We start from the raw sequence: 72,089 nt of genomic DNA, 5'->3' as shown, positions 1-72,089 counted from the left end.
CTTCCCCCTCATCTCTCTCCCTGTCAGGCCAAATTGCAGGACAGGAAATTCCTGGAAGATGCCAGTCTGCATTTAAACATCACATGGATGATACTTCTAGGCATGCATCAGTGCTTCGTCTGCATTTTGTGTATGTTTGTGCACGAGGGTGTTTGTGTGTGTGTCTATGTGTGTGTGTGTGTGTGTGTGTGTGTGTGTGTTTTATCCATTATATATAGAGTGTGCAGGCATGCCTGTTTGATCCATATTAACAATAGGATGTAGATGTCCCTAATAGAACAGAAACGATGACAGGGTGATTATTCACTATATGGTGCTCATTAGGAAATCAATGAATCGCCATATGTTAGTGTGTGCATGTTTGTCTAAGCTAATGTACTGTATGAATCGGCCATATATCTATATGTGCATGATTGGCAGCAGTGCGCGTAGTTGCCCAATACTTTTCCCTCTGGAAAGGGATAGGGGCTGTACTCTCTCCTTTTCTTGTGTGGCCCAGGGTGAGAAGTGCTGGGCAAGTTTGAGTATGGTATGGCTGAGCACAGAGCAAGAGTTGCGTCTTTGTGCCTATGTATTGAATCAGCACTTTTAAGTATGCTGCCCCTTTGGAGTCTCTGGAGTTCCAAAGAGGGTGCCTCTCTGCCAGAGGACTCTATCGCTTATGTGGAAATAGTGACACCTGAAAGGGATGATTACCAAGGCAGGGCCTACTTGATCTGAACCCAGGTGATTTTTTTGTTATTGGATTTCTGTGTTAGAATAAGGTAGTTCACAAGTTTACCTGGTCGGCAGGGGACATTGTTGGGCAGTGGTGATTTATTTTTTTCCAATAAAAGGGGACTAGAGGGTGTGTTCCTCTTTATTTGGAGATAACACACTGCTTAGTCTCCTTGGGATAGCTAATACCTGGGTGCTGAGAAGGAGACTTGACCAAACCTTTGAGTCAGGAGGAGCACTGCACATTCCATGTTAGTTTTAAAACAGTGGACCATGTCGTTTTTCTTGCAGGAACATCAGAGTATGCTTGTGCCATGTAAAGACCGAGATCACTGATACAAGGGGTTGAAATTAGTTCCCCCTTCCCAGGGTGAGAAACTTGGACATCTTAAGGAGCTTGGAGTAGAACTGCTGCTCCACTGGATTCAAAGGAATCTGAGCTGAGGCGGTTCAGGCATCTGCTTCCTGGATTGGTCCCTGTGGAGGTAGTCCATCCAACTGAGAGCAAGCCCTGGGGGCAGACCCACAACATGCTGGAGGGATTATTTATCTCACCTGGCCAGGGAATGCCTCAGGAACTTCTGGAGCCCTGGAGGAAGTGTCTGGGGAGGGCATCTTGGCTTACCCTGTTGCCACCCATACCCAGAAAAACAATTGAAAAAAGATAGATGGAATGTAAAGTTTTTGTGAATGGCATATATATATGAACACATTTCTGTCCAGACTCTTTAATGTATTCAAAACACATTTCTAAACATATCTCAAAATATACATGTAGTTTTGTGTAGTATGTTTGTGTCTTTGTCTTGTGTGTATTCCTCCTATGGGAGTGACTCAGCTGTGTGCTTGGGTGAGTCACTGGGACCAGGGGGGAGTGGACAGCCAGTGGAGGAGATATCTAAGGCACGCAACCATGGGCCTTCAGCCCTGTGGGGAGAGAGAGATCCAGTTTTCTCGACTAGACAGGTCTGACGCTGGAGCGACATTGCCTCAGGGAGCCCGGGCAGGGGCGGTCACATAGAGAGAGGTAGTGTCAAGGGCAGTGTGGTTGAGAAGTGTGCTCCACCAGCCGTCTAAAGCCTGCACATACATTAAGGAGTATGACGTGGAAGTGCATACACACCAACACCACTCAGGTAGAAATATGCACATACACACACTGCACATTGATAAAAATAATTGATCTCACAACATGGTTAGCTTGCTTTCATAATTTAGATTTTTAGCCACTTGGATGTGTCAGGACATATTCCCGAGTAAGCTTTTTTGACTTGGCTCCCCATGTAGGCAACTGATTTATCTGTCTTAGCCCCTGCTCTATGAGTTTTGAGGCTATGCCTGGTTGTTGCTGTTCAATGAGGTCTAACTGCACTGATTTCCTAGTTGAAAGCAAACTAGCCTATAGCTAAGGCAATGCTCATTGGTTCATATTTTGGGAGGGTAAACAATGTTTCTAAAATAACTTATGCACTGAAACATATTTTTCCCCTCTATTTGACCAATGCATAATGAAGTGAATCTGTAAATGCACCAAAACTTAAAACATCGTGGCAGCGCTTTCTGACAGCCCTTTGTGTGACCATCCCCTGAACCAAGCCAAGTCCTGACAGATCAGCTCATCTTCTCAGATGATAGATTAGAAAAGGCAGCTGCCGAAGGTACTGTAAGACAAGCAGGAGACTGTTTGTGTGTGTCCCGTTGATGTGTATGTGGTGGGGTATAAACATATCCTTCATGCTCCTCCTGTCACAGCATGTTTCATCCTCACAAAATGCCAGTGTTTATATTCACATATGCTCAAAGGCTTATTTTGAATTTGTGCATTTTTGAAGGTCTTCACATGATTTTGTCACTCAATTTGCAGATGGTATGAGTATGTGCAGTATTAATCTGACTCAGCCTACATTAGGGCAATAAAACACTTCATTAAAGGTTGTAGAAAGTGAGCTTTCCATGTCTTTTTTGATTACAAAGCAGGTCTATGTGCTAGATGTCTACGTGAATGCTGTGAAAGTATCAAAACGCTCAGTCCACGGAGAAATGCACACAGCCCGTATTCAGAAACTGTGCCTTTAAACGAGCCGCCAGGACTTCAGTAAGGTTGTGATGTCACAACTATACAGTCACCGCACTCAGCCACGCCCCCAGCAGGTCATCTGCTCCAGACACAGCACACCCACAAAGTACAGGGACGCACTCATCCACCCGCTCAGCCTGTCTAAGTTATTTGACTGCTCTGCTCATGACTACTCTTCAAGTTTTTGGAGGTCGAAAACGGCTTGTATCAGACAGAGGGTGGACTGAGGGGCTGCAGAAAGGGCCAGTATAAGATAAATAAGGACTTTTTTAAACTGTGAAAGATGCAAAGCTACTCTAGTAGAAACCCAGAAAAAAAATATACAGCTGGAATGAGCATAATATGGGACCTTTGAGATCAGGGAACGATAGAGGTAGGCATTGTTGGCATTGGATGCAAATTGTGAGGTATGGAATAATCCAATAAGGATGTAATCTCTAGGAGTAGTGGGCTGAAAAGGAAAGCATGAGTAACATTGGTCAGTCCTATTCCCTGTACAGAACACTTGCATGCTATACAGTGGTTTGCAGTTATCTGTATTTCAATTACATTTGGTGATTTAGATTGTTAAAATGGGTGTAAGTTAAGATTTCGTAACATTAATAGACAAGCCACCAAGCCTCATATTTTCTGTAAACAGGCTGTAAAGCAGCACATCCTCGAGGAAGAAAATGGATAGGGTCACTGCACCATATTCCTAATTGTATCTGTGAACAACACTCTTATCGCCATCCTGCGTGTGTTTTTTATGTGTGTGTGGTAGGTTATATAAAGACCTCTCAAATGTCTCACTGTCACAGTATGTTTTACTCTCTACAACAATTTATATCCTAGTACAAGGTGATGCGTTTCTGTTATGGAGGGGAAATGTGTATAACATTGTGTCACTCCCTTCTGCACGCTCCATCAATCCTGTCAAAGCTCATTGCCACAGTTCATCTCGAAAGCAAACTGTGAAACAGGCCTGGTAATGGTATTGGCTTGACTTATCAGGCTTTGATTATGTCTGATAGTCACTCGCTGCGGAGCAAACAACGATGTGAGGGGCCTGGGTCTCATGTTTCAATCTTATTTCATTACTCATAAATATTAATGAGACATAAACAGTAAGGACACAAAACACGATGCTGCCGCACAGGAAAACAAAATGTGACGATACCTGCAAGACCAGAGCGTCTAGATGAAATGAAACACCAGAACATGTGGCTGCCCCACAGGGACACTGAAAGCGAATGTGTTTGCGCTGCAAGTAAAGTGTAGATAATTTGAAATCACAAGGAAAACTCTTAAATCTTTTATCATAGCTTTAAAATACACTTTTTTTTATAGGGAATGCAAAGTAGTTTCTAAATAAGGAACGTCTCTAAACTTTTCCAGGCTGTTTTAATCAACACCAGCCAGATTGTCCTCTTATCTGCAGAGTAACCCACAGCAACAGAGTGTTCTAATTTCACAGATTTAGTCACAGTGAAGAAGTCAGTCACTGAGAGAGATTAGAGATTTAAACATCTCTACACCTGCAGCTTTCTCTCCCTGCAGGGCCAGCAGAGTACAGAATACTGTAAATACACAGGGTCCATGAGGCTGTGAGAGGTAGAAGGAAAGTGGGATTATTCACTACAAAATAATAATAATTACTTTCAGTTTCCCAGTATATGGCCACTAATCTTTTGAATGTGACGGCAGAGTAAAGGACTTCTGACAGGACTGTTGTAGGTCATAATGCCACTTAATAACGTGCCTTTTCTAGTGACTCTTGCCTCTCAACATTGCCACTTGTTCTGATTAGTTCTGATGTGCATGTTTTTACTAAAAGCTTGATTTTATTCTTTTTATGAAATACAGGTCATGTTGCTGATATCTCTATTATTTTTACATTAATGACGCACATCAGTACAGAACCCTCACATGCCAAATGAAATGCTAGCTCATGTGCTATCTAATAATGACTTAACTAATTTAAAGTGCAATTTTCAAATCACAAGAGCCATAATTTTACTAGGGTCTTAACCAGCTGCAAAATGTGAACGAATATTTAGGCAACTGTCAATTCCGCTGGCTATGCCAGCTGACAAATCTAGTCAGCTGAGGCTAATAAACGTTCCGAGCTACAAAATAAAGCTCTTGCTGGTGTCTTTACTATTTAGACTCTGCCACTCTGTATCATTTTGATTGTGTGAGTGTTGAGTCTAGAATATGATCTAGCTGATCACATCATGTCATTCAGACAGTTAGCTAGCAGCTAGCTGAATGAATGTAACAGTAAAATGACTGACAGCTGGCAGATAATGAATAGAAGTCTGAATCTTTGACTGTTAAACTTTTAAGCATATCATATTGTTTTAAGCCCAACACCTATAGCTGCAATAGCTGCTATCTGTAAACACAACACGACTTCTAAATATCATGATTATATTTGAAAATAATGAAGTCATGTCAGACATTCAATGTAATGTCTAAAAGTGTTGTTTTATCAATAGAAAACAAATCAAGTTTACCATAGTCACTTGACATCAAAATTAAATCTTCCTTCTATTTTGTCATGAGAACACAAATTGTCTGAATGTAAGAAATCTAAGTCAACCTGCACCTGCCACTGAGCTGCTGCCATCACTGTGGTATAAATAAACATGTATGAATACCATGAAATCCCATTTGAAGTTAGTGAAAGGCAGCCAACCATTCATCTATATGTTATAATCTGAACTAAAATGTGCATGTTTCTCTGCCTCCTGCTCCCCAGTGTTTTCCTGTGTTGAGAGCAACACCTGAGGCTTCCTTGACAGAGCTGAGACCTTAAACGACCTTATTTTATACTGTATGTGAAATACTCAGCCCAAGTAACAACTGAACAAATTCACTTCAACCTCATACTTCAGATATGATGAATCTTTAATGATCCCTGAGGGGAAACTAGCTCAACTGCATCAGCAAATAGCAACAGGATACAGCAAAGAAAAGTAAAATACAAAATAGAATGGATAGAGAGATGAGACAAAAAGAGATAAATGGATGCTGTAGGGGAGGCTTTTTGATCTCACTTCCTGAAAAGTTTACATTTTGGTGAACAGCACTAGTACTGTGTATACAAAACTGTGCCATACTGTGTGCTAAAGAAAAGATGTAATGCAAAGTAGTTTCTATAAGGTTGTTTGGGAAGAGGTGTACAGTACCGTCTTATGACTGCTGGCAAAAGTGTGATGCTGAAAGTTGCGCCTTGGAGGGATGAGAAGACTGATGAAGGTGATAACTTTCGAGGGTGTGGGAGTTGGGTAGATTTCTGCTCAGGATGCAGTACAGTCCTTTTTCTCACCTCTGTTGCTGCCTGAAGGATGCCAAGCTCAGCCCCAACAACAGATCCAGAGTTTTCCACTATTTCCAGACTCTCCAACTCCTGTTGGTGGTTGAAGCAGACTTAGTCAAATTGACCCAATCATAATATTAATAACTAAAAAAAAACAGTATGGTTTTAAGAAACAATCTTTTTGTACAGTAGATATGGTACACGCTCTGGTCTTGAAAAATGAGAGTGTGCCACTTACTTGCAGTATAGCAAGATTTTTGCACAATAACTCCCGGTATATTGATGCCGTATGATTGATTTTAACATCATACGCATTTCCTGATTTGTTATGTTTATCCCAGCCTCTTTCAGTGAATCTATTTAAGTTTGAAAATGCTTGCTGTAAGCCGATGTAAATTCTGCTGAGCCTGTAAAATTTGCTAAGAGAGAAGTGATTGCGTATCAGAGATTTATCCTTTTGGCTATAGGTGACCAGCTGTACATGACCTTGTTTTTCAGCTGTTGGGTGTTTTTCACTAGCGCCTAAAGTGTAAATGTTCTGCTTCAAAATTGAACACTTGCTGGTGCCATTTCTGGACCAGAGAGAACATATAACTTGTCTTTCTACAAGTCAACTTTTTTTTATTAAGAACGCTTTTGTAATATTTTAATAGTAGAGGACGCACCAGTAATATTTCATATTCTCACATGAACTATACACCAACAAATTTGATCTATGATTTAATGTCTCATCAGCTGTGGTACACACATTAACACCTGACATTTCACAGTTTATCCCCGGACCTCACAATAGCACTTTATATAGACATATATAGTATTTTCAGTATTATTTTTTTCTTTATCTAAATTAACATACATCTGTAAATCAAACCCAAACTTCATAAAACATTTACAAAGCTTCATAAAGGTCAGATTAAAAGCAAGTAACCTTACTGAAGGACTACGGGTAGCCTAGAGTGTGTAGCTCCAGGCGTCAAGGGTCATTGAACTTAAGTTGCCCATAAAGCCTGTGCTTTATGGTGCTTTCACTTCCTGGTAAATGTACCATGGCTACTAAAATACATTGTACAAGGCAAGTCATACTGCGTTGGATCTTAGCTCTTACATTGAAAAGAAAACGATATAAGACTTTTTATGTCAGTCAGATTTGTGCTCAACAAATGGTGGAAAAGACAGTCAAGTGTCTATAGTAAATGCATGACATTTGTGATGCACTTTTGCCATCAGCCGCTGCACACTTTATAACACTCATGCACTTTGTGATAATTTCAGTGGCATTTTAAAGGCACAAGTGCTTCCAACATGGCTTGTTTTTCTTTACTCAGAGACACTGGGGGCTCAATTAGCAACTAAAAACAAAACCTGAAAACACAACAGGGAACTCTTTGAACACCTAGATGGCATTTAAGACTATATTTTGGGGCATTATTGCTGGACTGACAGCTTTCTCAGCCCATCACAGCCAGCCCTAATAGTTGCACCTTGCTCGAAGCTCCACATAAGCTGCTCCCTCCTCCCACTTCATCAAATTTGGATTCCAGTAGTTCAGTAACTGGTAAGATCACTGTGAGCAATAAACTCAAATCAAAGCTTCAAAATGTCTCCCAGAAACCTTTGGGCTTTTCTGCCATGTTTTCCACAGCTATCATGTAACCCTGTCTCCTATCAATTACTGTCTGCACATATGCAACTATTCTGCATCAGTGATTTATGTTCTGTGCATGTGGTTCAGCAGAAAATGAGGTTGGTTAGAGTGATAGGACAGGACTCTCTTCAGCCCTAAAGAAAAATAGCTTGAAAAAAGCGTAAATGTAGAACAAAGGGAAGTGCAAAATACAAATGACAGTGCATGAATGAAATTGTAGGGTACCAGTAAATCATGATGCATCTTCATTCTTTTTTTAATTTAACTGTAACCTCAGTGTTTCTCTGACCATAACCAAATCGTTTAGTGACTGTCGAAGCTCAAATATGTAATATTTATCAATTAAGTCATGATATGTCTGGTTGGTTAATTACATCTTCACCACATATTACCAGCAATGCAGAGAAATAACAATATTTACACAAGACAATGCTTCGCCATCATTGCTATTGTTTGAATGGGCAGATGGTGGTTCGGGTTATGACATGCCAAAAATACTCTTTCATTAATGCAGAAGGATATAATAAACATAGATATTTTTGGATTTGGATCACTGTGAAAACTCTCAGCTGAATATGTGCTGTTGTGGAGGAGACTGCAGGCAGTTGCAGATGTAAGGAGTAAAGCTGGGTGGGAATTTAAAAAGCATAAATGTCAGAGGTCTCTACAGGCATTAAAGTCTGCTAATTACCAAAGTGAAAAAATCAAATCTCTTCATATTTGTCTTTTACTCATCCTCAGTCTCCCAGTTTGTCCTCTTTGGCCTTTTGAAGTTGGAGATATTAAACACCATTATGAGATGTGGGACAGCGGGACACTCATTTTACAGAGGTTGGTTAAATTCCATTCATTCAGTGAGAATCTTTTACATATGAGACTTCAGAAGTAAACAAATTAAATTAATGTTTTATCTCTTTCATCAGTGTGAGAAATGACAAAAATTGATGGTTTGTGTGTGTGTGTGTGTGTGTGTGTGTGTTTGTGTGTGCAAGTGCATCATCCTGGTACATAAAGCATCCTATTCATCATCTGCCTGTGATAATTGTGGATTGGAGTATCTTGACAGTAAGCCCTGGTAATTAATCCCTGTTTGTACAGAGTGTCTTGGCTAAAGGAAGAAGTTATGCAACCATCCCTCTGTTACTCTACTCACACTGTTACTGAGCCCAAGCAGATTACATTTGAGCTGTTAATGAGGGTTGCAGAAAAACCAGGCGGGAACATGCACGCACAGTTAAATACATGTCACAAACACAGGCGGCAAACATCAGAAAAATTCCACATGCAGCTGGAAGAATACCTGGAATCACATACACGGACGGATATTGGTGGTCACTCCCACCAGCCGCCAGCGCTAACACAGGGGGCATAGTCTAAATTAGTATGAAAGGTCAAATTATTTTATGGCTGACATTTTACAACGTGCATCATTGATTGAACAGTTCAAAAGTCATTAAATGTCATCTTTAATTAAGTCTGTGGTTCATTGATGTAAAAGGGTGATATCTTCAGTATCATGGCTTTTTAAACATTGCTAAAAGAGGTCACTGTCATAGGCATTACAGAAATCAAATTTCTTAGTGGCTGCTGTTTATTTGATGTGTGAAGGAATCACTGGTGGTGACTGATTTGAGAGAGTTCACTTTAAAGTAGGTATATTAAAAGGGCTTTACATTTTTAAATGCAAAGTCGTACAGCTAAACCTGTCATATTAGTTGACAGTTGGTCCACTGAGCTGCATTTGTCCTTTTACTTGAACTTGAATGTTTTGTCATATGACTGAAATGCCTCTATGATCTCCTTACAACTCCACAGCACATCACCCACAAGTCCATGCACTGCTTTCATTGCTGATGTTGCTGACCTACACTCCCTATTGTTTTATTTGTGTTAATCTTAGTTTTAATAAATTCCATTCGTGTGCTAGTGAGGATTTATGGCAGCAGGGCATTATTTGTGTGCGTTTTCTTAGTCAACAGTGGCGATCTATGTCACAGAAGAATAATCTATAAGGTTTGGATACACAGACAATACTTGTTAGAAGGATCATTGTTATATATAACAGAAATATAGCACATTGCCAGACTACAGTAAATTGAATTAATTTTAGATCAAATAACAAGTGAAAAAGTATATATCAGTATATTCATATTCTGGGTATCTCATTCTGGGTATCTCATTCTGCGCAGTGATGACAGCATGAGGGCAAGGTCCTAAAAAGTGAGCCATGTGCAGACTGCATTATTCATGCAGGACTCCCTGCACTCCCAGCTCTGCACTCGCTGAAGAGCTTGTACCTCAGCTGATGAAAGGGCTAGCTATGACGGCACGGTGCTGTGGTACATTGCAGACGGTTGTGTAATAATCAGAGGGATTCACTGGCTGTCCTTTGCAGCTGCCACCCTGCCCAGTAGAGGGAGAGGTGCCAGCACAGGGGTCCATCAGCCAACTGCTGCTCTGTTTCAAGTGCACTTTCCTGGAAGGAAGGGACAAGAGTAGAACAGGCTGTGCTACTCCTATATAAAAACTGGCCTATTAAATGAAAATATGCTTCTGGTGGAGTTATGTCATGCTTAAACCAATGTCCCTAGCTGTTTCCCTAAAGGCAGGTGAGTACTGAAATGATGTTTATTTGTATATCAGATGACACATGGTTTGCAATTATGCTTCAAAAGTTTGCCGAAAAATATGTGAGTGAGTGAGTGAGTCTCAATATTACACTGTAGGTGCAATACACATTTGCATTCCAAAACATAAAAACATCCACCATCTGCTTCTCCAAAACCTCAGCCACCAAAAAGATGCAGATTCAGTTTTGACAGCTCATCAAGATAAGTGACAAGTGCTTAAGTGGAAATTTGGCCGACTGAGAGGAGGGCAGGACTATTAAATACATTTTGCTTCCACAAGGAGGAAATAAGTATGATTTCCATCAATCCTTTTCCGGACAATTTGCAGACGTAGCTATTAAAACGTCTCAACATGTCCGTTGTCTTTTGTAATGTGTAATTAAAGTGACTCCTTGACAGTTAATCAAATGGCCATGAAACTGGATAAATATCGTAGTCTACTTCAATTACAGCTTGTTCAACCACTCTTTGCCTGAGATTAGGGTCAAATATGAAGTGTGTAAGTGGCTGTGTAGTTGGTGTGGGTGTAAACTCTCCATTTTTGTGAATCTTAGTATCCATGCCAGGACTTCTACTTGGGGCATATCTTATGTTTTACCTGACGATATCAAATTAGCTAATTTATACAATGTATCCTGAAGTAGAGGGAAGGTATCATTTACCACTTGACTATTCAAAGCAGAATTAATCCACATAGTGTTTAGTCATAATTAATGTAAATCTGCCTGACATGAATTCATAGTAATGTCAAGTAAAATAGCCTGATTGAAAATGGAAGTCTTTTTTAGTATAACAGCAGCTGTTTGCCTTTAAAGTCTATTAAAAAACATTTATTACGACATTGTGGTGTTTACACAGTGATGTAGCTCTAAAATTACAGCTTCTGTACTCGCAACATTTCTACAAGAGTGACATCTAGCATCAACCTCTCCTCTTCATCATACTCACACACTGCAGTGACAGGTCGATATGATCAACCTCAGTCTATGGTTTGGACTCTGGAATTGCCGGTCACTGTTCTGTTGTATTCATAAAATAATGGAAAACAATTCACAGGTACATGATAGCAAATGGTTAGTTTGTTAATTTAGAGACTGCCTGCCACATTTTCTTCCATTAGCTGAATTAGCTAATTATATAACCAGCAGGTTTTTCCTCATAATCGTTGTCTCTGTGTTTCAAGTGTGCAGGGGATGACTGCTGCTAAGCAATCTGAGCCCTTGACAAGTTGACAGAAAAGTGGTAGAAAGGAACTAAGTACATTTACCCAAGCTCTGTATTTAAATGCAATTTTGAGGCACTTTACTTGTAGTGGTAATACTTTACTTGTAGACAGCTCTAGTTAGTAGTTACTGTACGGATTCAGGTTGTGCATCAATCAAAATACATTGCACTGTTAAAGAATAAACTACTGGTTTCTAGCCTTTTTTGAACAAAGCAGTATCTTGGGGCCTCTTGTCACATTTCATAAGTTGTTGGCAGTTCCACCAAAGAGACATTTCCCCTCCATGGTTTCATTTTCAACTATTTTAGGCCCACGAGGAAAAAATATTCCAATATTTCACACAAAAAAGAAAAAAACCCCAGCAAAACCCCCCATAGACTGGAGAAAATCTATATTTTCCTTCTTTCCTACTCCATTAACCATCTAATGACCCCTCAGTGACCCTTTGGAAGGGGCCCTGCCCACCGGATGGGAGCCACTGGACTAACCTAATGTAAAACAGTTGAAACTACTGTATCTCTACCTTGTCTGTGCATAATGACACATACCTGTAACAATATAGACCTCCACTGAAATATTACTACCACGACTACTAACAATACTACGAATACTAAATAATAAAGATGAATCTAAGCACACTGATAAATGCAACCATTTTATTGTAAAATTCCACAGCTATGTGCAATTCCCTTATGAAAAGGATTTTTTCCAGTACATGTATAGTATGTTATGCAGACCCTAACAGAATTGATCAGCGCCCCTTTTATACAATACTCAAAGATACATAGATGGCAAACAACTAACATACTGTATGTATGAGGATCATATGAAATTTATTTTGTCCTTTGATACCTTTTACTGAGCTCTGTAATTCCAGTGCGTATTATTTTGATTTCTGCAGTTTGACAAAATACATAACAATAGAAAATATCTACATGTGCTGTTCACATATATGTCTCATTTGTGGGTCCCAAAATAAATAAAATCACTTTGTCAAAAATAAGTGCAATGTAATAAAAGTCCATGTCAATGCAGGCAAAAGGACTGAGACCAGATGAAACAATGCTTGAATTAGTCCAAATTCTTCAGAACATCCCTGTTTGACTGAAAACATATTCAACATGCACACTACTGAATATAAACACGCTCCAGTATCTCCAATATACCTTTATATCTCTGCATTTACAGTAGAGTGCACAAAAATATAATAAACAAATAATAAACAAGCTTTTACTATCATGGAAAAAAAGTCTGTTTGTTTTCTGCACCACTGTTCAAACACAAGACATGCTCGGTTATCAGTACGATGGGTTTGTAAATAAAGCCAGATACAGTATGTCTTCAAGTTCACCCCGATACAATAATTTGTTTTTATTGGTCCGGTCTACATTTGAACATTTGTCCACATGCTTTTGGTTCTGTTCCATTAAAAAAAACAAAATAAAACAAACAGAAATAAACAAACAGAAAAAGAACAAACAAACAAAAAAACCCAAACAATAAAAATGTCTGAGGGAACATCGGTGTGGCCAACATTGGTTGTATAGCATTTCCTTCCAAGAAAACACTCACTTTCAGCATATGTTTTGTCTTCCACAAAGCAGTAGTGGATTCACAAATAGTTTGATATTCTCTATTGCATGTGTGTCTGTTTGGCACTTGGAGATGTCATCACTCTTTCACACTTTAAACTACTGAACACTGATGATGACCAGTCTACATTGCTATTGACACACTTAAGTCCCTAAAGATGTGAGCGATTGAGTATGTGCACACTGAAGACGGGTTTGGACTACTAAGTGGCAGCTTCGGAACACAACAGGACCACCATTAAATACAAAAGGGTAAGAACTCCAGGAGATATGAGATAATCTGGTAAATGCATATGTTAGTATCATCACTGATGCTTTATTAATGATGGCAAATATCAAGACCAATGAAAACTTGTGGCGGTGGAAAAAGTGGAAATAATTAATAGTTACTTAGACGAGCAAATGTTCTTCTTCTGGTGGCTTGGGAACCGTTTTTTTTTTTGCGTTTTTTTCCCCCCTGAAAATATTCAAAGGTTTACTACTCAGAAGCTGCACAACAGGTAATGTTGCGACTCACTAATTCAACAGGTATAACAGTTTGACAGGCCTTTGTGAGAGTAGTGTACATCGATCACAACATAGAAAACACAAGATAAATAAGCTTAAGCTCCATTGACACATCAAACAAAAATGTATCTTTGATAGAAATGACAGCATTCTGTGTTTCTTCTTAGGGGCTTTATGAACATAAAATACTTTTTTTTCCTCAATAAAATAAATAAATAAATAAATACCATCAATGAATAAATAAATAAATACCCCATTACCCCCAAGTATTCTACATGGTCAGTCCAGCATAATACAATAAGTCTAATATACTGTATGATGATATACTGTAACAATGCTGAAATTACAAAATATATACCCTTTTACAAAATCCCAAGGGCTTGACAAGTGTTTTCTTCCGTTTATAATTTATGTACATAAACAATGTGATTTACACCTATTCTGTGTGAGTTTACAAATCATACTGAAGCACTGTCTCCGTTTGTTGTATACATGGATGGATATCAAAATTGATCTGTAAGGGGCTGTAATTCATGTGCGTTATATGATATCATACACAACATTTACAATTCAGATGCTTTCGCTGTGGTCTCTGCTCTCTTCACGCAACAGTGCGGCATTCAAAGCAAATTTTAATGAAAAAGAAAAGTGAAAGCAAATAAAAATAATTTAAAATTTTCTGCCCAGCCAGTGACTCAATTTCCTCACTTTGTAATCATTTACATTCTCAATGTGGTTCTTCTCAAAGAGACAGGAAGCGAGATGTTTGATAATAAGGCTTACACATCTCGACACAAGCAGATGCTTTTTTTACTTGAATGAAGCTCTTAAGTTTATTTTTTATTACGAATTCATATTTTGTATGTTTTTTCTTTTTTTTTTGTTTGTTTTGTTGCTCATCTTTGAAGGATGAATGAACCCAGTTCTACTGCAGGGATTTTAAAATGCTCTTCAGCTATCTGTATGGACATTGCAAATTAGTTTGAATTCCTCTATTTGAAGGCAAAACTCAACCTCTGGTTACGCAGTTATCACTCTTCTAATGTAAAGGGCAAAAAAATGATTCGTTTTTATTAGAAAACCTGAATTGTTTTAGCAAAGTTTCCCTTGTAAAAGCTTACATAACCAAAATACAACAGCAATGTGTCATTATGTAAATGCTCGCTTTTAACAGCAAATGGAGGAGAGGATGAGAGGTCAGTGTTGTCTATACTGTAAGTTAATGGCTGCGAGGAAAATGATTAAAATGTTTGTCTGGCCTGAAATTCTGGGCTGATCCTCCCACCTGTATGCAAAGATGATTCCTCAACTTAAAAAGATAAACTGGGCACATTTTTGTCATTTAATTTTCCAATTTTCCTAGAAAAAAAAGTATAATTAAATCCTGAATGATAATCAACAGTGCTCATTTTTTTTTAGTTTCCATAGCCAACAATAGAAGACCATAAAACATGTTGATTTTTGGCCTGAAAGGTGCATGCAATAAATGTAAACCACTATGTAATAGTAAAATATATACAGTGTCTGTACAGTTGAGCATTGTCCACAAACAGCATCATCTCTCTCTGACCACACATGAAAAATACAGTGTCTAATTGTGCCAACACTTAATAAATGAACTGAAAATAAATTAGCATCATCAAAATGAATTTAAATGTCACTGTCTAACACAGCGCTATTAAAGTGCTTCAGATTTTGTGTTTTAGTATGTTAAGTGAAAAAAACAGGTGAAATTAAATAATACATTAGTTAATAGTAACATAGTTAATGCCATTTAGATTTTTTTGATAGGTGTTTGCTATGATCTGAATTGCTTTTCATTTGAAATTGTTTACAATGGAAGGAATATATTTAAAGCTTAAAATAAAGCAAATGGTAAAAGTCCCATTGAGAGGAAATTAAAAAATAAAAAAAAATCCAAAATCAAATCATGAAAACAAAAACTAAACGAAGATTCTTGTTAATTGCTCACACAATCAATGCTTTCACAACACATCTACAAACCTCCTCATACCAGTTAAATGTAATGCTACAACATTTGCAGTGTCTGTCAAAGTTAACAAATGAAACGACTGAGATTCAAACTAAGGAATTAAAGGAAATGCTTTGATTCAAATCGGTGGGTGTTTCAGTGGGTCCCCTCCTTCAAAATGTCCCTTTGCTGGCACAGAGCATATGTAGAATGTAATGAACTGTATGATAAGGCTGGATGCACACCCAGGCCTAGAGATAGAGATAGGAGACCCAGTAGACCAGGTTGAAGAGACCAAATGCAGTGGGGAAGAAGATGCGTGCATATGAGTCTATCTTGGCGATGCGGATGTGCAACCTGCCGTGCCGCCAGGCTCCAGAGCGGCAGTCTTCGAAACAGCAGAAGAAGCTGGTGCAGTCCTTCCCGTCCAGACACTCATAACCGTACTCCTCGTCTCGCTCCTGCATGTGCGTGGCGTTGTTCATCTGAATGGCTGTGGCCGAGCGTGGACGGATGTCTACCGTGGGTGTCTGCTTTTAACAGGACAAAATGACACAGTTAGCCATCAGAGCCTCAGAGCACCCTAATCAAGACCTCACTGACATAACAGGGGATCTCATTTGAGTGGCCATTTTCTGTCTCCCACTTAATTTTCTGTCATTAGTCAGCAGAATGTAATTTGCACCTTCAACTTGCCAATGGACCCTTTTTAATGTGAAGAAAATACATATAGACTCATAACTACCACCTGTGGTTGTAATTAGTGAGGCTCATAGTGACAAAGGGTGAGTCCCTGTGGAGCCCAAGATGCAAATTACGCCTTTGGGCTGGGGTATAGCTGGCGGCAATCATAATATTTTTAGTACAGCAGTCCTTATTGCTATATTTAGAAACTATATTAAGCTAGTGCTGGGCAATACCCTTCCATTTTTCATTCTGATTACGCTACTGCCTCTGCACAACATTTAGAAATGCTGTGAAAAAACACTGAAGCAAACAGATGACTGTGTGTCATTTGTTTTAAGCACAGTTTTGTAAATATTTTTATTGCCCCGTGACTCAACAAATTGTCATAATTTGGACCTGTACGGATGTTGTAAGTAATTTTTCTGAAATACATTTATAAGATATGTTGTAACTGGCTTATGATGCATCATAAAGCTAAGCTTAGGGAGGAGCATGTGTTGGCAGATGTGCAGCACACGGCTGAATATTTGTCCAGCCCACTCTTTCTGTCACTAAATGGGTTAAAATAAAGCTCCTTTTCAAACTGTGCTAACCACTGGAGGGCACATGCCTTTCATTTGTGAAGAATCCTAAAATAGGTCAGTGACATCAGTGAGTCTATGGCCCTGTCATTCTAAAGGCAGACAATTAGTATTCAAACAGACCGTTTTCATCAGCTTTTATCTTGAAATACCATGCCACCTTTACACAAATTGGAATTCTGGCTGTTTGGCAGATTAAATGCCCCCCCTCCCCAACTTTGGCAGAAATGGAAGGTTCCATGACCTTGCTGATAAACTAGGGTGTCAAGCTCATCATTTAAAGAAGACACAGTGAGTTGAGCATACTCCAAAGTTCAACTTCTAAGAATTTCACATCACTGCTTTCCCTCAGAAGTGCCAGTATTTGCTGTCATTTAGGTTGTTCTTGATGTTTTGTCTTTACAACATAGGAACAATAATCTATAAATGACTGCACTAGCACTCCCAATATGTTTTACAGCATGTATTTATGCTCTGTTGTGAGAATATGAGATACTTGTTAATATTAATCAGTTCTCCTTTAATTGCAACAAACATCACATTGTTGCCCCCATTGTTATGTATCTACAATAGGCATGCTTGCTGCAAATAAAGTAACATAGGTCATTGCAGTTTTAGTTTGAACATAACATTATCTGCTGTAAGCATGCATCCTCAAACAAGCTTAAAATTCTTAAACTTGATTGAACTGCTCATTCCCTAGAACTTCTCATCTTGCCCAGCACTAGTGCACAAACCTGCTGTCCCTTTGAAAACGATACATAACCACAAACAAAACAACATACGGGTTAGTTTCAGCATTTTTGTCCTTATTAACGGACTGTATGTTGAGTTAATGAGGGGATTAGCAGAACAGGTTATGACTCAGTTCTCAAAGGGGATTGGTTGCACTGGAGGAAGCGCAGTGAAAGCTCAAGCAGAAGGAGCATTAATAGCATCCTGCTGCATGGCCTGGTCAAGCTGGGCTGTGCTGAGTCGGTGTTAGCAAAAAACAAACAAACAAACAAAAAAACAACAAAGAAACAACACAGTGGCATTGGCAACTTTAACTGGCTGAAAGTAGACAACCTCTCAGAGAAGACAAAAGGCGGAAACATTCGGGATCATTACTGGAGGGTCCCTTGGTTATCTGGCTTAAGTTAAATATTTGATGGTAGTGTTTAAATACTGCAGGTGGACTTTTCAGCAGTGCATTTAAACTTATGTCTAGGCTAAAAATCTAACTGATCCAAACTTAAAAATGTTCCTCCTAGTAAAATATTGATGTGGACCTCTATGTGGAAAAGCAGATTATCTTGTCTTGACTTGTGTGTTGGGTTAAATTTAGATCTTTGCTAGCTTCCACCCACCCTGGATGCTTTTTGGGTGTTTAAGGATTAGCATGTGTTAATCTTCTGAATGGACCTCCAACTCTAATTGGACTTAAACACAGTGAAGGGGTTGTCTGTTTCAGTCTGTTAAGGCTCTGCTGACTCTGTAGGAAGCGTCAGGTTGAGAAGCCCAACAAACACACAGGTATAGATTTACTGGCAGGAGAAGGGAAAGAAGAGGAAGCTATTGCAGCGGCTGCTAGTTCACTGTGGTTACAACAACAACAAAGAGTGAAACAGGACAGAGGGAGCCAGAATGAGTCCACAGTGGGCCTGGACTATTACATTCCTCTGGACACGAGATGTGTGGGATGCCTATTTAAATTTTAAAAACTGCATAAGTACGTCTGGCTGGCTGCCTCCGCACTGTGCACTGCAGAGCGCCCCTTTTAAATGTTATCTCTGATACCTATTTAGTAACTGATGAGGAGCACGGTAAGAATGCAGGTAGATAAAGAGGGGACAGAGAGAGGCGTATCTGCTGTAGAACAGACAGAAAAGCAGTGAGGTGCTGGGGGCTCAAAGAGCCAAAATGCAGCAGACACATGCAGTCAGACACAGGCAATATACCTTTGAGGAAAAGAGCCGGAGGAGCTTTTGTCCAGACAGGAAACAAAGAATATGTGGAATTGAAAGAGAGTAACAAAAAAAAACAAAGAATACATGTAAACAGAGAACAAAAAAACATCAATAAAAAGAAAAAAACAAACAGAAACACAAGATAATGTGTGAAAATCAGAAGCACTCTACTGTCTAAATCAAAATGGAAAGAGAAGAAATATACTGTAGAGAGACATACATGTTACGAATAGACACAGGGGGGAGATGCATGGTGGGATATATGTATCTCACATGCTTCTTACGCCAGCATCACCTTAGGAAAAATGTTACAGGTGCAGAACTAGAGAAATCAAGTAAACACGATCCACAAGTTCAAACACTCCCTGTGAGCGTGACATCATTACGTTTTCACATGAAGTTGGAAGCATTTGTCTTACACAGCACTTCATCAAGCGGAAGTGAAATTTAACAAATGTTGTGGTAAAGTATGTCAGTATTCTAAAATAAACAAAAACTGATCATCGGAAATCCTGTATTTTAAGAAGAAGACTTACATCGCGTGGAATAAAAACAGCTTAAAAGTACTTAAAGAAACTTGTGAAGTTGCTTGTTCGTATTTCCTCGATTTCAAATTATTTCCATATTTTTAACAATTCATGAATGTCAAAAGAATTTCAGTCAAAGACCTCCTTTTTCTTGCATACTTCTTGCTTCCCATATCTTGGCAAATCATGCAGAGAACCTAGAAAAATCCCTCTGAGATGGCAAACTGGCATTACACCTTCCACATCATTAGTCATTCATTCGTCCACGGGACATATTAGACCATGTGCAAAACCTTCGTTACAGAGGCTGAAACTAGAGCGCCCCACTTTCGCCCAAGTTCCAGTTCAATCGTGCTGTTCACCCAAGTGCAGTCTACTTTTTTCTACTAAGATTTAATTTAGTCCAATTCCAAAAGAATGCAATGACTGCAAAGATGGATTTCAGTTACCTAAAACCCTTTTAAAAAGTATCGCAACTTGGCTTATTCATTCTAAAAAACACAGACTTTTTCCACTAAGAAGACTTCAAGTGGTAGATTTGAACATGTTTTTTTCAAAAAATTTAATTTTTAGAACCATAAGCCAACTCTAGCTGATTAGAGAGAAGTGCTAGTCTTGCTGTCGAGGGTAAACGTACTGGGCTACGAGAAATCATGGCCCTTCAACTGGGCTGCCGTGATCTCTTGAGGGATTTAAGGCTCACATGAGGCCAATGCTCCTGTCATGTGACATGGGTCTAAATTACAACTGTAACAGATGTGTGGTCGGATTAGGAAAAGGTTTGAGTTGCATGCCTCGTTTATTGAGTAATTTGACGTTGTGGCCCCTGGGAAGATGCTCCCTTAGGGATACAAAGCAGTGTATAGCTTTTTTCTGAGGCTTATGTACTGTAAAAGAGAGGGGGAAGGACAGAGAGTGCGTAGGAAGTACTTGACCTTTCACCTAAATAAAGGATACTCTAAACACTGTAAATATATTACACAAAGACATAGCACATCGTTAAATTGAGCAACTTCTCTTGGTCAAAAACTGTAATCACAAGGAATATATATAAAAAAAAAAACGTTATCCAACAAAAAAACAAACAAAACAAAACTTTCACTAACTTTCAGTTAGTTTTAGAAAGACGCTCACCGGGTTTTTCTTCTTCTTGTCCTTTTTGGCACTTGGCTTCCTGTTGCTGACAAAGTAATGCAGCGTGCCGTACTCTATAAGCGCCGCAAAGACGAAGATGAAGCAGACAGACACAAACAGGTCCATAGCGGTCACATAGGAAACTTTGGGAAGGGATTTCCTGGCAATAGTACTCAGTGTGGTCATGGTCAGCACAGTGGTGATGCCTGGTGATGAGATCGGAGAGAACAGAGAAAATGAGATCTGCTCTAAATCATGAGTTCGATTATATTGTACTTTTTTGCACTGCTGCATAGATCTCAATGTTGTCATTTCATATTCTGCACTCTTATTTCATCTAAAAAACATCTATAATTTAGTTATTATACATTGTAAAAATGATTTCCCTACATCCAGATATTATGCTGCCTGTCTTATCTGTTAACAGTAGCTTGCCATACTGTCCACTGTATTAACAAAAGGCAACACAATGATGGTTAGAATATTAATACAAGCATCGTGCAGTACTGTTCTTATATCAGTCTTGCAGTTGAACATGGTGCGCATGCTGCTCACAGCTTTATTCAGACATTTATTCAGGTGCTTAAAGAAGAATGAATAAAAACGACTGCATGTGTTACTCAGTGTGGTGATTCAAACTCTGAGTGGACATTTTTAAGAATTTTCAGAGATCGTGCACCAATTTTTCACATTTTTCAACCTAGGAACACGTACATATATGACGGCTGTTTAATTGCAAGCGCTTAACAGTTAGATGGCCCAGAGGGACGAGTGAGCAGCTGTTTTACTGTCCCCTTGATCCACATACTTTACTGGTTTACGGTTTAGCTGCCATTGACCACCACACTGACATACTACATTCCTTTATCCACCATCTGGTAACCCTGTCCCCTTTTACTCACGCTGTCTGTCTCTAATGATGATGTAGATGGAGGCGGGGTGATGGCACATGACGAGAAAATGGGTTTATAAGTACACTGATACAACAGATTACCAGCAACAGCATCACAACTCCAAAACACCAACAAACAAGCAACTAACAAGACCGCCTCCTCCTTTTAAATAGACCATGCATGCATAGAGACTTGCCTTGTATATAGGAGGTGATTTATGTCTAAATTTAACGTGGACTGAAAGATGTCAGTCTGCGTCAAGATTAACATTGCAGTATTGTGAGTGAATTGATATATTTCTGGATGGCATTGAAGGATTAAGAATTATGTCATCTGCATTAATCCGCTTCCTAACCACCTGGCTTCCTGTACCTCCCGCATCATCTTTCAAAGGAAATTAAGACATTTGACTCTTGGAACAATTTTAGCACGGAATTAATAGTGATAATATTTCTACTGCAAATCATGTCCGGAGCTGCAGAAGCAGGAGAAAACAAAAACAACCTATTTTTAGAGAGATTAATGATGGACAAAGTAATGACGATAGTGAGGTAGAATGAGGGTTTCTGCCTGCAGGGACTGTTTTACATTCAGATATGCTCACTAATGATCACATCACATGGACTTGAGGTCAGGATTTAGAGTCTTAAGGGGCCGAAAGGAAAGCTGACTAAGGAATATGTATGTAACTGCATCACATGTGAACTTTTGAGGATGGACGCCAAGGGCAAGTTCAGAAGCTGACAAATTTCCTTGAAATCCTCACTTTTTGCCCTCATTTTTCATTCCGTGTCCCTTTATTGCTTTCAGTGAAGAGGCCACCTGCATTATTATTGTGCTGAGGCTGCATCTCTGCATCTCCCCTGCTGTATTGCATAATTAATGTCTCATTAAGGCATGCATGAAAACATATGTGCCGGGATAGGCTCTTCTAATCAAGATGGACTAGATTCCTAAGCAGCTGCCCTGTCTCAGAGGGGAAAAGAGGCGGAGGAAGTTTGGTGAAGGAGAAGACAAAAGTAAAGGAGAGATCGGCAGGAAAGAGGAAGCTTGAGCAGACTGGTTTTCAGTATGAGGTGGAGTGTGACCACCACAGGGTTCTTGATGTGTTTCATAGCAGGGAATAATTAAAGCCAGGGTGGCTAATGAACCTCACTGGTATAACTGCAGCATGTGTGTGTTTGGGCTGGGTGGACTGGTTGTAAAAATGAACTAATATAAAGGCTGTGTCAAGGCTTGATGAGCAGTTACAGAAGAGAGGGTTATGGAGTTGAAAAGAAAAAAAAAAAAGAAAGTAAAACCAATTTCATACAATCACATAAAAATCAAATTCATTCTGCTAACTGACTTTTTTCATTCGCAACAAACGATCAGAAACTTGAGGCAGAAATGACTTTTCTTTTTCTCGTCACCTAATGATGTCCTGGCAGGTACTGCATCCTTGTTGATCCAGAACGAGACCCAGGAGAGGACAACAATCAGGGTGCATGGGATGTATGTCTGAATGGTGAAGTAGCCCATTCTCCTGCTCAGGTCAAAGAAGACGGTTAGCACCACGTAGTCTCCTGGAGAGAGATAAACAACATGAGGAAGAGTGAGGGCATTGTGGAATGTATGATAAAACACAAGGGGTATAAGTTCATATGTGTGGGATAGAATTTACTTTATAACATGAGTGTAAAACTTGCAAAGTGAATAGTCTTGAGTATCGATGTTCACAGTCAATACTAGAAAACAACAACAAGATAATCTAACATGTAGTGGCACTGAGAAAGTTAAAAGTATACACACTTTATTAAATCATTTCACATGATCTTACTATGATCAACACAGAAACACCAAGCCTTGCTTAAACAAACTGTTAAGTGATGAACTGATCAATATATAATGTTGTGTAACCAGTCTTCAGTGCATATTTGCCCAAGGCAACTGGAGATCTAAAGTGAAACAAAGTGATTCAGAGAGCTGGAGCCGGACTTGCTTGGATACACACACACACACACACACACACACACACACACACACACAAACCCTCATCTCATGCCAGTAGTTAGCTGGAACATGAACACTAGCATCCAGCTGATGATGCTGGCCGTCTGACCCCAGCAGATGTTAGGTGTTAAGAGGTTGAGGTTAGCTGAGCCCAGATCAACCTGACCCCGACAATATGGATCATCTGGCCTGCCTGTTTAAAATGCATGAGAAGGCATGCATGCACACACGGATGCAGAAATGCGCTTCGAACGCCCTTGCGAGGAGGGTGCATTGAACCCGGCCCAAACAGAGAGACAGGCATGTAAAGAACAAACTCATCACACATCATCACACACACACACACACACATTCCAGTGGTATCCCTGCCAGCTTGACAATGCAGCGATGCTTGCCAATAGTTACTGTCCTCCTCAGCTGTCTACCTGTGTACCTGTCTGTCTGTATCTCCGGATGTAATGGCAGCTCACTGCTGGCCTCCAGCTCAGTCAGTTGTCTGCTAATTGATTAACATCAGACTGTTAACAGTGTCGGAAACCTCCCCTGGCCTCTCGCTGTGGCTTGTAACCTGCAGGGCATAAACCTACTCTCTCTCAGCCATGTTATCTACGGCATGTTCATGTGAGTGTGTGTGTGTGTGTGTGTTTAAGCACCCACAACACATGGAATAGTCTCTGCAGCTGGGGAGTGAACAGCTGGCTAATAATTTTCCTCATGAGAAAGGGCGCACAACACATACTGCAGTTTATTGAAAAACAGCCAACATCTGTGTATTTGTGTGTTAATGAGAGACAGAGAGAGAAAGAGATGAGACTGTCAGTGTTTATTATGTCTGCGAACATGTGCGCTCTGTGTGAGCGAGTCCTCGTAGTGTCTGGACAGGGACCAAGTCCTTGTGATTTATCCCAGCATGCACCTCCGTTCACCCAGCCATTGATAGCATCATTAAATAAACCAAGTGCAATAACCCCAGCAGCACAACCATTCATATCACCACGTGTGTTTTCTGCTGATGCAGGCAGGTGCGCGGTATATTACAGCGCGCTGCCCTGGTTTGTACGAGTACAGGAGACACATGAAGGCTGCTCTCGGGGGTCTAGCAGCCCACTATTTTGTTTTTATTAACATTACATTAGCAGGGGCCCAAAGCCGAGACCCCTGACAGCTGAGAAACTGCCGGTTAATACACTTATTCCAGCTTGGTCAGCAGCTCAAAGCCTCCCTCACATTACCTCAGACTCTTAATGATAATGGGATTTCCACCATAGGGGTGAGGTCGGCCGGCGTAAGACCCTCCTGCCATACGCCTCTCTTCGTCTGCTCGCCAGTTTCATTACGGGCCACAGCGCTTGCCAGGAAGACACTTTGAGGAGGTATTATCGACCGATGCCCTCCATTCTGGCAGGCTGATGTATCTGTATCTGCCCGCCTGCTATTATGACTCTGTAGCAATGCATCAGCTTGTTAATGACTTCCTGATTCCACTCAAAACAAAATGGTTTCCAGTTCCCTCACTGGCTTAAGTGTTTGGCCAGGATTTCACAACATTACCGTATGGACAAATAGTTTATTGCTCCAGATAAACAGTCCCAACACAATTAGTGGACTGTGTGAACACTTTACATTACCCAGCTTTGTTTTGCATGTTGTTTATTCATACTTGCTTGCCTGCTGGACTGAATTTTTAAAGTCAAATTGTTTTTGTTTGTAAAAAAAAAAAGAAAAAAAAAAGTATACAATCCTAGTGAAAACTGGTGCAGTCCATAAGTCTAGCGGTGTGTGTTAATGTGCATTGTTACCACTAGGAGTCACCAATGTCAGATGTTTTGGAATCCTACACATATGTAAAAAACAGATCACAACTTTGTCTTCCGTTATTGGCACCAGCGTCTCCCTTCGCCCCACACTACACCTCAGCAAGCTTAAATCCTCCAAACATTTGCTCTTGTCTTGTTATTGTTGTTTGTTTAATTAGAAAACATGTTCATGTGTGTATGCATGCATGCCTATGTATGTGTGTGGGGGATGAAAGGTCCCTGTTTATTTCTCATAAGACTGCAGCTGGGATATCAAACTAACCTCAGCTAGAACTGCACATCTGTCAACGCCAACAGAGGAGGGTGTGTTCACACTCTATCTTCACAGGGTCTATAGAAAGCTCTCTTTTTCAAGGCTGTTATCACTAAAGTCGAATGTACCCTTCTGCGAATCAACAATGCATATATAAAGAAGCTGTGATACATAATGCTATGATCTCACAGCCTTTCTCATGTATCCAACAACAACACCCACATTTCCTGTGATTCGACAGGCAGCTTCACTCCTAACTCCTCCATAATCATCAGTTCAGCGTCATGAGAACACAGGGTTCAGATATCTGTCGAGGCCTCCCAGTCGGCCGGTGCTCTTTTCTTTGCTTCTTTGTTATCAAAATTCCTAAAAGTTCAGATTCCTCCAATCTTATCATCTTATTTCTATAATTACACTGCTATCAATTCAATCCGTTCCTTTCTGTTTAGAATTCATGAATGGAAAATGCTGACGACAGCTGTGTGAAAAATCAACCGCGCAGACAACAGCTTAAAACTATTGTTTGTATTAAGATATGGTTTGAAGTATTTTTATTAGGATCACACATTTCCCTGGCAAAAGCGATTTACTACAGGCTGATGTAATCTACGGAAAGCAATAAAAACTTGGCGGGGATGATCATTCATCAGAAAACAGTGTAGCTTTGTTGTTAAAAGCTGCAGAGACAACACACTCAACAGAATTAGACACACACACACACACACACAGCGGAGAAGGGGGAAGATCACTCTTCCAGTATGAGCCTTCTACCATGGTGGAAATACAAAACAAAGATGGATGTTTTATTATTATTAGAATACAGAAATTGTTATAACATTCTGTATTTGTTGGGAGAGTACTGAACCTGCGAGATGCTGATCCCAATGTGGCTGTACATTATTGCAGAATAGCCACAGGGGGAGTTCATAGGAATGAAACATGGAAATTCAGGATTGCTGACCAGAAAAAAAAACAAAAAAAAAACAAACTGTCACATGAGAATATCGTTCTGCTGGCAGCCAGGCTGTAAATTGGTGTGGATATGGATGGGCAGGAGAGACCTGAGGCACATGCTGGCCATCCAATGAACGGAGACAAGCCAGACACATTGCAGAGCCGCTGACAGGCTGTCGTACTGAGCTCCTCTCCTGTCAAGGGTCATATATATCAGAGCTGACAGCGGATGCTATTGTGCATGTGTGTTTATGAGAAAGACAGGAGCTTTGCTAATGACCAGGGTTATGCCATGGCTGGTTGCCAGGGTCAACAATACTTACAGAGAATGTTAACTCACCACTTTCTGTGGCATGACTAGGGGCTATATGCGAGTGATTAACTAGCTACAATGGCTTATCATTTTGCCTCCACAGGCTACTGCAGCTATTCCTACCCGACAGTGGGTGGCAAGATGATGTCACGGCAGAAAAGGCACAGCATTGTCATGGTGAGTAACTGCGGCAACACAGCAGCATGATTAAACACCAGACAGGAGTCTGCCGAGTTTGATTGCCTTGTTGTTAACATTGTGTTGAATGTGACAGAGACAGATGATTATCCCTTTCTCAGACACACTAATAGCTCTCAAATTATTGAGAGCAAGGCTGTTTATGGGATTTATGACAGGTAGTAAGAGGCTGCCAAAACTGCTTTCCTTACCATTATTAGAAGACTTTAGGAGGAAGTGGAAAAGTTAGAAAAGCAAGTTTAAAAGATTTTTCTCGACAATGATGTCACATGCTATCATCAGGGCAGACACTGAGGGGCCTCTGGACAAACTCAACGACACACACACATACGTTCTCCCAACCCATTTTGTCCAGACTCACAGAAACCAACCTGCATTTCTCCGCTGGAATACTACCCCCCCCCAGGTTTCCTGTGTGTCAGTAGTCAGTGATACATTGATTAAACACAAATTGGTGTATGATTATGCACCAAGTAAGGATAATCAGACGAAATATTAGAGGTATTAAAATTTTGACACAGGGGCCCCCTGTAAGACGAGGCCTCACGTCGGATAAAAATGCAATTACCACACAGACAATGAGACAGTTGCACCCATTGGTCCAGTCTCTGCTGCCTATCTCAACAAACACCACACTTTATGGTATTTTCTATAAAGAATGTTACATCTTATTTCAGGCCACAAACAGACATGTTGTTTACTTCCTGTCCTTCCCTAAATTGTTTTATTTCTCTAAAGAAAACTCCATCAGTGAGTTTATTTCCATCACGTCATATCATTAAAAACAACACATTCACAAGCCACCTCTCTCGCTTCTCTCACAGTCTCTCTTAGTTTTCTCCGCATTCCAGCTCACGTTGTCTAAAAATGGCTTAATTATTTCTTATTCACACACTGAGGAAAGATGCGATTCACACTCATTACATAAGCAGCAAGTTCTTTTTCCCCGTGTTTAATGTGTCACCTCTTTGGTCTTATTTTCTGTTCTAGCTATTTTGGCCAGGTGACAGGACTTAAACAGTCACGGCACTTGATGGCTAGACTTGTTTGTCCCACTTGTGCTTCTTTAAAAAGGACAGATGAGCTGCAATTCAAAATAAATGCAGCTAATCTGGAAAAAGGAGGAAAGGAGAGAATGCGACGCTGTGGTAGGGATGGAAAATTACAGATAAGCACACACGACAAAAAGCTTTTCAGAGGCCTCTTGACAGAGGATGTGTTCAGCTTAGAAAGACAGAATGGACAACCTAAAAACAAAATCAAAAATGACTTAATATTTTAAGACAAGCAGTCAGGAGGCGATAGATGAAGAATATTCGCAATTGTTGTCAGTAAAATCTTGCACAATATAAATATCTTTTTTCAGTGATACAACGCAAGAGTGATTCAACTATAGCCATTTTACGTTTCAGCTTTTACCTTCATTGTTCTGTTCTACACACCTGGTGCAGAATACTGATTGTTGTTTTCCAGAAAAAAAAAATCCCTCAGTAAAGCTTAGCTTCACGAGTAATAACCACTGAGCCTGCAGAGTCGAAAACAGAAAATCAAAGGGCAAGGATGTCACAGCACTGGCCATATTTTTTTTTATAACTGAGAAATGATCTCGTGCAAAAACACCACAGCAGTAACAGATTATCAGCAAAGATGCTTTAAAAAAATCTGCAAGTACCTCCCACATGCCCCCTTTAGGAACCACAACAACACAATACAACACTGTCATTTTCTGATGTGATGTTTCAGTACATTTAAGCTGTTGAACGATATGGTCTCATGCAGCTGTGCAGATTAAAGTCACTCACTTCACGGAGACATTTGATGTTGCTATTTTTGGGTTGATTAAGTTGAGTCAGACAAACACACGTTTGGCACAACATATACCAAGAGGAATCAGTTAACATTTCATATATCTCATCTTCTTATCTTATTGTCTACTTTAATGAATCATAAGTGCTGTCAGAAATCTCACTATTACAGGATATCTTCAGGATGGTTTTCCAGTCATACTGGCACAATGTATTGGTCTTTACAATAGCAACAATGCAATTTAAATCTCAATTCAATGGAAGAGCTCACACAAACGCTGTATAAGCCAAGACAATAAGCCCCCACTTCATTGCCAATGGCTTTGTGCTATTACAGATTAGAGTTTTTGGATCCCTGGGTTTTAAGCTTTGAAATCTAATTAATCATATTCAACGTACTGACTGAATTGCCTAAAACTACAGCACTGGTTTATGCCTGTGCATACTCAGACTAAGTTGCATTTTCTTTTGAGTAACTTAATAATCACAGAGCTTTGCCAAAACAGCACTCCCACAAAAACACAGCATGTACACTTTAAGAAACTGATATTTTCAGTGGAGTACGCCTCATAAGCCAAATGTGTGCGCCTTGTGCTTGAGTTCAAACATGATCCCAGCTGTCCAGCATGAATATTAACAATGCATCCCCTCATATGGATTCACGGACGGTTTCATTGAAGGTAACACGTTCCCAAGACTAAGACTAGATTACTTGAAAATTTATTTCACTGTAGCCTTTGCTAAACTTACTGGTAATAGACCTCCTATACATTATAGTATCTGTGACATGTATTAGCATAATATGCACAGATAAGACATACTGTGCTCTTTTCGAGGCTTGGCATGGTAATACCACATGCCATATATGACATATGAATAATGAATCTGCAGAGTTCTAATACTACAATTTTGGTAATGTGCTGTACAATGTCATTAGGATTCCTTGGAAACTGCTCATTGTTTTCATTTCATTCGAGATTCATCCTCTTATGCCATGTATTAACCAACCAGACACATGATGTTCCACAACTATGCTCTCCTTATTTCTTAAGGCTAATTACTTTGAAACCCTGGGTTGCAGAATATTACGCAAGGCCAATAAGCTGAGTGAGAGGAGTATCTTGGACCCTAGCATGGAACTTTACAGCAGTTTATTGAGCAATGAGGGCTTGGCTTAGGTACAATAGCTCCACAGAGTGGCATCAACTTTGAACTGCTTTTAGCATTTAAACCAGCTCTGTCCGCCTCAACAGGGTTGCAAGAAGACTGTTAAAGCTGTTTGTTTTGTGTGTGCATACAGATTCGAGCATGTACAGTACACATACAAACTCCATTCAGGCTAAAGCCATTGCTGCTACAACGTAAGATTTCTAAAATCCCTCATTCTGCACGTCACATTTGTACTTTCTCAGTGCTACACACTAGCTACTGTATACACTTGCTATTCAGATACTTGTGTAATGCAACTATTTTACAGTTTGAGTAATGCTTCTAGGTTTGTTTCAGAGGTGGAATCTAATCTACATTAAATCAAATAATGTACTTAAGTACAATTTAGAGGAACTTGAACTTTACTTGAAGATTTCTTTTTTATGGTACTCTATATGTAACCTCCACTACATTTCACAAGAAGATACTGTACTTTTTACAATGTACTTATAGACAGCTATAGTTACTTATTACTTTGCAGAGATTTTACATTTAGTAGTAGTGGTAGTAGCAGCAAACAGTAGTAGCAGTAATATTAGCAATAACAGTAGCAGTAAAGTCAGTTGTAATACCAGCAGGAGCAGTAATATTGGTTCAAGCATCCAATAGAACATTTCATCATGAATTACAGTATACGTGTGGCCATCTCCTTTCCTGCACCTTCAGGTTTACAAAGTCCCAACCCCATCAACTTAAGTCTGACCGTCCATTGCTTCATACAGTTGTAGTGAGAATGGTGTTTCAGAATGGCGGCTGCACCAGCAGTAGTCAAGAAGAACACAAACCTCCAAAAACGGCATCTCTGACAGCTTTGACCTGTTTTGGTATTGGCTGAACACTCTCTTCTTTTTTTTCCTCTCTTCCTTCTTTTTTTCATCCTTGCATCTTCCCGCCCCGTGACCTCCATCTTTGCCTCCCGGCATCTCAACCGAAAAACAGGAACGAACAACAACCTCACTTATTTACGTCCACTTTCTTTCCCCATCTTCCTCTCTCTTACAAATTAGATGACTTTAATTTTGTAGTCAATGTATTCCAGTGTCCTAGTTTAGCGCTCTGAAACTCATGTTGCAACTACAGTTGTTCTGTGGAAAGGTTTGGTGTCATTACTAGTGGATTAAAAAATACAGGACATTTATATTCACACATTAAGGTAGAAGAGGTCCCCGCTTAAGTAAACTGCAGGATTGGAGCTGCCTTTGACACAGAATATCATTCTATTTCTCGACCTTCACCCTCTGTGTTCAATCTATATTCCTGTGTGCTTCATGATTTGTCCTCCAAAAACATCTAATACAGAACACTGAGAGGACTGACAATCTAACATACCACAAAGACAAAAAAGAAAATCTATTTCTCTAAATCTGTACTCCTCTGCTGTGCACCACAGGCGCTCTTTTATATGCAGGTGGTGGTCGATGGGGAGGAAAACAAGAGCTTTATCTTCCCAAAGCAATCTCTTCTCCTATGGCCTATCACCATTCCCTGTTTTCAGGTTTTAATTACTGGCTTATTAGACTGTCAACTGAGAAAGGCAGTGAGAGAGAGACAAAGCAAGGAGGGGGAGGGGAGGGGGGTGTCAAAAGTAGGACACAGGAATACACCGGGCGCAAAATAAAAATCATCTCTTTCGCGAGAGTGAGCAGGGAAGAAGAGGAAGAAGGGGTGGGATGGGACGGGATGGGGTGGGGGGTGTATAGAGCAGGCACTTGTAAATGCGAATACTGTTAGTGTATGGGGTGGGTTAGGATGTGTGTGTGTGGAGGACGGGAGAGGGGATGGGGAGGAGTGTAAATTGGTATTTAACTTCACAAAAGGAGGGTTCTGGCTGAGTCAGAGCATTTTTCCTCCCACTCCTGCCCATCACAACTATCACCCAGAAGCAAGAGGGAGAACGCACAGAGAGAAAGGGGGGATGAAGGGAGGGAGAGATTAGAGACAGCAGCTATTATAGCAACAGAGTCGCACCACGGCTAATGCATTGTTTCAGCGCTTCTTAACCTTTTTCCTTCGGCAAAGATGGAGTGTATCGTCATCTGATAAAAAGCTGCAAGGTATTATTACCGTGATTAAATTACTGTTTTCATATACACAGCATAAAGTCATGGATAACCTATTGTGCGCCGACTGTGTAGTATTTTCATTTGTCTACACATGTCTGGTTTAATATTTTCTTAAGGAAGTTTTAACAAACATAGTAAAACTGGCAGTTTCACCTCTACACTGTGGATTCAAAGCATTGTACGTTATCATAGAAAAAAAATGTTCTACTCTGTATCTACATATTCCTCCATGTCATATCGTACCTCCTTTTTTTTTTTTTTTTTTTTTTTAATTTTTTGTGAATTGTTCTGAGGATGTGGTGTCACTCATCAAGACAATTTATGCATTGGAAACTGGTAACATTTCACACAATATGCTTGAGCTTTCACGGGTGTTTTATTTGATCAGGGATGCAATGTCTCAGTAACAATAAAAAACTATTGGCATTTTGGTGTTATTGCTTTCTGTCTCCCTCCATCTTTTCTTGATTAAACCAGGCAGGTGGTGACAAGCGTCCTTGTCTCGGTGGCATCATTTCTTTTTCTTTTTTTTTTTTTTCAAGGAATTTGATAACATTTTCCCTTTCATTTGTTTTGGATTTCACAATTGAACCCAGTATGTAATGTGGCTGTTACCACACCACCGCTGGGGGATTTCACAAACCTCCTGATGCCAAGACAATATTACGACATGCCTGTCCCACCTCTCTCTTAAGTGGATTTCCTTAAAGGGACAGCTTTTCTGTTTGGCAGTGCAATAAAAATGCAACACAGCCTTGATGAAAGCAGACTAATCATTACGTACTCCTGACACAAACTAAAATGTTATTTAAGGACCCAACGACGATGATTTTCTTCTACAAAGACCCCTCTTTAAGATATATGGACTCAAATGTGATATCAGAAAGTAGAATGGAGAAAAGAACGAACCACTCTAGCCAACTGAATGACCTGGTATAAAATAATTGTATCTTCGGGGCTCATTCTGATGTGATTCGTCACCCTCCCTAATTTTGTTGCAGCAGAACTGTATCTATTCTAGTTGTGTGTAAGAGTGTGTTTGTGTAGTTGACGATTAAATTATGGTCTAGGTCCCCATTCGCAGCACCGAGAGCCTAAAGATAGAACAACGATGCACTCTGCCATGCTATAAGGGGAATCCTTCGGCTTGTCAGAGAGTGACTGTGCTTACTTGAGTGTGTTTGCGCACTATAATATATATATATATATATATATATATATATATATATATTATAGTGCGCATGGGTGTTCATGTGTTTGTTTCGCTGACGGTTTCCTCTCGCCGGGCCACTTCCTTTCAACCACAATGCCTCCAGATTCGCCCCATCAAAGAATCATCTGCAAACTGTGGAGCTCCGTAATCGGGAGAGGGCCACTGATGTGTCCCTGGGCTTTCTCCACTCAAACTGAATCACACAGGCGGGCGCACACAGACAACAGGGCTGCACGCCATGGCTTTTGGAAGGTCACTCTAAGAATAGCTTTCAATACATAAAAAAAAGACTCGTAGCCAGTGGAGAGCACACACTGAAATGTGCAGGCAAGCAAATGGACACATAGGAACATGCATTAATTCATGGACACAGACGCAGACCAAAGCACTCTGAATACTGTCAAACACACACAGATATGTGCCACTGGCTGACGCACAGAGCGTCCATTTGTGCTCAGCTAAAAGGACAGCAAATTAACCATCTCATGCCCTGCTTAAACCATCCCATGATTCACTGCTGAGAAAAGAGAGGCTAGTTGCAAAACAAGAAAGACAGACAGCAAATGGCATCGATTCCCTTTATGCTCGAAAGGAAAAGCTTCTTGCCCATCTAAGCGGTGCGTTTTTAAGCTCATTTATTCCACTAATGTGTTGGAAAGACGGTTCATGTAAATGCACCACGCTGGCTCCATTATTCAGGGGCTTCAGACAAAAAGACAAATCACGCATTTCTTGATAAAATCGCTCATTCGTCTTGGTTCTCCCCTTACAATACAGCTTCCTTTACCTCCTCTCTATCTATCAAACACTGACGTCTATACCGTATTAACACAACTACACCACTGTTGTCGGATGCAAATGGGTGACCATTAATTTTTTAGGTACTATAAAAATAACATTTAGTTGTCAAGTTCTGAGAGTGTGTTAGTAAATTTCAATTTCAAGCCTCTACATCTACAACACAGTGCATATATTTCTTCCCAAGTCGCAGATACTTATCTGAAATGCAGAGTCAAAGCTAGAAAAGCTGACCCATTTTTAATTTTGTGATTGTTTGCTTGCGAAAAACAACTTTATATAATGGGGCTTGTATTGTTACTGAGATATAAGCCCAAAACATGGCCTTGGACACAGTAAATCCACACATTTTGCTCCAACTCTCACATCCTTACACGCCTGACCTCTGTAAACTGGCAACATGGACTGTAATTTTCATTTGCAGAGCCAATACAATGCCACGACCACCATCCCATTCCATTTTATGCCCTTCACCCTTCTCTGTGGTTTGTCCACTCCTCCTCTTCCCCTGCTTTCTCTTTGTTTTCTCTCTGTCCTCGTCTGCACTGTGATGTTCATCCCTGAACTCCAGCCTGGCAGAGGGGTGGGAACACAGCTCCCAGCGTCAAGCTTAACCCAGTCAACGAGGGGTTAACTTTGAGGTTAACTTAACAGCAACGTTAGCTGTGTACCTAGTGCTGTGGCTGTCCTACATTCAAATCCTCTGTATCTCTTTTAGCCTCTCTCTATTCTGTCCACTGGTGTCCTTTCAAGGGTCCTTGCTGTCATAAGAGGCAGTGAATGTTTGTTTTTTTATTCTTGGCCTGAGATTGTGTGTGCGTGTGTGTGTCTGTGTTTGTAAATGCAGGTATAGGCTTCCAGGCAGTACAGGCGGCCCTGATGTGAAGTGACATGTTGAGAGACCAAGCCTTTGGACACTGGCTGAGGGAGGGAAGAGAAACCAAATAAAAACAGACATAGCCTTTATAAAAAGCTACAACGCAACTGCATCAGAGCAGCAGATGGCACGTCACCGCCCCAGCCCCCATTAATTACAATATCACTCAATCGTTCTTTAATCACACATCACTTTTTATCATCCTTTCATTTATTAAAAAAAAAAAGAAAAAGATAGTCGGAGAATACGAGCACAGAAACATTAATGCGGGAGAGTAGTGACAAGTTGAGCCTGGGAGAGACTGGCTTGTCTCACAGAATGAGAGGGAATCTCTTTCTCTGACTATTTGCTACAGTCGTCATTGTCTGGATCAGGCCAATTCACCTGCCAACCTGTCTGCTTAGCTTACCATTATACGTCCCTCTGTTGCCTCACCTGACCCATTTCAAGCCAGTTTAACTGATGGTGATCCAGCATATAGTGCCTGAACTGAAACACTGTAAAAGATGTTTTTAAGGAATAACTGTAACTAACTGGGCAGGACAAAGACACAGAACCCTTTAGCTGGCAGGGACTCACGCAGTATACAGTAGTACACACCAGCAGATGCTGAGAGCTTGAGCCCAGGGTCACATGGTTCAAGGACAGTCTCCCCACTCACTACACTCTAGTCTACAGGCCCCTGCTACCAACACCCCTTCAGTCAAGATAAGACAATGCAGCAGTGTTTAAGCTTCACTCTAGGTCAATGTACAAAACAACAGCAACTAAGATGATTATAGTGTTTGTACTTCTTATACAAAAAAAACTAATATTTGTACTATTTAGATGGTACCTTTAACACAAAGATGCAGCCCTCATTGCTCCACATGACATGATTAAAATGAGGAAACAAAGCTATCATACTTCCAGACATGATACATTATATCAATTAATAAAATCCTTGGAAACAGTTTAACATATTTATATACATTTGAATAAAACCATGAATTCAATCTAAAAGCCAAATTAAAAACATTTGAAAACATCTTTATTGACCGTTTAGCTGAATTAAGATGTAGATTTATCATTTATCATTTATCAAGTAAAGCAGAGACACAGGAATCACTAGTACATTCACCATATTAATATTCTAATGCTTGTCTACACTTAAAATACACAAAAATAACTTTTTAAGGAATGTGTCTACATTTCCAGCACACCTTTCAGGAGCACTACCCACCGCAGGGCAAGTGCTTGAGATGACTGGGTAATTATAAAGGCCCTAAATGACTGCTTTTTGAGACAGATGTTGTGCTCATGAATCTTGAAGCAGGTCAGATACCCAAACTGACTGCACAATGAGACAAGAGGTCTCTCAGCCACAGTCAAGGTTCTCTGCTCTGACAAGAGAGCAGATGGCTGTTTGTGGAAATAACAAACCCAGATCAGAGAGGGAGAGAGTCAGAGGACGCTGCAAATTCTCCACTACAGCTCGCCCGCCTACACAGATTGCCTTTTCATGTTGTCACTTGAAAAATGTTTTGATTAAAACAGAAAGAAAATGTACAAGCAGTTTGAAGCATTCTTGGTCTTGCAACACACATGCACTGCACCAAAACCAAAAACACACTTTGTGCCTCCCTGTGTGTGTATGGGTGTGTGTTAGCGTTACGTTGCAGTGGCACTCTGTTGAACTGTGGCGAATTACAGAACGACTGGGGGAATTCAGTTACTCCCATGGCTACTTTGTGTACGAGCGCATACAAGCGTGTTTCTCTATATTTCAGATATTTTTGGCCACCACTGAAAAGTGAGCATTTCACACTTGACAGAAATCTGATTCTGTGAATCTGGTATGATTATTTATACTGAATTTGAAATTATAAACTATAAACTATATGGCAGAGGCCAGAGCATTATTTTCAATGTATGAAACTACATCAAAACTGTACCTCGATCAAACATTTCTAAAAGGTGTTTTCTGTAAAAGCTGATGGTTCATGGTTTTTTGTCACAGTTGTGTTTGTCACCATTATAGAGCACTGGATTACCTAACAGGGAGAGAAGCTATTACACCCTCAGCAAACACTCCAAACACAATGTTACCTTCAACTTAATTGTTCATCATTGTTCAATAGTTCCAACGCAACCAACTGGCAGTATATCCACATTTAAAGTAAGCTTTCATGAACATACATGCAGTAAAGCTACATCTGCATCACCAAAAAACACATACGCATGGTTAAAACTGTATGCGGTAGTTCTTCCACTTCACTGCTTGCCTATTTAACTAGCTACAGCATGTGCTTCTCACCAGACAGCCTTTATTGTGAAAGGGAAGCAGTATACTAAATGACTAGACATACTGAGCTGCAAATGATAGCCAGAATAATGACCCCCACTGCCACACGTCTCATACAATGACTTTACTTTCTGTAGCCTTACAGCCGACAGTCTATTCTAAACAGATGGAGCGTAGCCAAAAAACATCCACTGCCCCTGATCGATACTCACATAGCATATAGACTAGGATGAATTGAATATCTCATAAAATGAGATTGAGTTGAAGCTAAAAAAGAAAAAAAGATTGCCACCTTGTATGTTGGTGTTAATACGGAGCTTTGATTTTTTGGTGCAAGTTCAGGCAAATAAATGCTGTGTTTCTTTCTATGCGATTTAACAGTAGGATTTATGAGGGGATCTTTTACTTGTACATACATTACTGACCGATATTTAAAATTTCCAGTCAGTTCCTCTGAATAATGCAGCTGATCTAATGAGAATGAACTCTCCTCTGGCCAGAGTTAATCTCTGCGGCAGGCTGTCTTTGATTCACACCACACACAAGCGTAAAGAAACGCATACATTTCCTTTCAAAGCATTACATGCATTACTTACCGGCATCTCATGAATATAAACATAAACAAACATAAGCATATGCATGCAAACACAGTTCTGGCCCTTCTCTAAAACATCAACACTGTCCAGGGAAAGCAGCTGTTTTTCCTCAAGCAAACATTCATATTCCTGCATCATTGTGAATGGAATCCAGCCAGCACACCATAAAAATACTGCATGAGTGATGCATGTTTTCCTTCTCTTTTATTTCATAGGAACCACATTCTTTAAATTCAGCCACCCGCGTTATGAGCATGTCATGAGGGACGGCTGACTCAAGTATAATAGCAAAGAAGTGGGAAATAAATGAAGGTGAGAGAGTCAGTTTTACTGGCAAACAGTATTTCTACTTTGCAAAAAAAGGCTTTTAAGATGTGTCATAACATTTATAACTAATCCTTATTGTGCATTACTGTCTTGACAATGGTTCTTAGCAATTATTTTATCCATATAATTGATTAAAGTATGGAGCAGAATAGAAGATAGACATGTAAGATTCTATTAATATTATTAAATAAAATTACAATTACAAGTCCACTTTCTAGTGTTAGTTTTAACCAATTTAGGTAATTGGTTTAAGACAATGCAGATACATCGATACTGAAATGAACACTTAACTGATTTTCTGACACTCAAATGTATATTTTCAATCAATGTAATTTCAGTTAATTGCATTTTTTATATTTTAATAGATATATATTATCACTCTGCTGGGTTTTTCTAAACAACAGGGACGATTTTGGAGTAGCGGCCACAAACTGTACTGTACTGTAGGTCAAGTTGCCCTTTGGCGCAGAGAGACTTAAATACACATCACAGAAGTAGCTGTGAAACTAAGAAGATTTCACAATTATCACACACATTCAAAAATGCCCTCTAAAGCATCACAATCTGAGCCATAAGGCCCAATATATAATTAAAAGCCACCAAGAGTCCTAGAAAACATGTTTTTGTGTCTTTCATGTGTGTGGGAAAGATAGTCAGGACAAGCCATAGAAAAACGTGAACGAACGGGACGCCATCTTGGAAGACTGTTATCCGGTTCTTATAATACACCCATAGCTCCTTGAAATGTCCCATCCCACTCTGCCAGCAAAATGGTTTTCTATTGAAAATCTGTCTGCCCCTCCCACAGTGGAAGTGATACACACAGCTGGTAGCCCTAATGGATTTTACTTGAGGCATCGGGAACTAAATGTGGATAAAAACATTACAGGTCATTTCCATGTCTCTCTAAAAGTTGTATGTTGTAAGCAACAGATATGAACCAGATCAGCAGTGATCGTTTACAGATCAGACTTTGGGAGGAGGAATGTCAATTTTGAGAGAGTCAGAGAGAGAAATTTACTTTTTTTCTTTAGAGTCACTGGCATACATGATTAAGCCTGTTAATAATAATGCCTTTCACATTTTCATATATGAAATTCCTTCATATCATCACATTAGGGTGATGCTGCCTGCACGCTCCTGCCTCCATCAGATTAAATACATCATGCCCAACACGAACGTCGTGTCGTGCAGCACCCATGGAATCCCTATTCCGTTGCCGCCCTCTCATGTTTAAGAAATCCCTTCTGACACATACACACGACTGTTCAGTGACACAAGCAGGGTGTCACTGGCAAAGAAAATGTGTTCAGTCAGCCTTTACTGAATACATTTTTTTCTTTAAAGAAGAGGCTTGTTAGAAAACAGAATAGATTGTTTTCTTACCTGAGACAGTCCTGACAATCTCAGAGGTGTTCCTCAGGCCCACAAAGGAGAACTGGTAGAGCCTCCAGGAGCGAATGTCACCAACCTCCACTGAGCTCCTTTTCCACTTGTACACAATCTCCTCCCTGGGGTAGCCATCTGAACAGGAATGAACAGAGTTACATGGAGCTTAGTTAAAACAAGGAGAGGCGAGGCGAGGAGAGGAGCTTGGTGCAAAAATGACACAACGCTTTTCAAAGACTAACATTCATCCATTTTAGGAAACATCTTAAGACTTGACTCGCCAGTTAAGCTCTCTGCTATATAAAACATGTTATGTAAAACAAAACCAATATAAGACAAAACCATAGAGCACAGTCTGTTTAATTTCAGAGTAATCCATACCCACTAAGTCAGCTAGCTTGCAAATAAAACGGTTTCATGAAAGAACCATTATATAACAGACTCCTGCACATGTTGACAATATATGCAGTCCATCTGTGGGGTGAAAACTTATTTTTTTTCCTGAAACACTGAGCTGATTTAAAAGCCCAAATTACAGAATTGATCCATGGCTGGCTATGAGTTGGATTTCAGTAATTGTATTACCTCAAGAGGATGCTCTCTCTGGTTGTGAGAATCTCAATAACAATCTCACTTGTCTGATGCTGATTCACTTAGATGAGCAGATGCATTATCTTAATCAAATCATATTTGTTCGTATTGAATTTATGTCTGGTATTCAAATTTGGGAGACAAAAGGCATAGTTAAGCGTCTTTTAAACTAATAGCAAGTTGAATTTGGAATCGGGCTCCTTATCCTGTGAATGGATCCGGCTAAATGTTCCTCAGTGCAAGTCTGAATGTTATGATCTCCAGCCAGTTCCCTTTCGATTTCAGTCTAGTGCTGTCTTCAGTCTAGCGATGAGCTGTGTGCAGCCTACAAGGGAGTGGCTTGAATAATGCACATCGAACTTCCTTAGTGCAAACTTTAAATGGCTTTATGACTAAAGTGCTCTCAGACATCCAGTAATGCTGGACCTCAGAGGAGTAGGGGATGGAAGGATCTGCCCATTTGCCACATTACAGCCAACCAGGCAGGCCGTCTGCTCCTTCGCTGGCAATGCATCCCGGACAAATCATTGATTCAGTGTCCTTTTGAGAAGCCAGAACAACAAATGCTCCCGGAGCTCAATGCCATGAATTCACTTTGCAACTAGGTGTGCTGTTGTTGTCGAAACCATTGCTGTAATCAAAATATTAAAAATCAATTTTGAGCAAACTGAAATGATATACTGTATCTGTAAATCTTCTGTAAATCATTCTCCAGCTGTGTGATCTGATCCTGTCTGCGAAAGAGGTTGCGCTGGAAATTCTACAATGCTTTGTTGCTTTGTGGCACGTGTTGAGAAAATATGCCGCGTGATAAATTGCTGCACGCTGCTCCGCCTGCTGCTTCTCAGATTGAGCTCATGTACTGTACATCAAGCGATTTTCAAAGTTCTGAAAACATCCATGGCTTTCATCAAATTTAAATGAATGCTTCTGTTCCATTTTTAGGCCTGCTACCCCCCCGGTTTCTCTTTCTTGTTGCTCTGGAGCTATTTAGGAAGCATTCTCTCAGGAGAATATCCCATGGTGCATCTCTCTGTAGATCCATAGCGGCCTCATTAGCATAACTTACCCCCCATTCGCTCCTCACACAGAGGGACTGACTCATTTGGACTCGTGTCACTTTTTGAAATGTCCTTTAGAACAGTATTGACAAAGTGCAGGAAAATCAATCAGTACTTTGCTTTTGGTAGAATTGGCAATGAGACATCTATTATTAAAAGCCTTTACTGAATGCCAGCACATACTGTGAATGAATGAATGAATGAAGGTTTAACAAATGTTTTTGTTCACATCTCTCATATTGTAACACATCAATACATATTGTTATATTTTTCTAATCTATGACAGAGCTCTTTAAAGTCTGAGATGGCATTTTAGCTAGCAAAGAGTACATACCGTATATATATACATACATACCTTCATATTTGCATAAAGTCTAAGACTACTGCATTGAATTCCTTGATTTGGCCTGTTGCATAATTATTCCTTAAATTATGTCTTTGTTAGGCTCATATGTCACTTGTTCACAGCCACAGTGTATGTGTGTGTGTGTGTGTGTGTGTGTTTGAGCGAACAGAGGAAGGGAGGGAGGGGTATGACAGTAGGGCATCAGCATATGGCCAAACTTACAGCTTGAAAACTCCAGGGGACATGAGTGCTCATCCATTGGGAAGTTGTTCAGTTTAAGCTGGCATTCGGCATCGATGGTCAACCTGCCGAGACACAATATTTGCATCCACTGAGTCAGTACAGTAAAACAAATATGTATGCATATAGTAAAATGTATATGTGTAAATATAGATTTTAAATGACATACCAGTCTATCACAAAACAATAGTATACAGAAAAGGGTGCGTTGGAAAAATCTGAAATAAACCTCAACCTTATCAGTAGTAACACAAGGAATTATTAATTAAAATTTCACTAAAGCAAATTGATGTTTTTCACAGCAACACACCCGTCTCTTCTTTTCACACTTGAGGGAGTTTGAAGGCAAAGTCATTAAACTTCCCCTTAATGAGAGAATGACCTTAAACGACTTTACCCATCCATGCACTCGCTATTGTCATGTATCATTGTCCTCCCAATCACAGCGGTCATCCTAATTAACCAGTGGTTAAATTCTGAGTTCCTTAACAAATTAATGAAGTGGAGGGGTAGTGTTCTGCATCGCAGAACATCCATCACGGCTTGATTGAGTCCAGAAGAGTTCACTTTCTCTCTTATTATCACTGATGATATATTGTGGTGTCAGTATAAACGTCAGCTGTATTTATGATGGCATGCAAAACATGACAATAAGCACAATTAATATTTCCCTTTAATCGATCCTCCTGTTTTACACAATTTGCATGCTTCTTGTTAGTTCCATGAGTTTTACCCCCACAAACAGTATGCAGACACGTTATTATAGAGCAACCAATAACTTTACAATTAGGGTGCTAAAAGGCAAACATTGTCTATAACCATGGCCTATCAATATTTAAAATTAGTATAATCTATATATACATATAATATAATTTATATATATATATTACATTACATTATATTATATATATTTTTTAGAATATCTTCTCAAGAATTTCAGAAATTCAAAAGAAAGAAATTCAGTAGGAAAATAACAAATGCTACCTCTAAAGCCATATACTCGATGCAAGAGCTGAAAAGATGAGTTCAGGGCAATGTAGTTCCAGTGTTCCCTTGTCACTAACAACATCCTGCCTCATTCAGTAGGACAGAGTTCCTGCTCGCTAATTAATGTCAAACTTAAAATGCTGAAATCTAAAATTGCCCAGGGCCTGTTCAGGATAATCAGTGCCATGAATCATTTATGTAGAGAGGCCGAAAATTGTTGGGTATTTCAAAATGCTTTCGAAAGTACACGCATTGCTTGCTGCTAGTGATGGATTCCAGGAAAAGAAGGAAGCACCTTAGTGGCAACAAAATGATAATAATGCAATTATAAAATAAAATGCTGCTCAGTTCGTATAGGGTCCTAGTCCAGTTTTAATGCTCAAATTGTAGAGATGAGACTAGTTACCATGTATTTTTACTGTTATCTATTGTTTTCTGCTTTATTCAGCTGAGAGTACTAGAGTTAATTGTTTATGTAAATAGATTTTGAACTCCCCATTATCTTAGCTATCATTCCAACATAAGGAAAACATGCTTTTCTTCACCACTAAATGTGTAATTAAAATATTTTGGCCCACACAGGATGCAAAATGGCAGAGATAATGATAACGGACAATTTAACCTTTCAATGTGAGAAAACGGTAAGTTGAATAATTCTGCCACCCCGTCACACAATCAATCAAACTGTGGGAAATCCTCCATCCCTGACACTTTACCTGAGGGTGTAGAGTATTCGACCATCGTTCCAGATTCGAAGCATGCGATTGGGTGTGGTGATCCAGTGGGCGTCGGCCTTCTTCGAGTTGCGGAAGAAAGTGTCTGGGATCCAGATCTTCCCAACCATGTTGCTGTTGAGACGCAGAACCTTCATTGTGCTGTTGAATTTCAACCTTCTGTCGTACCAGGTCTGAGCAAAGAAGATGTCGATGGTGTATTCCTAAAGATGGATGAAACAGTTTTACCCGAATTGTTATGTTTAAAAGCTGAACATGCTTTATGTAACACACTAGATAGAAGCCTCTGTTTGCCAGGCAAACCTTGCAAACAGTGTTGTTTGCAACCAGTGCTGTCACCAGTGTGTAGCTTTTAACTGCAATGAGATCAAATCGAAATGTGGGCTGCAAAAACACTCCTCTGTTTGTTCTGTCTGAAGGGAACTTTTCTATGCCAGTGGAAACTTAATGCTGGAACACATTTGCAGGCACATGTTCCTCAGACAAGATGGTGTCTATTCAGGCCAAGAAGTCCTTTTGTCGCTACTAAAGAGTTCTGTTGAAAAAGACCATCTTGACGCCCTCAACCTGAAAATTAAATGTTCAACGGGGCAATTAATAATTCCCCTTGTTTGGCTCAAGTATTATCTAACCTCATAACCTGCTGCCTTGGCAGCACTTTGTCCTGAGCCTGACAAAACCCTCTGTCTCCTATTCAGTGCCTGTGAGAGCTTGTTAGAACATACATATGCGGGATGAAAACAGGTGATAGAGGCATGTGCAGACTGGAAGAGCTAAGAGCAAAAGTGAGATGTGGTCTAATGTGAGAGGGAGAGGAGAGGCAGTGAGTGAGAGGGAGCTATCAGTCTTTCTTATTTATTTTGTTATTTGGAATGGTTGAGCCCTGAGGTTCAAAGTGAAGTACAGCAGGAGAGAAAAAAAAAATCTGGGGATTTGTGTGCAAGAGGGCATAGAGGCATTAACTTCCTGACAAAGCTTAGCCCAACAATAAAGCCTAAATCCATGCCAAAGAGTCCTAAACGAGATTTGAAAAACAACATTTCCACCCGGCAACATTCCCATCCTTTCAGCATCCTTTCTTTCATCCTTTTTTTTCCCCCACAAAGGACAGATAGACAGTTCAAATCCAATGATGAGAGAAAGATTGAATGCTTTAGGATCTTCATCTGGGCCCTGCTGAGTGGGATAAACTTTTTTCTTTAACCTATATATACTCTGGGATCTTTCACAGAATCACACATCTTTCAATTCAAACTGCTGCACGCATCTAAGAGCAGCTAAGAACTGCTCAGCTCTAGTGGCTACAAAGCATCAATTTCTGATTCTTTTTCTTCCTCGCACCTTGATCTCACCCTCTCTTTCTCGCCGTTACTCTGTCCCATCCCTTCCTCCCCTCTCATATGAGTATTTCAAAGATTCCTAAAGCCCAATTAAACATTTAAAATGCTGTTCATGCTTAGATGCTCTTCAGAAAATCTACCGACCTCACCACCATTTGTCATGTCACAGTGTGAAGGCACTGGCACGGCCACGCTGATTACATATGAATGTGAAGCAATCAGTCAACGCTTCATGTCAGTGCAATGCGTGCACGCAGACTCCCTAATGTGAGCACAAGCACACATTTTCTAACTGATCCCATCAATGCTTCTCTTCCAACTTCACTGTGACTGCAGTTATTGAGAGTGGGTGTTTTAGCTAAGACTAAGTGAAATGGAACGCCACCACCATGCAGAGCAGACTGCTCTGCAGAATTACAATAGAAGTGGGTTCTCAGCGGGAACTTGCAACAGAAAACAATGACACATAAAACAATGCTTATGGGAGATTTTTCTAATCCTTCTTTCTCTCCTACAAACATTTTTCCTCTCTCGCTATCAGATGACCTGTTCTGCTCAATTGTGGTCATCACTGCAGCACGACAGCTATATATTCTGTTACTATTGCTCAGTTTTCAAATATAGAATTAATGTGTAATTGTGCATTGTAACAGCATTACCAATGGTAATCAAAAACAGCATGGGGCTTCCTATCTCAATCTGATGATGATGAGCTGAAATTCGGCATTTCCAACACTATCAACTCCAAAATTGTTATTTTAATTAATATGAATACACTGATAAGATTTTTGGAAGCTGATACTGTACAAATAATCAGTTCTCCCACACATATTGGCTGACACTGGTGTGCATCATTGTAAGAGTAATGTAACAAATTCTACACAAACTTGGCTTTGCAGACAGAACAAGCTTCTTACATCTTAAAGTAATAAAGTGGTGAAAATAGAATAAAACATGATTTTATTCTACTGCTACTTTAACAGTTATGTTGCTACTAGAATAAGTTGTATGCATGCACTAGAACAAATTATAACAAAAAAAATACCAAATCCACAGTCATCCAGATGAAGAAAAAAAATATTATTGGACCAATACTGATATTTCCAAAATGGACAGTAATGTGTTGGTGTATGTACCTGGTGGTACCAAGATTGGAATAGTATTCAAAGAAAATAAAGCTTTTATTTGCACATTGTTATTAAAGAAATGTTTGTAGAAAATAAATAGCATTGCAGATGGTGAATACAACTAAATTTAGTGCAACCAGAACACAATGTGAACGTGTCACTGTGTCACCACAACAACAGAAAGAAATGATCAAAAGCCTTGTCTTCAAACTAGATCCAAGGAAAATCACAAATTGGTATATTTATTTGAAAAACCCACGAAGAGATTGAACAGGTGACACCTTATATTGTAGCTGATGCAAGTCTTGGCAACCACAATGCAAGAACATCTTAGGATTTTGGCAACGCACGCAGCCATTTGCAAATATGCTGCTTTTGAGATCTGCCCTGTGTTTGTAGCAACACAACTGCTTAACTGTTAATCAGTGTTTTTCTAATTCAAAATAAGAGGTGTATAATGTATCCAGATACAGTAAATGGACCACATTTATACACTGTGGTGCAAAGGCCGGTGCAGTAAAGCAGCTGATTGACACCTGCATTGTGCTGCTACACTACAAGGGCAGTGGGGCAGCGTAGTGATTAGGTGGACCAACCAATCCTCCATGACAGCAAGCATCTGCCCTGCTGAAGTGTGCTTGGGCAAGACACTGAAACCCTGCAAACTCCAGAGCGGAGAGCTACTCTCTGGATCATTATAAGCTTTCCTCCCTGAGGATGGAGGCAGGCCGAACACATATTTGGGAATAAATATTCTCCCATAGTTACAAATACAGTTTCAGGCTGATTATTAATAACAACGATGACACATTAACATCATATTCTAGTATTACTCACCATATTGATGGCATTTACTGGGCCGATGCTGTTGACAAACATGTCTGTGTGGATCACTGTCGGCTTGACTGCAAAGAAGCACAGAAAAATCCATTTTAGAGATGAGCAATCATTTATCATATCATGGACAACACGTTTCAGGAAGTTGTTTATCATATTCGTCTATAACGTCATCATCATCAATGACGAATAAGAGGGAAATAATCTCCCTGTTGTGAACGTGTGAATAGAAGCTGCCGGAAAACATCAATGCACAACTTTCAGTGGTATAGGTTTTGTCTAATACACACCTGATAGACAGGTACGTAGTATGAAATCATGCAAAGGGAAGTTTTGAATTCTTGCACATTGTCCACATTAAGTTCAGTGGAAATGCAATAATGGACCTTTATGAGGCATCAAATTCACAATATCAAACCACATCTTTATAATCACGCTACTGGACGAAACAATCCATCAAAAAAGTAATCAAACACCATCAATAATTGATCACAATTACATCCCTAAAATGAGACACGCAATATATCTTAAGATCCATTTAATACAATAGAAAAGTGCAAATAGAAAAGGGCAAAGCAAAGTGGGCGATCTTTATCACAACACATCCAATAGGGGGGAGGAAGATTCGTTTGATTTTTTTCATTGGCTGTTGCAGCCTGTGGCTCAAGTATAAAGATGTTGAACGTCCATGACCAAAACACTGCATTTCTACTACTACATTACTACTACTACTACTACTACTACTGCTGCTGCTATTACTACTGCTACTCCTACTACTAATACAACTACTACTGCTACTAGTACAACCACTACTTCCATTACTACTACTACTACTACTACTAATAATAATAATAATAATACTACTATATATTTATTAATAATCAGAACACAGTGACAGCAATTTTATCTTTTTGGCTTAAGACATATGATGTTTTCGATTCTTCACTTCATTATAGGTCTTAGGTCCATTCCAGCATATACAGTAATTTACTTAAATCAAATGATCCCACTTTACTTTTACGACACTGTATCACATTATCAGGATTACACCAGGTCTAAGATACATCCGAGAGTGCTGATGAAATAGAAACCCTGGCTCCGATTTTTCCTTTCCTGTCTGCGAGGAGACTACATCAGAGCCTACAGGGCCAACTTCATCTTCAAACAGGCTTCCTGCCAATGTCAGAGAACCACACTTTGTCTGTATTTACGGCCAAACTCCTGACCCATTTACCAGAATACCTTTGTGCCCTCTGCAACATCCCATCCATCCCTTTTTCTGTCCTTCCATGCTTCAGGCCTGTGAGCTCCTCTTGATAGCCAATCAGTTACTCTCTTTTCTCACAGACCTGCTGGTGCCCAGGGCTCCCGCAGAGACGCACTTTTAGGTTAAAAAGTGCCTCGTAAATGTTTTGACTTGGCAAGATTTGAGGAAAGATCACTATTCATAGCCCAAAAGAGACCACCAAGCAAATATGCTACGTAACTTTAGAGCCGCAGTTACACTGGAAACCATTAGATGTTAGTTTTTTTAAACAAGGTTAATTCCTTGTAAGGAAACTAATGCACACAACTAGTCACACGTGTAAATTAATTATCTCCTTGCTTGTGCACCTGCATGTTTACATCGGTCCACCGCCATGCATTATACCTCTTGGTTTACTACCCACACCGGTTTAGTGAGATGGACAGACATCAGACACAGTATGGCTGAGGAAACTGAACAGCTTGGTGTCAAATGGACGTCCATGCTCTGTCAGACCCTCTAAGTCAGCCTGGATCAGCATCTCCACTTTGCTATCTAATGCGTACGTTCATGGATGACTGGACATTATGTCTGAGAGGAGAGTCAGGTTAAGACTTGAGGCTTGATGCAGGAGCTATAGTGAGTATGAGAGATAGACGGAGGGAGTGAGTGCAGGTTTGCATCCATTTTTCATGTCACTCACAGGCATACATGAGTGTGCATTGCACCCCGGTCCCCCTCCACACACACTTTAAAATGCATGAACAAACTTGTGCATACACACACATACACACACGGACACATGCTCAATGCTCTTACCAGTTTATACTTGATCTCTCATAATGGGTTAGGGTTAGGGTTAGAAAGTGTTGCTTTCAGGCAGGTATATCAGTGAGTAGGGTTAGGGTTAGGGTTAGGGGTTAGTTAGTGAATCGGCATAATTAAAATTTATGTAGACTGAAAATGTGATGCACGAAATATGTAACCTTGGACTGGATTATTAGTAACATCACATATAAAGTAATACGCATGGCATAAATAGAGTTTTACTAAATAAAAACTAATTTGTCTTATTTTACACAGCCAACTGGAAAGTGGGTGCCTTTCATAAATGCACACAGATGCCAAGGGAACATTATTCCAAGATGCCAATGAACATAAAGTGGATGTGCTAAAATTTCTAACTTGTCTCATACAACATACAGTACATGCCAATACACCCACCACAAGCGTCCTGGTAAAAGGCTGATCGAATTACCTCATAGACTCTGACCGAATGCATCACCGCATATTAGCAATCATTTAGACCTGTTAATTCAATTCATTAAACTCACTGTTCAATAACCTTATGTCCTTGTCGTTGCTCTCCACATTTATGAATTCTACGAAACAATCTATATATTTTTCTAGAAGGCAATGACCTTGATCAATGCCAAGGATGTATTATGAAATAAGAATTGTCTCTCTCGCTCTCTCTTAATATCTCTGTCCTATTTGCTTCAGTTTTCACACGTACAGTAGACTCCAGGGGCATTAAAAATTAAATGAGCATCACAATGGACTTCAAAGGGAAGCTGTGGCACAATCAGCGTTGAATCTAAATCCACAGCATTTCAGCGCTCTGAGGAGTGGAGGAGAAACTTCGCTTTGCCTTGGTATGGTTGGTTGGTTGGTTGGTGGATCAGATGACAGTATAGCCAGCTAATTATAACCCTTCTGTAGCTGTGTAACTTGGCAGCAGCTGGAAGACCAACGCTGAGAGAGCGAGATCATAGCTTGTTTGAAGATGATGGTTAAGACGGTGGCAGCCAGCCGCCCAGCTACGCAGCAGCTCTCTGGGTTGAAACTGCACCTCAAAGAAGATCTGAGCTGCTCTTCATTTTATAGCACAAGCCCACTTCTAAAGTCTTAAGAATGGAGATGATGCCCTTCATGAAATGTGTCACATTATATGTGGCATTGTACATATAGTACAGTATATGAAAAAACCATGGAAGAAGCTGAGTATAACTGATTTATGTACATCATGTTACTCAGCTGCTTTCATCTTGTGCCATCATTTTAGTCAATTCATTAGTCTTGCTTTAAAGCTGTCGGTTCCCGGCAGTGGAACCTCCGGCTACCTAAAATAATTGGCTATGTTTGTGGTTGGGAAGCCAGTGAGGGATTGGGCCCTTTTTGTTGCACTAGGGATGCAGACTGGTTGACCTAATTGAAAACTTGTTATTCAATTCCAAGAAATCATGTAGCATCCCATACGTTAACCGGTTAACTGCACAGACTATGGTCATTTAAAGCTGGCTCATCAGTTGGTGATCACTTGTTTTGGCAGAGATAGGAAGGAGCACTTTGTCGCCACTGTTTAAGGTGCAGGTTGCATGTTTCAGTTTTTGTTTGCCTATTTCTGTGGGTGTACTCTACTACAAGACACAAAACTTAATGTAGGCAAACAATAGTGCTTCAACTGTGACTCTGTGACATAGACTGATAAGACTGGGGCCTTTTTCCAAACTATTCATACCATTGGTAGCTTTAATACAGCACTACACAGTGTCCCTACTGTGGATGGAGATGCAATTGCTAGCACATTGAGTGGTATATCTTTATTATTCTACAAGAGTATGTGACAGATTGTGACTTAAACCAGTTTTCCCAGGAATGCTCACCCATGAATCAAGTATTCAACGGTACTGAATATCTCCCTATTCTGCTCTTGCATGGACGTGACAGGCTTTAGGATATATGTGCACTTGTGTCGACAAGGGAGCCCTGCCCAGCTGTCCGTCAAAGTGAAGGGAGTAAGCTACTTGTCTACTTCTCAGACTGACAAGACCATGACAGACTGCTATCCCGACCGTAACACATGCATGTACATGAACACAGGTATACATAATTTATGGTCAGCCTGGCTGCCTGTCAACACAGTGTAAACACACACATAAAATGCACACAGGCAAACACACAAAGACACTTTGTATTGCCCAGCATGGTGTAATAATGACCTGTATGCTGTCCACATTAAATCCTCTCTGTGTTCAATTTCTACAGACTGAATGCAGCGCATATGCACAGGCCAACGAGCTGCAGCTGGCCTACCACTTTCATTTCATGCTATTAAAAAAGTCATTATTTCTTAGTATTTTACAATTTGCAGCAGAGATATTCAAATATGTATCAGGTGGCATGGCTAACATTATTACTAGCAGCCACCAGAGTGAGGGAAAGTCACAAGTAGGCCTCAAGCCTAAGTTCTGAAGACCCAAGTGGAGTCCAAGTCCTAAACTTTGTGTTTTGAGTCCTCAACAAGTCATACATCCTTCACCAAAGTCAATGCCATTTTAGAATTTTAAACAGAGTAATAGTAAAGTAGATTTACAGAAACAATGAATTAATTAAGTTAATTTGTGTATTTACTACTTTCGAATAAACGTCCTAACATTTAAGAGCAAACTGACCAGGTGCGCCTTGGTATTCCTGTGACTGTGTGAGAAGCAAATTACCCCAGTAATGGCGATCTAGAGGGAAATGTCTGATTTGATTTAATGTATTTGTTAGTGACAATGCTGTGAATTATTGCTTTATTAAGGAAATATTAAAGATTAAAGAGGGGTATTAATTATTTTGTGTTTCAAGCTTCACACCCTTGCACAATCATTGATTATCTGTCTTCACCAAGTGAGAACATGGCAGGCTCCAGGATTCAAAGAGCCCCCTCTAGAAATCAGTGGGTGACGTCACAAACGCCATGTCCTTATTTTTCTGCAGTGAATGGGTAAAGTGCTTGGATATAAGCATGTATGTCAGTGAATGAGTGCATATATGTGTTTGCTTGCAAATGTGGCCATAAACGTGGGTGTATTTCTTTGTGATTCTGTGACTAAACAGATCATCTGTGAAAAATCAGCGCCCACCTCCAATATCAGGTCTGAGTTTGTTGTCATATCCATCTAGTAGGCTGTTTAGGATGTGTGTGACGTCACTCTCGTACACTTTGGGAGTCAGCACCCACGTCTTGTTAGACACCTCATCATCGTCATCAGTCTGGAAGGAGCTGTGGGGAGGACAGAGAGAAAAATAGCATGCAATCAATAACGTCTTTTAAAAGGAGAGCAAGCAGTGTCTTTCCTAGTTTGCTCTGCTTTCTTTATGGAGAAATATTAGGAGACAAGAGAAAAAAGTGTTTTGAAGATCTCAATCCAAGGTCAGGAGATGAACTGTTCAGGGCTTTTCATCACCACGTCATTGCTTCTGTAGCCATACTGAAAAATATCTTCCCTTTCCATTTTCTCTCTGTTAACAAAGTAGTTATATCACTGAAAAAGGCTAATATGAGGTACTAAAAAGAGTGAAATAAAGTGGTCATTTTGTAGATTAACATATGAATCAACTATGGTACACATTCAGTGCAACACTTTTCTCAATTTTCTCATTTCTTTCACAATATAACACATTAATCAAATATTCACGTTGTTTTAGTGTACCAAAGTTAAAATCCTGTTGTCTCCATTATGTTCAGTCTACAATATGTAGTTTAACTGCATTCACAATCATCTTGTGCATATATTGTAATTTGTTAAATACAAAGGGTCTTTTCAAAAATGCCTCTTTAGTTTGATTCAGATTGATTCTTCTATCAGATACTTTAAACATCTAGGACCATTTAGGGAACAGTGTTTCGGTAAGAACCCACCAGTATTTCAAGACCAATCCCATCATCTATTCAGACCACATCAGATAAGACAGAGTAAAAACAAACTGTGCGCCATCTGATTCATTATCTGAGTTTACACTTTTTTGTTTATTTTTATTGGATCCTACATCAATGCATATTAGTGTGCACCACCACACCAGTTGAGAGCAACTATCATCTATGTGACACATCACTTTCATCATTAATTTTGTTTGTCTGCTGTTACTAATGTTTAAAGTAATGTGGTTAAATAGTCAGCAAGTGAATTAGACATTAAATTCCCACCTGGACAGACTCATCATAAGGACTCATGCATTTCTTCTTCTGAAACTAGTTCAGTAATGGTCCCTCTCTCAATGGACCCTCTCTCAATGGTCCCTCTTTTTGGCCAGATTTCACCAGAAAAGCTGTGAGACAAAGCTTCTCAAGGGAGGGGGGCAATTTCCAATTCCATTCAATAGAAGTTGGAATTTGACAAAATGTCCAGGCCAAAAAGTGAGTCAATCTCTTCAAACTTTATGTGACAGTGTCTTTCATATAGAAAGTATGGTCACATTTAATTTAATTTAAAAGTCTAATCTTGAATCTTTTTGTTGATTTTTCTATAGTCAATGTCCAGATTTCATAGCTTTGTCCCAAAGTTGAGACAAAGACAAAGTTGAGGAACGTGACGGCAGTATTGTTTGTCGTATCGTAAAGAGGGTTTTTTTAGGCCCCCCAAGCTTCTGTGAGAGCTGGAGAAGACAAGCCAATTTTCCTGAGTTTACTTCCTCACCTCAGACGTCTCAAACTGAAAGGATAATGATGTCTCAAGAGCCCCTGACCACAAATACCACCACGGTGGAGCTGTAAATGTGTTTTCCTGCTCTCCCACAGACAAGTATGATCTTGGTAAATTATATCTGGAATGAAGGTTTATTCTTTGTTACAGCGGATCTTTTTTTCAGGTTTGAGACCAGAGCAGAAGATGGAGGTATGTGGTCTCCCATGAGAATGCATTAGGGCGAATAATATGCTAACAACAGCATGCTGCCATTTAGTAGGACTGTTTTACGTCAGGAGACTTAGTACTACATAATGCTGTCTGCAATAAGAAGGAAGGTTGTACTGCCAGTGGGCAGGGGTGAGATGTGTATGTACTCTGTGTTTGAGACAGAAAGAGATGTTAGTGAAAGAGACTGGGAGCCAGATCCATGTACATAAAAGCACAGGGCAAATCTGCGCTGCATCTTTTCATTCAATTTGTGCTTGCACTATCTGAGTGTAATTAGTGTGTGATTTACTAAGGCAGCAGTTCATTACACAATCAGTGTCTGGGACTGCCTTCTAGACTTGTTTTGTGCGCGAAGGGAGAGTTCAAAAAGTGCAGTTCAGTGGTGGGATTTTCCTGAGATTAGCAACCTCGAAAGGACGTAAAAACAAGCTACAAGATAAAGTTATGTGAAGACGTAACAACATTCCAAAATATGTACTAAGGCTTAAGTCAAACTCTAACTGAGAAAATGTTAATATTAACCTCAAGAAAGGCTTGTGAAAGTACTGCAGTAAAGTCATACTGCTGTCTAAGGAATTGGAAAAAATATGGTGCAAAAGAAAATGTGTCTTGCTAAAAAAGAATAGACATATCTTTTCTATAAGGAGGAGGAGTAGTGTTTCTATGCACCACATACCTGGAAAAAAACAAAAAATACCACTACTGTTTGCCATTGCCTTTTATTAAATTAAATCTCGGACTGTCTGTTTATATGGGTCTTTAACATTAATATTTCTTTATTTTTTATATATATCTTGTCTTAATGCTTTTTTAAATCTTATGTAAAGAACTTTTATAGAGCACCATTCAACAACAAGGTAATTCAACTTTCTAATATCAGTGCGGTACAGTATCTCAGTACTGCAGGAGGTCAGTGAACGTCAAGTTCAACTTTTTGTTGATGACAAAGCCAAAACTCCCAATTCCCCTCTGTGTTTACGTAGTGTTAGAAAGTGGACAGTTAAGGTCATTTATTGGTCTTAATTTGTTTAATGTTTTTTTTTCTTTTCTTGCCTTTAAGCAAATTGTTAAGTTTTCTATAGAATACTGAATAATTACATTTACATACACACTCTTTGAAGGGAGCTGATTTTCCATGCAAAGAAAGACTGAAAACTAATGCGCAATCAATCACACATTTCATATCTCCTGATATTCATGTGATCTTCCTTGTGTGCGTTAACGAGAGGCCTATTTCACTAATTACATGCAAGTTGTGCCTCAGATGACAGACAACTTGCATGTGTGGCTGTTTGATAAATAACGCAGACATGTTTAGGTGCACAGGGCATTGGAAACAAGGCAGAGACAAAGAGGGACAGAGATACCAAGAAAGAAGACTTTGGATAATTTTTAAGTTGTGTCAAACCCTCAAGCAGTCACAGGTGTGGATAATTTGGGCACGTCCAGTAGCCATTGAATCAGATCGGGGAGATGGCATAAAAGCATAAAAAAACTGCATAAAAGACCAACCTTGAAAACAGTCGTGAGCTTTCAGCAGGGCTTTAGAGAAATAAGAGGAAAACATACTTCTGAATGAAATAATAAAGAATTAGAAATGGTGAGAAAAGAAGACACTGTTTCCATGGTAAAGCATAAGGATAGAGGCCCTGATGGCTTTCTCATGTTCTTAGGCTGGGTGCGAGGAATAATGTTTTGACCAGCACTCTTCTTTAGACTGCATTAAGTGCCATTAAGTGCCATCCATCTCCACCATAACACCAGTGCCTAAAACATTAAATCTTAATTATTTTACTCAGGTGGACCCTTTTAAATATGCCTTACTTGATGTTATAAAAAATATATCTGTACCTGTCTCTGGCACAGATAGATAGATAGATAGATAGATAGATAGATAGATAGATAGATAGATAGATAGGGCAGAGAAGGGTGTGAGAACTTGAAGATATATTTTTCAGGTTGCTGCAATTTTATCATCTATATTCATCTCACAGAGTATCTCTGTGTTTATGGAAATGTTCCAAAGACGAGCACATCAAAGGCAGAGCCATGTGTTCTCCACTGCAGGCAGATCTGAGGTTTTGCCTACTAATTCGGTACCTGAAGATCCACAGAGAGGTCTGCGCCAGTGTGTGTGTGGCGTGCCGGTATGTGTTTGTGTGTGTGTATTTGTGTTTGTTTCCCATGCATATATATGTCCGTGGCTGTGTATGTAATGATGGAGAGTACTGGAGCTAAGTGTTGTGTTCACAGCTACCCTCATTGAGGGCAATCTGATAGTTTCATACGTTCTACCCCTTCACATTTAGCGGCATCATCAAGAAGCACTCTCATCTGCTCTACGTGCAGCAGTCAAAACCTGTCCGTACTACTGAACAGGTCTCAATTCAAATCTCATCTTCATATAGCAGCAGCAGATAACTGCCCCCGTCCTCTGCAGTCTTACATGTTCATGTCTAAGAAGGGTACAGATAACAATATCAGCTATGGAAACAGCTATATGCCAACCATTAGCATGCACGTAAAGTTCCCTTGAGCTATCATCTTTGCATGTTTTAAATTGTAGCTAATAAAATAACCAAATATAATGAACCCACATGCTTATTATTAACCAACATGAAACTGGTCCTGTCCCTATGGCAACAGCACAACAAACTGCTCTTCCACATCAGGTTGTTGTTACAACCCTCCTTTCACAAGCTCTGCTTTTAATAACAAACAAAATAACACAATACAATGGTGACATTTTACTAATTAAAAAACTGTAAGCATTTAAAGTGGATATGGTACTCACACACAGGGCTGTTCAATCACCTGGACTGCATGTCAGCCTGCTCTACTTAACTGACCTATGGCAGTAAGAGCCAGTGTATTTACAGGCTTCACTCAGTCCAGTTTTAACCAAATCACACACATTAGCATGCAAGGCTCACTCTCAGTTTCTCTCAGCAGTGAAGTACAATAAGGCAGATTAGGTCAATTTGTGTATCAAGTTAAAGGCTCAATCAGTAAATTCTTGGACTGTTCAAATGTCAGATTATACAGACATATACAACTGAAATGTTTGATTTAAAGATGATGTAAACAAACCTTAACAGCCTTAACAGCAACATAAAATATGAACAACTCTAAGGGCCTGTCTAGCTTTAGTTGTTGTTTGAGTGTGGGCTGAGCTTTCTGTTTGCATTGAAATGTTTAACTTTTTGGAGCTTTATATGAACGGGGATATTGCAGTGAGTCCTAACCTAATACAACATTGCATTGCAACATTGCAACAATGCATTGTATATTTAGTAATATGCTATCCCAAGCACGCAAAAGTAGGTCATATACATTACCCCAGAGGGAAACAAAACATCGGAGGACTAGTTTTAAAAGTATCCTAAATTCACCTGCTGTGTACTTGTGTCCTTAAAATAGGAATGCACAAACCCTTTTGGATTAAATCTAAAAAACATCTATATTTGTCCACAGGATCTCTTCGAATAAAGATAGAAGCACTGTATCAGGGCTGAGGCAGAACGGGTGGCCACCGTGAAAAGACTTCAGACAGGACAGTGTCTTAGGTTTGTTATGTGCCAACAGCCGAGGCCCTACTTCAGATTGATTGCAATACTTACTGGGCTGAGTATATGGGAGTAATCACCACTGCAGTTAATTCACACCCTCCTAACTCTATCCCAGAAATCTGAAATCGCTCTGACCTCAATACCTCCTGCCTGACGAATATGGCAGCTATGAGCTTTGACTGTCATCTTCTACTGTCCTGTCAAACTGTCTTAAATCGACATAAGAAAAAAGAACATTGACATCTGCGTGCTTCCAACTACATTTCACGAATCCTAAGACATCAGTACATATGGTAGTTATTATGGGATACATGACACATTGACAGTTTGTCAGAATTATACATCCCAACCCTTTCCAAGTGATGACAAGAAGCAGATAGTGTATGATGGCTTGATTGAGTCCAATGCATTGTAGTTTCCTATTTAAAGGGATGGCATTTTAAAGAAGCTGCACTTATAAATGTATAAACACTGGCCTTTTGATGGGAATGAATGCTGTTTGGGAATAACTGGAATGCAACAAGTGGCAGGTTGTCCCACATCATCCACAATTACGGCAGCTCAAAAGAATACAACAAATCTATATATTCATTTTCATCAGTTGTGATCATTGTTATGTACCATCTTCATTTCATGAATTATGTCCATACCATATTCTTGCTAGCAAGCTAATTTTAGCCAGAAAATTTAATCTGCAGATTCAGGAGTCTCATGTTTAAGCAACTGATGACAAATTTAATTTAAGTCACTTTATTTCTATTTGTTTCATATACAATTATGCCAACTGCAGATTATTGTGTGGGTGTGTATGTTGTTGGCAAGCTATCTGTTAGTTGTTTGTTACTTGTTAGGTTGTTGTGGGATATTTCTATTAAGCCATAACTACATGTAGCACTGTAATGCTTTTGTTATCTTATAGGATTCCTGCATTGCTGGGATTGACGCATGCCATGAGCTGTAGATGTTCAACATGGCCATTTTAGGTGACGAGGGATAAAGTCAAAATGATCAGATAATTATTAAGGTTTAGAGAAAATATGTCAACTTTTTCCCTACTTTCTATGGACAAGGTACGTTGTTAACAGCCAGATTACCCTGGAGAACCTACTGAATATTTGTATTTTTCATTTTTTAAATGAATATGTAAGATATCAATGAAAACTAGAGTGGGTTGATGGAAACTTAAACTTAACGACAATCTTGAAGTGTGATTTACTGTGTTGTCCCATGTACATATATCCCGTGTCCATGTCCATCAAACCAATGTAGACTCTTATTGATCAATGAGATTTATACATTTGTATTAAAATATGTTCTAGTGAAATTGAGGTTAGAAAACTAAAAATAGAAAATATAATAATAAATTGTAGCGTGTTCCAAATTGTGGTTACGTATTGAATTTCATCTGCCACCTAAAATGGTTGAGATGAGTTTGCAGAACAGCACACGTCAGCCGGCCTAACAAAAAAACATAAGCAGCGCTTCCTCACTCTGACATCACTTCCTTCTGTCACGGCTATGATGCCATGGTTTACAAACTCTGCTAGGGGATCCTGGGCCTGCACCTGAACCCCACTCATTGACTGGTGGAACTATATGCTAAAACATACATTTCTACTTAAAGGCTGTGGTGGCAAACCCAGATACTGTGATACCTTTGATGTAAAACAGTAATTGACTGGGCACTGGGGTTAATGTATGATGCTGCTGCAATCAGACATCACTACACATAGTAACTGTCAATGAGTCACAAAGTAGCATGCCGGGGCCTTCAGAGATGTCTTATATAAGGGGTCTCATACATGAATCACAAATGCAACTTACCCAGCAATAGCTGTCTTTTAATTAATATACAGGACACAGGACACAGGAAAGTATATATATACATCTTGCTGTCACTTCACTGGGTGTTAACTAGGTTTGAGCCACATATGTTACCTTCATACAAGTGTTAACATTAAGAGCTCACATTTAAGAAGCATCCAAATGTCACTTGCTCTGATCCATCTCAGTTCATCATGTTTCAATCATGCACATCTTGTAAAATCCATAACCTGCTCATACATCTCAATTCTGGGTGCAATTCAAATGGACAGGGTGTTGTGTTTACTCAAGCATATTGTGCACACTACTTGGGCATATACAATTAGAAACACACACACAGGCCTGACAATGTAGGCTGGGCAGGGAGCCCTGAGGTTGCGATCAGCATGACGGTGATTGAACGTCGGCTGATTTATCTTCCTCCATTTTTCACCCTCCAGCAGCACAAGACGAAAGCGACGCGAGGAGCCTAGGCATCCTTCCTCTTGACTATTCTTATCTTAGTGCTCGGGAATAATGTCTTGACAGGGATAACCAAACAGCTTCTCTCAAACAAACTCAAATCTGCACCTCAGTTAAAGCTGAAATGGCAGTCCTTTGCCTGTGTGTGTGTGTGTGTGTGTGTGTGCAAGACAAGGATCAGTCCATATGTGTTATCCTTGTCCTTATTGTGCCTTTACACTTGTATTCTCTGTGTGATTGTCTGCCATTTTGAAATGCTTTTTTTTTTTTTTTGGTATTTCAAATACGTGGGATGAAACGTACCCCGATTCATACTGAAGTTGTCTTTATTACAAAAGACTGTTTGCATATAGCTATCCGGCCACATCCGACACACGCGTTCAATAATGAGGCTTTAGCTCTCAGAATTGACTTGATCCTTAAAGACAGCTTAGCAGAGACTATATGTAGCCTTAGCTTCAAGCAAATTAGCCAGCCACTATGCTATTCCTAACGCCGGACAGACTGTGAGAGACACTAAACATGTTTATCTGCGCAAAATGCCCGGTGTCAAACCATCTGATGTCCACAGCAACATATATTTAAGGCAGTCTGTAGCTGCTCTTTTGTTTTCTGTCAAAGAAAAAAAAAATATGATACACGAAATCTCCCAGTAACGCGATGCATGTGTCGCTGTGTCTCCCTAAAAAATTAATATCACACTTCCATGTCGAAACACAGCTATAGCAGTGATAAATACACTACATGCCTCGGTTTTCTACTAAAACTAGACTCCCCTCGGCGACCTAATCGTCCAGGATTCCCATTAATAGCAGGGTTGTGTTGGCATTAGATGGGAGGCACCGCAAAATGATGTTGTTCAAATAAGAAAGACGCTACCCAACAGAGCCGACACACAATCGTGGTTTTTGAGAGGAAATATCCCGCAATGATATCTTACCTTGTAGGGAGATTAACGACAATAAACACCCAGAGAAACAGCTTCAGGGGGAGGGAAGGCTTCGCCATTGCTGTCGAGCATTTGGAGGCTACATTTGGTGAAGCCATCATCACCATCTTCGTTTCCTCTTTATTGCAGATGGACGTGTCCGTCTATTTACTGTGTTTCCTCTCTACGATACATTACGCACGTTAGCAGTAGCGGGTCTGCAAATCTAGACCCGAGGCGGACGTGCGGTGGAGTGAAATCAGCCAAAACAAAATCGATGCGAGTCGAAAGCTTGATTTCGTATAGCTCGTTTTTTTTTTTTTTTTTTTTTTTTTTTTTTGCGTGTCTGTTGCCGAATCAACAGCCTAGCAGGGCCTTAAAAATCTGCCTCAGACGGCGAAGCCCCCCCCTTGTATAAGCTACAGTAATATCAAGCTGCTGAGAAAACCAGCGGAGCCTCAGTCTGAATGCAGATCAACACTGGGGTCAGAGAGGAACTGATGCACGTTGCTGCAGCACGGATCAACACATGCGTGGTTTCACCAAGCGGAAGCAGGGCTGCACAGAATAGGGGAAAAGCCTTAGCTTGCTGCTACAGGAAAAATGGTGGCTTTATTTTTCACTGCTAGCACACTATTGGTGTATACCACGTGATGATTGTTAATAAAAAAATTTTTTTTTTTTAACATGATAAAATGATGCTGTGTTAAGATGTATTGTATTTCCCACTGGTGTAAATCTCGCACCATTTGTCAATTACTGCCAAATAATGTGATGCAGCAACTAACACAATGCAATGCAAGGGCTCACAAAATGAGATCTAAGGTGACATCCTGGGGTCCCTAACAGGCAAATACACCATTGTATGCAGTAGGCCCTGTCAGTGAACACAATGAGGGTCTATAGGAGACTAGAAGCTGTAATCATGTTTCACTGGTACTTTTCCTAACTACAGTGCAGACAAAGAAACTCTTGTATAAGTAATCACACAAATCATTTCGGATGGAGAAGTGTGTGTGTGTGTGTGTGTGTGTGTGTGTGTGTGTGTGTTCCTTGATGCCACACAAATCTATTTGGAATCCTAAATGAGCCGCATGCACGAGTCTAGTCCAGTCACGCTTTCAGCACCTTGGACAGCTCTATTAGTTTCATCTGCATTACAAACCACCAATCAGCACCAAGGACAGCTTCTGTCAGCGTGTTGCTGCTTAAATCGGAGGGATACTGGCTCTCACAGCCCAGTTGATTCAAGAGTAAATATCCTCAGCCCCAAAATGGAGCCCAGAATTCTGATTAGTTTACTTTTCTGTTTATTTTGTGCACTAATTGATTGTTTGACTGAATGAGGTTAAGCAGGAATGCAACCTGTGCCAGAGGATATGTTCATATTTAGCATGCATGATTCTTTTATGAAATATTTGGGTTTCCAAGTCTTTTGACATATTTTGAAACCAATCCAGGGAGAGTATCCTGAGGTTTGCATTGTCCTTTGTAAGGTGTCTCTAGTACCAATTTCAATATCCTTATATAAGTATGCTAATGTTCCTACTTTGAAAGGGTGTTACTTCCTTACAAAGACTCATTGAGGGGACGCTTGAGAAAAAAAATATGTGTTCATAATCTAAAATGCAAAATGGTAGCCTGTTCCACACTGTCGAAAAAAATGAATGACTTTGATACTGCTGTTACACTTCGCAATATCACCCCCGATACACACACACACACACACACACACACACACACACACACACACTGTCTCTCTCTAACTACAAAGCCACACACATTGGTGAAATGGCAAGTTTCAAATATCTTTAAATGCCACCTCAGGAGAGAGCAGGAAAATAAGGTTGTATAAATTAATAAAACACACAAAAAAAGATTAAAATTGGTGCTTGTTAGGGCTGTGTGTGTGACGTGAATGACATGTACAAAGTAGGTCACGTGTCCTCAGCAGTATTGTTCTGCCTTCTGGTTTGACTGACCCAAGGACACTCTCCCATCTGCTAAGTATTTAGTGTATTTATGCATCTGAGTTGCATTTCTCATAAATTGTTATCTTCACTGAAAGACGAGAAGAACCATTTGCTAACACAGTGGGTAGTATTTTTCTGTTTCTTCTTCCTCAAAGGACATATAGTTTCATGTATTTTGTCCCTATCCAGTAAAAATGTTGTTGTCCAGTGACACGCAAAAACGAACAAACAAAGAAACAAAAATACAGTTAATTGATCTCATTTAAAATGAAAACCTACCAGCATGAAACCTGAAGAGCGGAAAGAAGCGAGCACCAAGGAGAGTGGCAGGTGCAGTGGTAAACAAGCAGGTGCTTGCAGAGTCGTCGTCTTGTCATGGTGCATTAGCCCAAATTCCCCTCTGAACATTTATTCCACAGGCATACAGGTAGCGAACATGCTGCACTATCACTTGTACTGTCCCACGAGGATACTGCTGTTTTTTCATATGTTTGTGGCCTCATAAACTCATTCACTCAGAATGACAACCAGCCATGTTCTGGTATCTGTTTTTAAACATTACTTATTAAAATTTGACTGTGGCAATCAAAGTTGATTGCAGCTGTTGCCACCTGAGTGTGGAATGCATGGAAGATGAGGTGTGTCTGATTTGAAAACACCATCATGTGTTTATTTGTGGCAAGTGAGGCTCAGCGTAGGTTAATCATCTTAAGGAAATTGACAGATGCTTCATCAGCCATGCAGAACCTCTCAAAGCAGAGTAAACCAGCAACTGCTCCCAAATAAAGTAGTAGTAAAGACTTGTAATATTGACAGTAATTTAGGTCATGCCTTGACACCCTTTTTATGTTTAATATATATGGCTTTAATACAAAAAAAAACAAAACTATATTTAATCTGTATTAGTTTTGTGCAGTTAAAATAGCAGAGAAGTGAAATCTCTATTGTCCTCACATGCTATTTTTCAATTTTGTATCACTGTATGACTATTGTACATTTGGAAATGGAAATTTAGGCCTTGCTCAGCATGTACTGTAAATTAAACTGGTCTAAACACACACACACACACACACACACACACACACACACACACACACACACACACACACACACTCTGCCCATATCATTCGGTCCCCAGGGCCAGATGTCTCTTTCTGCCCTGCAGCCATGTCACCGCAGCTGTCAGGGACTCTGGCCATGCAGACATACTGGTTAGCAGTCGGAGGTATCGATCTAGCTGAGATAGAAGAGGTAATTTAGATAAATGCTAAAATGCCCAAGGGCCAATACATTGTAACGGTTAATTAACCCATGTGGATGTATTTCGTTAGTGGCAGACATTCATGGTGAGTGTGGCTGACCCCTCCCACCCCGGACACAAACTTCAGCATTTTTTTTTTTTTTTTTTTCTACTTACTGCGTTTATTGTTATACACAACATACCAAAGCAAATTGCTTGTATGTGTAATGTGGCAATAAACCTGATACTGATTGAAAGGCTGGGTGTCAGGATGGGGGACCAGCCTTTTGTCTACTTGTTTGCCATCACAACATGAGACTAGATGTTAGACTTTTCATCTGTATGGTTTATACTGATCATTTATTCTGATTATACAAGGCAGCCAGTTAATATCCCTGGCAGAATCTGTCTCTTTTTCTCGAATTCATACTCTCATTCTCATTATTCTCTCTCTCTCTCTCTCTCTCTCTCTCTCTCTCTCTCTCTCTCTCTCTCTCTCTCTCTCTCTCTCACACACACACACACACACACACACACACACACACACACACACTAAGAGAGAGGGAGCGAGAGAGAAAGAGAGATGTCAGGTTAGATCCACTTGGTTCAATAGTCACAACACAAATTTGAGCCAAATTGGCGCATCCCCATATCGTGGATGCACCTGGGCTCTCATGCAATGACCTACCTCCAGAAACCTATTCATGTGTGTGTGTTTATAACATTGAGAAAATACATGCAGATTTACTGACATCAATTTACAAATCTTATAGGGCCCCTGGCTTACACGTGAAGTGTTATACAGATATATTACACAAACCTGATCCAAATATTTGCAGCAAGCAAAACCGAGCGTCTGACTATAGTGTCATGTTGAAGGGCATGACATGTATTTTGTATATTACAATACAGCATAATATAAATAACAGCAGTCTTTTACAAAGCATCCAGGGTTTTCATTTCTGTAATCAAAAAGATTGGGCACATTGTGGGCAGTGAAGGTACTGGCATGTGAAGGCTTAGTTTTTTGACATTTCTAGTTTAAAAATTCATTATTCAATAATGATTTCATCTCTCATGGCACCCATTCTCTCTGCGGACAGAGTGGCATGTGTGAGTCTGGCTGTGATGATATGTTGTGTCATCTTTAGATAAGAGCCGGAGGAGGTATAGTCTTCTATAATGGCATCATTGAACACACAGATGCCCAGTTCCACTATCATTCCAGTTTTACAACCCACACATATGCTGTCACAGCCCCACTCAGTTAGTATCAAGCTGTGGGAGCAGAAAGATCTACTGTAAGCACTATTGGATATGAGAAGCAGTCTGGCATTCAGACTAAAGTGATGTAACATCAGAAGCAAACATCCAAAAAACAGTAGAAGAAAAACATACACAACAAATTTTGAAATTTGTTCAGGAGAAGATTTCACTGTAATTCTGCTGCAGCGATGACAAAAAACAAAAAAATAAAGAGCCCTGAAACTGGAACAGACAGGTGAAGTATGAGGCCAGGAGGTCTGTTTATTAAACTTTGCAAATGTGCAAACACATCCCTCCTTACTGAATGCTCGTACATGAAACATGAGAAAGCACTCTCTGTGGTCTGACATTACTAAAATTTTTATACCACAGCTGAAATGCCACCAGACAGGATTCCACCTTGTCTCTAAATTGTCCTCAGTCCAACTGACTCTAGCTTTTTATGTTCCTTGCCTGTTATATACTGCAGTTTTCTTTCAAATCTGTCTTTATTAAACACCATTTAGAAATTGTTCCTTTATTTAACAACATGTCCTGCTGTGTCATTTGGTGCTCTCTGCTGATTTAATGAGGGCTCTCATTAAGAGTAACACCTATGCGTCTCTTGATTTGCTGCATTTTGCTTTTACCTTCATGCTGATAACGGTTTCTGTCATACTTTATTCATGTTAACTAGAAACACAATCTGATTACAGGAACGACCTAGTGGACATTCTCATCAGGGAGAGGCCTTGAAAATAAGCAATTTCACATCATTATTTACTCAGCAGAATATTGCTACATTTAGATTTATACCATCTTAACCCAGGATATTAACTGTACATGAGAGAAACATGTGTTTCATTCACTTGTCCTGGTTGGGTGTTCCTGGCCAACCCTATAGGCAAATCTTTGGTCACAAACATGCCTTTCTATGCTGCTATTGACCCCCAAAACAACTGGTACCTCATACTGCCCCGCAGTATCTAAAGTATCTTATTCTTCTCATTCTTACTTTGGCAATTGTTTTCAAAATCTCCAGTTACAGCTTGAGAGCCTGGAGGTCTGCAGCTGAATCCCACCATGTTGTCACCATGGAGCATAGTACCACTAGAATAGGCTTGATATGAGATGCCAGTAACCCCCTCGCTGTGCACAGGCAGCTGTAGAGGGTGTGAACCGTTTCAGATTTGTGGGCATTCAGATCCGTCAACCTGAAGGGGGCACAAACCACCAAATCAATCACGTCTCAGGCACCACGGCACGCCTAAACAGGCTTTTACCCTCTCACTGTTTGCATTTAACCTGGCAAACTATGTGGATTGTGTTTGGATCGTGGGTGGATCTCAATTTAAATATTGGCCTGAGAGGAAAATAACACTGTGACACTGTGAGTGAGCAGATGTGATAAATGATTGACATTTTAGGCCAAGGGTAGCGTGCAGTTACTTATTATAAAGCAGTGAAATATATCTTGTTCATATAAATATAATATTGTTATTGTATTGTTTTTTCCACGTATGTGAAACAGAGTTGGCTTGTCATACTACCATTGGCAGATCTATAATTTGAGGATTTAGAAGCTCCTTTGACAGATTACTGAAATAATAAATACCAAAGTCTTGAAGATAAGTTCAAAGGGCCAAGCAGATGGTCCAATTATTTACAGATAAACAATGCCGTCAACACAGTGGGACTAGAAAAAACAAGTGAAAACATTTAGATAATATCTACCATCAACCTTGTTTTACTGAGTTGAAAGAAAGTAAAAAAAAATACAACCTATCTGGCTCTATCTATATTGTTTTGGTCCAATAAACCGTCCATTGTATATGGATTGAATAAACCTTAAGGATTATTTAGAAATTCAGTCACTCTAAGCCTGTAACAGTCAAGCTCAGTCATCTGCTTTCCATGAGGCTCGCACATGCTCCTGAACTGTGGCTTGTGAGGCGCCTGCCAGCATCTAACCTCTCCACTGTGATTAGGGGGAAATTTAGCTGGCTGATTTCATAGCCTCTTTATATGGTATTTGGTCTGCTTGACGTTAAGCAGGTATAATCTCCACTCCCAAAGGTAGATCACAGGGAGTTTCTGCTTTCAGCTCTGGTATTATTTCTGAGGCTTTTATGTTCTCTTCAGGGTCATGGCTTTATCAAACACAAACCACAATTGAGCCCAAAGTCACTGATGCAGATACTACAGATTACATATGAGGGGGAAAAAAATGCCAAAATGGAAGACTGGTGCAAGTTGCAGGTAGAACGCTGCCAAATAAGCTAAAACAGGGGGATACTGGAATATGTAGAGTGTTTCTGCGTTGAACACTCAGGAATTTGTCTCCTTTTTTGCTAAAGCCTCTTTGTGAGGAAAAAAAAATGAAATGTGAGGAAGCTGCAACACAGAAATGCTTCCACGCAAACACATACACTTACACTGGCTGCAGATGCCAAAATATTTATCTGCTTTGGGATGTACTTACAGTATGATGCATTTTTCTATCAAAAGTAAATCTCCCTATCATTACACAACAGTTGCCATCAAGATTAGCTGCTCCCCTGGCAGAATGCCAATGCCCATTCCAGCAATGCTTTTAGTGCTGAAGAGAACAACTTTATAGTGCAAAACAAATGCATTTCTGCCTGTGGCCTTCATCACACCCTGATGTTTCCAAAATAAAGTCGTCCTCCGCAACACTGCAAGTGTTGGTGGTATTTTCACCTTCAAGGTAGCCTCTCTCTTTCCATTTATCTTTTTTTCATAGTTGAAGATGTGCCAGAGCCTCACTTTGTCATCTGAAGAACACTAATGCTCTGCCATCCCCCATTCATCACAGGCTTGAGTTTCCAAAAAAACTTCAAAACTTAATTTGGGAATCCATATTATCTTGTCTGTCCATTTTTTTTGTTGGGAGATTGAAATAGCTATAAAGCTATAATGATACAAAAAGCTCTAATGTAGCCTGATGCATGTGTCAGAAAGAGGATAGGCCGTTGTCACTAAATGGACAGTCCCTAGGGGACACTTCACCATCACAACAACCACCAGCTATAAACTCTTGTCTCTATGTTTTAATGGCATCCAAAGCACCACACCAGAGGAGGAGCCATTTAGTCCATTTACTCTGGCTGCAGCCCCATACATTTGACACCCCTTCAGATGGAGAGCATGTCACCTAAGTCATTAAGAAAACAGCAGGGGAATTGATTCTCAGGGCAGTATTTTTGTCTCATTTTGACAATATTAAAAGGGTTTTCTAATGGTGGCCAAAGGCTGTGACTCACACCACTGCAGATGGGAGAGCGGAGCGCCACTGTATCTTTGTTATTCTTTAGCAACATGGTGATACATATACCAACTTGATTGGGCTATAACTGTGGGGAAAATATGGGCTGATAATGTGGACGACGTGATGATATGAAAATAAGATTTCAACCAGTAGGAATCGAATGTCTGAGCCTACAAAATGACTGCCTATCATTTACGATGTAATACTGCTCATCATACAGTATTACCTGTAAGTCACAAAGATGAAAGTTTTCTCTGGAAACATTATTTTCTCAGGGTAGAGCAACCCATCACGTTCACTTTACAATGACATTCAAAAGGACAATAGAAAAAACTGTTTCATTTTTATGAATATGGGTCCTACATCACTTAATCAGAGCAGTACATCTTCACACACCTCAGTGGTTTTTAATGCCTTTGATTTAAATTCATTGCTTAAGAGAGGGCTCTATCCAAAGCTCATCACTCTTTTCTGCGTCTCCATCAGGATGCTTACATAACATCTTGTTCAACCCAAGGCCATAGCACTCTGTCCCATTGTGCATACCAGGCCTATTGGTTACTCACAACAACCGTTGATAATTTGCTCTGCCTTGTTGTGCTCATGGTGGAGAGGGCCTCCCATTTTATCTATGACTAAGAGGATACAAACAGCCAGGGTAAACATATCCATAGAGTTCAGGGCCTTTAATTCCCTGGAAACACCTTAAAAGTGTTGAAAATGTAGTTTTTAAGTTTCCAACAAATTACAAAAAAGGGGTATTGTCTAAAGCTCAATCTGTGTGGATGCTCTATGGTCAGAGCTACAAAAAAGAAAACAAGTAAAATCTCCATCAAAACCACAAACACTCCTGAACATTTGAACTCAGGTTCATGGCAAAAAGGACCCTTATACGTCTTTCCAGGCTGACTGCCTTTTGGTGATGGGCATGTAGTGTACAGTGGTTTTATCCAAGCTTTTTCGCTGGAAACAGCTTTCTGCTGTGGCTAGTAGCAAAGTTGATGAGAGCGTTAAGAGTGAACCGAAAACTGTACAGTTTCGTCCTGTAAAACGGACACAAAGCTAAAATGCTCCATAGAAGTGAGGGGAACTTCAAAGTTGGGTCATAATTCTCTCTGTGGGTTTTTCAGTATGAGCAACACCTTTCACTCATTAATTTGACCAATTGTTGGTATAAAAATATTGAGTAGTGCAAAGATGATAAATGCTTTTGGTTTCTAATGTCTTTATGCTACATGCAGAATCAGCTCCAGTATTTATACAACCTACTGGTGCTTCTGTGCCCACCTGTATTTGTGTACCCTGAGATTTGGCTGTAAACCTGGTAAGTACAGGTCGCCTGCCTCCCTCTGTCTCTTTTATCCCTCTCCACTGAGCAGTGGGGAGTCTGTGGAAACTGCTCCTCTGATCAGCAGCGTTTAAAGGTCCTAGCGGGAGCCCCAGTACCGGCCTAGTTTGCTGTATGAACTTGGACAGCAAAGCTATAACCGTGTGTTGTATGTCTCTAGGAGTTCAGATCCTTGGGTTTCTCACGTAGAAATACCACCAGTAGAGTTACCAGAGTTAAGTGCACTGCTGGGTTTATGTTTGGAGACACACCAAGGACAGGACTGTGGTTTTTGAGATATGAAGAATAGGAAATCTGCCAGCCGCCACACCTGAAAAATAACAGTGAGAGAGAATAATAGAGACAATCTGATAGGTAAAATAGAGGGTAGTGAAGATATGCAGGAAGTGCAAATAAACAAGAGCCGCTACTGATAGATTCCTCCTGACAATAAGAGATCAAATCAGGGATTGCTACAGATTTCATTCTGTGACTCCTCTGACACATCACAGAGCTTACAAGAGTGCTTTGTTTATAAAGCAGCCAAATGTACTCTGGATCAGTGGGAGAGTCTTCATGCCTGTTGCCTAACCCAAGGCAATTCACTCTTACCTGGGGAACTGAAACATGCTTTGTGTCTAATTTAGGGAGAAAATAAAGTGCTTTGAGCTGAAAGCAATGCATTTGGGGAAAATGTAGTGTATAGGACTCCGCTCTGAGAGTGTGCTTGAGTTCACGGTGATACCCCTGGTTATGTTTTATCTTTAAAGGCTTTATGTGACGAGGCGCTCCAAATTACTGTAGTGGATTTGGTAATATCTTACTCTCACCAATAATTCTAAAGAGACTAATTTTTAAAACATCCAAGCAGAACAACCGTTGTCCATACCAGCGTTATTTTGCACAAATATACAGACAGCCCAATAAACTGTTAGATTCTTATGTAAAACTCTACTAAAATAATTTCCTTACTTAATATTTCTTTCTTTTTCTAAAACTACATATACAAAATGAACGCAGGTATCAAGCAATATAAAATATTATGAATAAAAGCATCCACAAAATTGTGTTATATAGAGCTGTGGATGTACAACTTTCTCAATTCTCACTCTTTATATGCTGCTATAAAGTAAATACTGCAAAACTGTGCAACTCATGAGACATGTTTTCATGTTGATTACACTATCAAATCCCATAATTTTAATTCCAACTGAGATCAGGCATAGTATCTAAATGTGAAAGAAACATTCAACAGTTTCATCATCTCAGACAGTTCAATAAATATGTATGAACATGAACAAGTGAACCCCAAAGCTAAAATCCAGAGAACCACGACTTTGTGATCAGCATCCCATTTCTTCAGCTGCTCTCCTGTCAAAGAATGGAGGACCGACTCTGTAGAATAACTGTTAGGTCTTTTTCACCCGAATGGGTTTTATTTCATATAAGTGCTCTGAACCAAAAGATGGGCCTACATCCCCAGAAAATAGCCTTGAGCGCTGCCAAACTATTCACAAAGTTGGCCCATCCACGGCGAATGGAAAAGCCCGGGGACGTGTTGCCTGATGACATCAATGATTAGTCTTCACTCTCTTGTGTGTGACTTCCAGAGAATTTTCATGTTTGCAGAGGTAGACTGAATGAGCCAAGGTCATAGAGACACAGTGTACACTTTGACTTAAACAATGGGCAAGATATTGAGGAAGAGGACAGAGAGATTCCTTTCACTTATGTTGCAGTAAACAAGTTTAGTATGAAAAATTGTAAAGCTAAAAATTGTAATTGTAATATTATAACAATCTCCTGGCCAAAGAAAGACAGGTTGGGTGAAGGGTGTGTGTGTGTGTGTGTGTGTGTGTGTGTGTGTGGTGTGTGTGTGTGTGTGTGTGTGTGTGTGTGTGCGTGTGTGTGTGTGTGCGTGTGTGTGTGTGTGGTGGGAGATTGAAATTATCATTTTTGGGTGAAGTACAAAGACCTCTCAAGCCAAAGAACTGGACTGGGCTCAAAACACAGACACGGTACAAGAGTCCACTCCTGTTGATGTTCTACACTGAAAGTTGATGAGATTCAGTGTCCATTTATATTTTAAAGATTTTCAATTATGCAATGCACCCCTTTGATAGTCGGCATGTAAAGGTCAATTTGGGCTTCACACATTGAAGGTTTGAGTAATTCATTTGCTGTGGCACAGTCATTTTTCTTACTTGCAGCAGAACGAATGAGGACTAATGTGGTCTGCCTGCAGTGTGTTGCAAATTCTGATTTTTGCGCCAGTGTGTTATACACTATATGAGTTTCTGAATAAATTATGCACTTGACCATATTAACAAACCCTTTATTGAGTTGGAATTATATCCTATAGAAGATACATTTTTACGCTAACTATAATCACTTGAGTCAAGTCCCATACTGATGGTGACGACTGAACAGACATCATCCATTGAGATACCATTGAAAGCTCCTGAAAAAGCTAGCAAGTGGAAATAAAAATAAAACAATATGAAACAATAT

General features: G+C 39.9%; 1 protein-coding gene across 4 annotated transcripts; it reads right to left on the bottom strand.

The window, feature by feature from the left end:
- Positions 1-15,920: 15,920 nt before the first annotated feature.
- gabrg2 (gamma-aminobutyric acid type A receptor subunit gamma2) lies at positions 15,921-60,790 on the bottom strand. Of its 4 annotated transcripts, none has more exons than XM_070917002.1 (10): positions 60,517-60,790; positions 51,949-52,088; positions 46,792-46,859; positions 43,470-43,690; positions 41,749-41,831; positions 39,526-39,663; positions 22,853-23,005; positions 20,548-20,753; positions 18,878-18,901; positions 15,921-16,202 (listed from the first exon to the last, which is right to left on the bottom strand). In XM_070917002.1, exons 1-10 carry the CDS (start codon positions 60,630-60,632, stop codon positions 15,921-15,923), a joined length of 1,431 nt encoding a protein of 476 aa, XP_070773103.1. In that variant the 5' UTR covers positions 60,633-60,790. The 4 variants fall into 4 exon arrangements, with proteins under 4 accessions (XP_070773103.1, XP_070773104.1, XP_070773106.1 ...); XM_070917003.1 differs by having other exon boundaries at positions 15,921-16,199; XM_070917005.1 differs by lacking the exons at positions 51,949-52,088; positions 60,517-60,790 and having other exon boundaries at positions 15,921-16,199; positions 22,853-23,002.
- Positions 60,791-72,089: the final 11,299 nt, after the last annotated feature.

This window comes from Enoplosus armatus, chromosome 13 (genome assembly GCF_043641665.1).
Source record: "Enoplosus armatus isolate fEnoArm2 chromosome 13, fEnoArm2.hap1, whole genome shotgun sequence".
Lineage (NCBI taxonomy): Eukaryota > Metazoa > Chordata > Actinopteri > Centrarchiformes > Enoplosidae > Enoplosus > Enoplosus armatus.
Note: the sequence above shows the minus strand (reverse complement) of the source record. Positions and strands in the feature narration are given on the sequence as shown.

Excerpts from the sequence above, each read along its gene's own strand:
- gabrg2 (XM_070917002.1), bottom strand. The coding sequence starts at position 60,632 with ATGGTGATGATGGCTTCACCAAATGTAGCCTCCAAATGCTCGACAGCA. Across the intron at positions 23,006-39,525 it reads GATTGTCAGGACTGTCTCAG|GAGACTACGTGGTGCTAACC; the intron begins GTAAGAAAACAA and ends ATCTCTCTCCAG. Across the intron at positions 20,754-22,852 it reads ACCTGCCAGGACATCATTAG|GCATCACCACTGTGCTGACC; the intron begins GTGACGAGAAAA and ends TCTCATCACCAG.